Source organism: Theropithecus gelada, chromosome 20, assembly GCF_003255815.1.
Source record: "Theropithecus gelada isolate Dixy chromosome 20, Tgel_1.0, whole genome shotgun sequence".
Taxonomy (NCBI): domain Eukaryota; kingdom Metazoa; phylum Chordata; class Mammalia; order Primates; family Cercopithecidae; genus Theropithecus; species Theropithecus gelada.
The window spans coordinates 4,189,660-4,261,748 of record NC_037688.1 but is presented as its reverse complement, the minus strand read 5'-3'; the positions used below and the strand labels follow the sequence as shown (position 1 = coordinate 4,261,748).

The window sequence follows — 72,089 nt, the reverse complement described above, 5'->3', positions numbered from 1 at the left end:
TTATTCTTTTGATAGTTGTGTTATAGCCCATTGCCAGAATTCTTTCAGTTGTAAGTGATAGAAACTCAACTGAGAAAGGCTGTATGAGAGTTGGTTCCTGGAATTAAACATCTGAGGATGAGAGCTTGATGACATTTCTTACTTTTATAAGGTTTCTTTACAGTATGAGTTCTCTTCTCTTTCTTTTCTTTTCTTTTTCTCCCCTCCCCTCCCTTCCCCTCCCCTCTCCTCTGATGGAGTCTTGCTCTGTCACCTAGGCTGGAATGCAATGGCATGATCTTGGCTCACTCCCAGTTTCAAGCGATTCTCCTGCCTTAGCCTCCTGAGTAGCTGGGACTACAGGTGCACGTCACCATGCCTAGCTAATTTTTGTATTTTTTAGTAGAGACAGTCTTTTGCCATGTTGGCCAGGCTGGTCTCAAACTCCTAACCTCAGGTGATCCACCTACCTTGGCCTTCCAGAGTGCTGGGATTACAGATGTAAGTCACCACACCGGGCCAGTGTGAGTTCTTCCATGTAGTTAAAGGGAACAAATAAGAGTGAATACTTTACCACATTTCTTACACACATAGGGTTTTTCTCCAGTGTGAATATTTTAATGTCTTATAAGAGAACATGGAAAAACAAATGCTTTCCTATGTTCCCTACATTCATAGAGTTTCCCCCCAGTATGAGGAGTTGTTTCATGGTTATGCAGGTGACTGGAATGAGTGAAGCCTTTACCACATTGCTTTCTTTTTTTTTTTTTGAGACGGGGTCTCGCTCTGTCGCCCAGGCTGGAGTGCAGTGGTTGGATCTCAGCTCACTGCAAGCTCCGCCTCCCGAGTCTACACCATTCTCCTGCCTCAGCCTCCCGAGTAGCTGGGACTACAGGCGCCCGCCACCTCGCCCGGCTAGTTTTTTGTATTTTTAGTAGAGACGGGGTTTCACCATGTTAGCCAGGATGGTCTCGATCTCCTGACCTCATGATCCGCCCATCTCGGCCTCCCAAAGTGCTGGGTTTACAGGCTTGAGCCACCGCCCCCGGCCTCACATTTCTTGTATTTGTATGGCATCACACCAGTATGAGTTCTTTTATGGTTGTGGAGGGAACTGGAATATCTGAAGGTTTTACCTCATTAATTACATTCATAGAGTTTCTCCCTAGTATGAGTTTAATTATGATTATGAAGGGGGCTGGAATGAGCAAAGTCTTAACACATTCCTTATATTGATAGGGTTTTGCTGTAGTTCGTGGTTATCAAGGGAACTGAAATATCTGAAAGCTTTACCACATTTCTTACATATATAGAATTTTTATCCAGTGTGAATCCTTTCATGTATTTTAAGAGACAAAGGCAAAATGGGTCTTTTCCTACATTCCCTATATTCATAGTCTTTTGCTAGTGTGAATTCTTTCATGTATTTGATAGGACCTGGAAAAACTGAAGGATTCCCACATTGATTTCATTTGTAGGGTTTCTCTTCAGTGTGAGTTCTCTGATGGATTTGCAATGAATTGGGAAAATCAAAGGCTTTCCCACATACTGTACATTCATAATATCAACTTCCAGTGTGTATTACCATGTGTCCTTGGACACTGGTGAGAAATGAAGATTTTTCCACATTGTTTACATGTGTATGTCTTCTCTCTGCATTCCTCACACTCATGATTTGTGTCCAGAATTAGGTATGATATGCCTCCAAAGGGAGGCATGGCAGGTGAAGACGTTTCTACACATGCTGCTTTTACATGGATTTGGGGCAGGAAAGTAAAAGAAAGAAAAATAAAAAGAAAAAAAGGTTTTTTTTTTTTTTTTTTAGAAAAACAAGCTTTCTGTATTAGGTTGACTCATCCCAAAAGAAGTAACAGGCAAACTCCAGACCCAGGCAAAGTCTCGATAACATTATCTAAGAAGCCAGGGCTCGGATCACGAGGTCAGGAGATCGAGACCATCCTGGCTAACACGGTGAAACCCCATCTCTACTAAAAAAAATACAAAAAACTAGCCGGGCGAGGTGGCGGGCGCCTGTAGTCCCAGCTACTCGGGAGGCTGAGGCAGGAGAATGGTGTAAACCCAGGAGGCGGAGCTTGCAGTGAGCTGAGATCCGGCCACCGCACTCCAGCCTGGGTGACAGAGCGAGACTCCGTCTCAAAAAAAAAAAAAAAAAAAAAAAAGAAGCCAGGGCTCCAAGGAATGTGCTCTGGAGAGTCTCCCAGCACTCCCTCAACATGAGGAGAAGAAAAACAAATTGTTCTTATTTTCCTTTCCCCTATAGTGTGAGAAAACTTATGAGTTTATAGGTTCCTGTTTTCTGTAACTACTAACTCAAAGTATTCTGTTTTTCATCTAAGTAGCACAGTGAAGGTCATAAGATATGCCTGAGCAGGCCTGGATTGCAGCCATCTAGGCACCATAGCAAAGGTTATAAGCTCCTGCAAGGGACTTGAGCAAACCTACATAACAGCCATCTTGGCCGCATAGCAAGAGTCACATGTAAGTCTGAGTTATGAACCTGTCACAGTTTGATTTACTGCCTTTGTTCTGCTTCTGTACACTCACTTTTGCTCTACTACGCTTCACGCCACTGTAAGCTTGTTTCAAACTAGCCAACCCCCTTTTAGAAGTGTGTATAAAAGTCAAGTCCTGTGAACCTGGAAGGCGGAGCTTGCAGTGAGCCCAGATCGCACCACTGCACTCCAGCCTGGGCGACAGAGCGAGACTCCGTGTCAAAAAAAAAAAAAAAAAAAGTCAAGTCCTATCTTTGCTCTAGGCCCAGTCCCTTGATATTAATCCACTAGTGCACTCAATAAAATCCTCCTGATCCACCTATTGGTCTCTCCAGTCTCCTGATTCCCACAACAGCTTTACTCCAGTAGGAATTTTCTTGTTCAGATTAAGATTTGGAATCTGGCTGAACATTTCTCCATGCTGACTACCTTCTTTACTTTCACACAGTCTTACTACCATATGACATCTTTGATTTCTCCAAGAATTTTTATACTGATCCTTAGTGGTCTGGTTTTCTCATTTGTTTCCTATAGAAGCTATGTTTCTAAAAGTTTCCCACGTTGCATTCCCTATAGAGATCCTTTTGGGAAGGATCCTGCCAAGCCCACCCCTGCAGGGTGAAGTTACAGCCCACAACCTCAAAGGCCATTAGTCCATTTCCCAGCTTCTGTAGTATCTGAATGGTCTCCCAACAGATCTGCTAGTACCTGCAGGTCACAGGACGATGGAAGCCCCAGAGGAGCCTGTGGGGGTCTTTTGGAACAGAGGAGACCAAGAAGTGAATAGGGACCTAATCTGCTTTCTGTCTCTGGATTTGCCTATTCTTGATATAGCAAATTAATGGAATCATGTAATATGTACCCCTTTGTGTCTGGCTTCTTTCAGTTAGCATAATATATTTGAGGTTCTTCCAAGTTGTAGCAACCTATGTTGATTCTAGAGCTAGGCATGAGTACTTTCTTTTTATGGCCTACTACTATTCCACTTACGTACATACAACAATTTATTTATTCCTCTATTTATCTATTGATAGATATTTGGGTTGTTTCCATCTTTTGGCTGTTAAGAAAAACGCTGCTTTAGGGAGTATAATCTTAAAGTTTTCTGCCTTTCCAACTGACAAAGATTAAAAACATTTATATTTTAAATTACTTTGATTGCTATAAGATTGATTATTTGTACCAGTCACCAGTAAATCTGTTCATGGATACTCAGATTCCTTGATGTGGACAAGAGCAGCCATTCTGATGATGGCCATCAACCAGTGAATCTAAATATGTGCTGGGAACTTTTTGTCTGATCCTGTGTTAAGTGCTATAGATGGTGGGACTTCTAAAAGAAACATAAAGAAGAGTTGTTTATTACTTTACCTCACCCATTGCCCCTGCCCCAGAACCATTTATTCTGCAGAATTGCATGGGATACAAGAAATATGAGTTTGTTTTTAAGCTATTGATTATGAACCTCTTGATTTTTAAGCATCTCTTACGAGGCACATAATCCTCTTATGCATTATCACAGTAGTTGCAATCCCACAAAATTTCTTAGCCTAAAATTTGCTAGACAGAATAGCCTTTAGCCATTGTCAACATTTGCAGAATTTTGGGCAGTCATATTTCCAATGTTGACTTTCCATGCATTAATGGAAGTTGTCAGCTGCTTCTTAAAAATTTATTTTAGGCTGGATGCCTGTAATCCCAGCACTTTGGGAGGCTGAGGTGGGAAGATCGCTTGGGGCTAAAAGTTTGAGACCAGCCAGGGCAACACAGCAAGACCTCACCTCTAAAAAGTTTTAAAAATTTGGAAGGCATGGTAGCATGCATCTGTGGTTCTAGCTACTCTAGATTCTAACTACATCTGTGGTTCTAGGAGGTAGAAGTAGGAGGATTGCTTGAACCCAGGAGTTAGAGGCTACAGTGAGCTATGATTGCACCACTGCACTCCAGCCTGGGTGACAGAGTGAGGCCCTGTCTCTTAAAAAAAAATCACAGGCTGGGCACAGTGGCTCACGCCTGTAATCCCAGCACTTTGGGAGGCTGAGGTGGGTGGATCACCTAAGGTCAGCAGTTCGAGACCAGCCTGGCCAACATGGTGAAACCCTGTCTCTACTAAAAATACAAAAATAAGCCAGGTGTGGTGGCAGGCACCTATAATCCCAGCTACTAGGGAGACTGTGGCAGGAGAATCACTTGAACCCAGGAGGTAGAGGTTGCAGTGAGCCGAGATCATGCCATTGAACTCCAGCCTGGGTGACAAGAACAAATCTCCATCTCAAAAAAAAAAAAAAAAAAAAAAAAAAAAATCACAAATAACTATAATGTATTATGCTTCCCATGAGAACAATGCAAAGATTATTTCCACCCACCTTTGACATCATCCAAACAAATAGGCCTGACTGCAGAAAAGTCTTAATTTTGGTTGTAAGCAAATAGAACCAGGAATATCTGAGATTCTGGGATGTGAATGTGTTCATCTGAAAGGGTTAATGTCATGGATCCATTCCACCCAGACTCCCCTTTATCTAAGTTTTCTCAAATGTGTCCACAGTCAAACATCAACCATTTTAGTCAAATTTCAACAAAAATGAGCTAGAGAAATCTTAGAAATTTGACCTGCTTACCAATTGGCTACTAATATGAAGTCTTTGGAAATTGTTCCAATCTGGACGATTCAAGACCAGTTTTTAGCCAAGATCGAGTAATAGGTCTCAGGTTTCCCCCCATACCTTACCTAGAAGACTGGACAAGATACCTGAGACAATAGTTTTCCAGATGTTACATAACAGACAACACAGGGCGATAATACCTAAGAAGAAAACTGAAAAAGTAAGTTCTACAATTACACCAGCTTAGTGCCTAAAGGCAGATTCCAGGCCTCAGTACAGGGAGTGGAAATGAAGCCCGGTTAATTCACTAAGTCAGGGAGACAGACTCAGAGTTTAGAGGCCAAGGCAGCCAGAATTTGCAAGACAGAGCACTGGAAGGGAAGGAGATGCACAGACAGCACCAGAAACCTGCAGAGGGTCCCCTGTGGTATCACTGAGTATCAATCTGCAGGTGTCTAGCTTGTACATGGCTGACTTCTCCCTCTGCCTTCACATGGTCTCTACTCTGTGCCTGTTTGTATCCTAATCTCTTATAAGGATGCCAGTCACATTGGATTAGGGCCCACCCATAAGGACTCATTTTACTTTTAATATACAGGACCTGTCTCAAAATACAGTCAGATTTTAAGGCACATAGGTTAAGACTTCAACATAATTTCAATTTACGAATTTTGTGAGAGACAGTTAGCCCGTGACACCTTCCTAAGGTGGACAGTTATTGGAAGCCAGATGAAATTTATGAAAAATTGGTACTGAAAATATTTCAAAAGTAACATTTTAATACTTTTCAGGTCTATAGAGTTAACCTTGAGCTACCTACTTTAAGATGTTGCTAAATAGGGCATGCTTTATTAAATAGGTATTTTATTTGTGATTACTGCATTGTTTATTTTTTTACACACTTAACAGATTTTAAATCAATTAAATAAATATACTGCATCTCCTTTATGGATAAATCATGTGCCCCGGAGACCCCAAAATCTTGATGACATTCTGTGAAGTTACACAAATGTATCTAAAGAAACATATCTGTTCTTGTTCTGATTTCAATTCTAAATAAAAATCCAATTTCAAAATCAATTAAGAATTATTTTAATCTAGGAAACCTTGGAATTGTTACACATGTAAAGCCTTGTCTCTGAGAGCCTTTTCTCCTCACACTGCACCACTCCACAAATCTTAGCTGGTGTGGCATGGCATTGCCCCCAATCACAAGAACCTAAGAGCTCAGCCCCAAGATCACCACCGTCATGGGTTTGCTCAGCCTTCGGTCTGTGTGACTTCAGCTTCTGGGGTAGGTACAGGGCAATCAAAATGGATGAAGAAACACTTCAGCAAAGCAATCATGATTTGTCCACAAAACAGTGAAAAACTGTAATGTAAAATTAATCCAAACATAAATCTAACACCGTTCTGCATTTCTTGAACTTGGTTTTATATTTGCACATTGTTCTTGGTCACCCACCAATATTTTCTGCGTCTTTCTGAAGAACTTAATTATTAAGTTACTAAACCTGCTCTTTTGACCATAAGTCAACAGGATTGTGATTAGAAAATTCACTTAGTACTCTGTGCAGGGCACTTGACAGTGTGGCGAGTGTAGTGCAATTAAAGATGGAATAGAAGTCTCTGACTTCTGAACTGGACACAGGAGTTGTCAAAATCACCAGACAAGGCAGTGAAATGGTGTGGTCAGAACTGAGGAACGTCATTTCTTTGGAAAGTCTTACAAATATCTAAGCACTGCCTGAAGTCAACTGAGTTCATTGCTCCATACACTTCCACAGAAATGGGTAACTGGCCCTCATTCATTATGATCCATGTCATCTCTGTCTCTACTTCCCAGGCAGTGTCTCTGTCCCCTACCCCGAGCTCCAGGCTGTGTTTCCAGCTGCTGCTCTGCTTCTGCCATCGATGCTGCCTGCAGCAGCTGGGTCCCCTGTTGGATGGCACTGTGGGCAACCTGCATCCTTTCACAGGGCACATAGTTCTCATGCCTTTACAGAGCAGACATCTTGGCAAATAAATGCCTCAGTGCAGGAGCCACATGCAAGGCGTTTCCCTTCTGTGTCTTCTTTTGTGATCTTGAGGTGGGACTTGGGTTTGAAGGCTTTGTCACTCATGTGGCATGCAAACTCTTTTGTTACTGTGAACTCTCGGACAGTGCTTTAAGTAAATAATTTTCCACACAGCTCACAACTGTAGAGATTACATCCAGTGTGTGTGCATCGTATGTGTGTGTGTATCTTTTTTTGTTTTGAGATGGAGTCTCCCACTGTCACCCAGGCTGGAGTGCAATGGCGTGATCTTGGCTTAATGCAAACTCCGCCTCCTGGGTTCAAACGATTCTCCTGCCTCAGCCTCCCAAATAGCTGGGATTACAGACACCCACCGCCATGCCTGGCTAAGTTTTGTATTTTTAGTAGACATGGGGTTTCACCATGTTGGTCAGGCTGGTCTCAATTTCCTGATCTCGTGATCTGCCTGCCCTGGCCTCCCAAAGTGCTGTGATTATAGGTGTGACACACTGCACCCGGCCCTGTGTATGTTTTGAGACGGAGTCTGACTCTGTCACCCAGGCTGGAGTGCAGTGGCAGGATCTCTGCTCACTACAACCTCCACCTCCTGGGCTCAAGTGATTCTCCTGCCTCAGCCTCCCAAGTAGCTGGTATTTTAGACGTGTACCACTATGCCTGGCTAATTTTTATATTTTTGGTAGAGACGGGGTTTCATCATGTTGGCCAGGCTGGTCTCGAACTCCTGACCTCAAGTGATCCACCCACCTTGGCCTCCCAAAGTGCTGGTATTACAGACATAAGCCATCACGCCTGGCCCCTAAGTGGATTTTTAGGCGTTCTTTCAGGTGGGCCTCTGTGGTGAAACCTTTTGTGCGCATTTCACAAACGGCTTGTCCGCTGTGTGGCATTTCTCAGCTTTATCCACTGCCTTCACAGGAAACGTTTTCCCGCACTCCTGGCCGACGTCGCTCCCTAGGTGACCATGCAGCAAATGCTCAGACCTCAGGACACTGGCAGCTGTTATCCGGCCTGGTGTCAGCTCAGCCCGCACTCGTCGCGTAGTTACACGTGAAGGCTTGAGGGGACTGGAACCACTAATCTTTGAGCCTGGGGTCTCCATGGTTTCTACTTCCTGGCCCTAGCAATGGACTTTCTGAACTTTCTTGCCCTTTCAGAATTGCGTTTTGAACTTGAGTGTGGTAGTGGGTGACTCCCCGGCCTCCTGCCCTGGGGCGTGGTGCCTTTGTTCTGCGTCACCAAAAGTTTCGTCATCCTGATCCCAGCTTCTTCCAGATCATCCTCCCAAGGCTCAGCAGCGTCTCCGCCAGTGCATGTGGGGCTCTCGCCCTCATTTCCCTTGTCTCTGGAGGTAGGGGCGTGCCCGAGGCCGTTTGCCTCCCTCCCTAGACAGAAGCTCCCCGCCACAATACCGGCAGGAAAGGGCCAAGTTTCCTTCTGTAATCAGGCCTCGGGCACAGGCTGGGGCGGCTCTGAGCGCAGAGGGGACCCAGCCCTGCAGATTCCCCCCCTGGCCCGCTAGGGCTCGGCCCTCCCCACTGTTTATATTTAAGATGATGAGAAAATAAATCCGTCAAGTAGATTAACCACCTCCTACCACATGGATTCTGCCTTTATTTTCTTTGTATTGCAATATAATTTATACATCTTAAAATTCAATCTTTAAAGTGTACAGTTCAGTGGTTTTTAATTATTCTCAAAGTCGTACCACTATCAGCATGATCTAACCCGAGAACATGTCCCTCACTCCCAAAAGAAATCTGTATCCCTTGCAGTTACTCTCTCTCCATGCCTTCTTCTTCCAGCTCTGGCAATGACTAATCTACTTTCTGTGTCTATGGAGTTGCCTCTTCTGGACATGTCATAGAAATGGAATCATACAATACATGGTCTTTAACTTCTTGTTTGATCTCTTAGCATAATATTTTCAAGGCTCATTCATGTTGCAGCATGCAGCAGTGCTTCATAGCTTTTTATATTTGAATATTGCATTGTATGCACAGACCACTTTGTTTATCCGTTCATCTGTTGATGGACATTTGGATTATTTTCCCTTTTTGGCTATTGTGAATACAGCTGTTATGGTAATCATCATATGGTAATTCCATTTAGCTTTTTGAGGAACTAGGCCTCCCAATCCCAAAATACATGCAATGATTTAGTCTGATTTTGTTTTTTTGTTTATGTATGACCACAACTTAGAAAAATGTTCACCAATTAAAAGAGGTGTAGACAACAGTTTTCTAATACATATTTCCCAGGTTCTATAATAGCTCAAGTCTCAGTCTGAGTGAAGGTCCATTGACACTTCTCTGATTTCCTTCAGAAAAGCGATAAAGGCTTACTTCTAAAGCTAGCTAAAAACTAACCTCCCGAATTAAATCTGCCTTTCCGCGAAGGTTGGTTAGGTAACAAAGGCAACGGCACTGCAGAAGTTACTGAAGTTTGGATAGATAGCACAGGAAATCTGAGTGGAACACCACTGTAGAATCCCATACACATAATAAGTCAGTAGGCCTTTATAGAAATCCAAGAATTTTTAAAGGTTTTTAGCAAAAATGTAACTACACTTATTACCTATTAACTATCATCCCTCCCATGTGCATTTCACATACTGACTGCCATTTTGTGGTGGTGTGGTGGGTTTTTCCAGAGTTTTCTAAAATCTGTTTTAGGGACATTTCCTGCCCCACTCTGTAGGTCTTCCAGGATGTAAAGCCAGCTCACTTACTCTTCTGAAAGTGAGGTGCCAGGCCACCAAGCGTGGGGTCTTTCAGCAGCACTCAGGGCATGGGGTCTGGCTTCTTCAAGTGTCAGGGACAGCTGGCCTTGGGCCAACAGTATCTGTGGCTGGTTTGCATGATTTTCTTCCTGAGTTTGATCGCTTTATTGTTTCCATTTTCATCCTCTCCAAGGATGAGATCTGGTGGCTGATACCTTGATATTAATAGCATTTTTTGCCCTTGTCTCAACCATGATGGCACCCATGGATTCAGCATATTCCTCAGCATCCTTCAGGGGAAACTCCCTAATATCTGAGAGATGGCACTTGTTTCACTAATAGCCATTACAATTTTTTCCGGCCCATGTTCTTTCAGTTCTTTGTCCCACTTCTTCAAGATATGAAATGAATCCTGTTTGGGTAACATCATGCACTGTATCAGCTGCAGCCGATCCTCCATAGCATATGAGCCAACGAATGAAACCGTTCCTGGCCAGCAGTGTCCCAGAGGAGGAACTTGTGAAGGTCATTTCCACAAGGCGCAGTTTTGGTCACAAAAGATACCTCAAGGGTAGGGCTGATGTTGTGGTCAAAGTGATCCTGGGCAAATCAACACACAATGCTTGATTTCCCAACACCGGTGTCCCCGAGAAGGCACACTTTGAACTTCTCTATTGCCATCATGTGTTGGCTGTCAGGCCAGCAGGGGCTCAGTAGCGTCCTCCCGGCTCCATCAGCATCCCCAACCTGGGCACCTCGCTGGTGCCGCCCAACTTTTCATCTTCAAAGCCCTTTTTCTACTGCAGTTGCTTTTCCCAGAAGCCGCATATTTATCCCAGGGAAGGACGCTGATTGGTCATGGCTGAAGCATATGTCCACTCCTGGGCCAATCCCTCTGCCCCGGGTAATGAGATGCTATGATTGGTTATGTCTGCATCCGGTGCACCAAAAGGAGAGGTGCTGGGCAGTCCCAAACAACAGCTGTTATAATCCACTACAGCCCGGATTGCAAGATCACGGGAACTTTCCTCTTTCATAGTTCCATAGGGTTGGACTCAGGAGACTTGGTTGGTCTCAGGAGACTAAAAGGGGAGTAGGGTTTTCTGTGTTTCTTCTTGTTAACTTAGGACTAGGATTTCTTTAGGGATTGAGGGTCAGCTTCAGTTCTAGGTAGAGATGGCTCATTCAATGTATGCATCACCTGGCATGTTAGTGAAGCTTTGAGAGTAAACAAAAAGTAAGAAGATTAAAAGAATATGTAAACTCAAAACAAAAACAAAAAAAAAAAAAAAGAGAAAGGAAATAAAATATGTAAAACTTGGAAGTTGAAAAGCACATGGACAAGTGGAAACTGACTTGGTTCTCCCTACTGCTGGCTTAGGAGTCAGTTTTTTCTGTCTGTTGGGAAGGGCCAGGCGCAGGAATTGGCACTTTCAGTTACTTCTGGAAGTAGAGGTAAAGGTGAGATTTGAAAAAGCAGAAAATCGGATGGGCATGGTGGCTCAGGCCTGTAATCCCAACACTTTGGGAGGCCGAAGGGGGTGGATCACCTGAGGTCAGGAGTTTGAGACCAGCCTGGCCAACATGATGAAACCCTGTCTCTACTAAAAATACAAAATAATAGCCAGGCGTGGTGGCAGACGCCTGTGATCCCAGCTAATCAGGAGGCTGAGGCAGGAGAATCGCTTGAACCTGGGTGGCAGAGGTTGCAGTGAGCTGAGATCGAGCCACTGCACTCTAGCCTGGGCAACAAGAATGCAACTCCGTCTCAAAAAAAAAAAAAAAAAAGAAAAAAAAGAGAAAGTCTCTGGCCTGGTAAACACTAGGTATAGTAGGCCACAGGAGTGCTGTACTGAAAACAGGGGTTATGTGAATGGCTCCTAGTTTTCTTCTCTCATTTTTCTTTCTTTTTTTTTTTTTCTCTTTTTTGTTAGACAGGGTCTCATCCTGTCACCCAGGCTAGAGTGCAGTGGTGCCATCTTCGCTCATTGCAACCTCCGCCTCCCGGGTTCAAACGATTCTCCTGTCTCAGCCTCCTGAGAAGCTGGGACTACGGGTGCCTGCCACCACACCCGGCTAATTTTTGTAGAGACTGGGTTCCTCCATGTTGCCCAGTCTGGTCTCAAACTCCTGAGCTCAAGTGATCCGCCTGCCTTGGCCTCCCACAGTGCAGGGATTACAGGTGTGAGCCATGGCGCCTGATCCCTAGTTTTCTTCTCATGCTCAGCTTCCAGGATGCCAACCGCCAGGTCTGTATTCTATGGGCAGAGGTTTGTAGAAATGTGTTTTAGGTCTCCCTTCGTGGTCGTTTCCCCAGAGATACTGTACAAATACTGGATGTTTCTAAAGTGAATGCCCAATGATTGACCTCTGGTAAAGCTCACAGTTGCTAAGCATCAGGGGATTGAGCCTCCAATCAGTGTGTTAGTGTCCTGACCTTTTAAATAGAGCAGACCGCTCAGGATCCCCAGACAGCTGAGGAATGCCTCTAATATGACAGAGATGAGTGCAACCCAGCATCTCCTCTGTCTTTCCTTCAGCAGTGCGGACCCCGGGGTCAGTCTCAACCGAGGTGGCCAGGCCGGACTGCCACGACAGTGGCTGCCTAGGGGCGGAACCAGCCGCTGGGCCCCATCCTGGTGGCTCTGGGCACAAGCCAGGGGAGTGGGCACAGGCGAGCGCCAGAAGCTGCAGCGGGAGGGTCCGCTGGCTGGGCAGGGAGTGGTGCTCTGCCAACTCTGAGGTCCCCAGGTCTGAGCTCAGCAGCCTTCGCTGGCGCCCAAGCTGCAGCCGTGATTTGCATGGAGCTCTGCCCGCCAGAGAGTGTCCTCATGGGGGTTTCCCCAGGCGAGGCCTTCAGCATCTCAAGGTTCTCTAACTGCTGTAACCTCAGTCATGTGTTCCCACGTGGGAACGCTGTCTTCACACGTGACTAGGGCTAGAGTAGCTGGAACTTCAGGATGCCTTCCCCTCCCAGGGAATGTCCTGAAAACTCTGCCAACTCCCACTGACGTGGGGCGGGAACGCAGGGCTGGTAACAAGCTGTCATCAACACGTGAGCCATGCACATGCGCGCTGAGAACGGTTGGCCAGCCGTAGGTTGTGCGCACGCGCAGTGACGAGCTGTCAGAGGTGCGCATGCGCAGTCGGGCTTACGGGCTTACGCTTCGCGCGGCCTGGCTGCTTGGCTTCGCTTGTTACTGGCTCTGACTTTGGAAGCCGCGGAGTTTCCTGGTTGGAGGTGGTGGCTAACCAGAGTGGCTTGGTCTTATTGGGCCCCTGAGGCTGTGATAGGCGGACTGGTGCTGAGGTGTCTCTGATAGCCTCCGCCATGAAGGGGCCCTGCGGCTCCTTCACCTGCTGGCGGAGGTGCAGGGGGGACGATGTCGAGGACGATGACAGCCCCTTCACCCAGCGCGGGTACAACATCCGAGAGAAACACCTGGGTAAGCTCCACAGAGCTGCCAGCCGGGGTGAAGTCTCCAAGGTGGAGCGCATCCTTTCGCGCGGGAACGCTGACTTGGATGAGAGAGACAAGAAAAAGAGGTGACAGGAGCTGGGGCTGGGGGCGGGGGCTGGGAGGAGGCGGGGGTGCGGGAGAAGCGCCCCCTTTTTGACGGGGGGATGCGGGGTAGGGGGTGAGCCCTCCTGATCCCGGGGTCCTGGCTTTCCTGCCCCCGCAGGCTCCACAGCACCTGGCATGGGGAAACCTTGGAGGGATTAATTAAGTCTATACAACACTTTATCTTTAATGGACACATTTCAAAACATTTTTTTTTGTTTTTATGAGACGGAGTTTCGCTCTTTTTGCCCAGGCTGGAGTGCAGTGGCGCGATCTTGGCTCACTGCCACCTCTGCCTCCCGGGTTCAGGCAATTCTCCTGTCTGAACATCCTGAGCAGCTGGGATTGTAGGTGCACGCTACCACGACCGGCTAATTTTTGTATTTTTAGTAGAAACGGGGTTTCACCATGTTGGCCAGGCTGGTCTCCAACTCCTGACCTCAGATGATCCGCTCGCATCGGCCTCCCAGAGTGCTGGGATTACAGGCGTGAGCCACTGCTCCCGGCCAACATGATGTTATATACTCTATAGACAGGTGCATAAGGAGAGCAATAATTCCCATGACATTTCAATTTCTGGACTAAAAATTCTTCAGATTATATCTAATATTATATATATGTATATAAATTTATATATATATTTATATAAATGTACACCTATGTAAATACGTTCTTTACTGAAGAACCTTAGAAGGAAACTTTGAAGTGGGAAGTCGTTCCTGTTCTTCAGTAGGAAGATTCATTTTTCTCAAGATGTGAGCTCTTTGTGTATCAACTTCACATAAACCAAATAAAAATATCAAAGTTTTAATATTTTAAGGTTAAACTTGTCTGTGTTTTACTGTTGTGATGACATGAAAATGTTTTTTTGTAATGAGGTGAGAAAGACTGGCCTTTCTATATATCAAAATGTGCTATTAATTTCCACAAATTGTTTATTAACAGCTGAAAAGACAGGTAAATGAATGAAACAGAATAGAAGATCTAGAATTGCCCAAATATATGTAAGAATTTAGAGCTTGATAATGTTGACATTTTAGATTAGTAGGAAGGGTGAATTATTCATAAATGAAATGCCTGCTGTTTGGAGAAAACTAACTAGATTTTTATGTCGCAAAAATAAGTTCCCGATGAAATATAGATCAAACATTTTAAGTATACAAAATAAGGAAAGTACCAGAAGAAGACACACATGCCTATTTATACAGATACATTTTTATGTTGATAAAGACCTTCTTAAGAACTTCACAAGCAAGCATTCTGAAGGTTGATTTAGCAAAATAAAACTTAAAACACTTTGTAAATAAGAAAAAAAGACAACCCACTTGCAAAATATTTACAACACATACATATAATACACACACATGTAATACATACACATCAGGTGAACAATGTATCTTCATATCTTCAACAATAAAATAATTCTAAATTTGGGCAAAATACTTTTTTTGTACATCCATAAGTGACATAGGAAAAAACATTTAGTGTTCCTTGCAAGAGAAGTAATTCATGTTAAAAAAGAAATAAAATACTGTTTCCTATCCACAAAGTTTGTGAAGATGAAGACAGTGGTACTTACACGGCTGCTTAAAGTTTAAGTTGCTGATGACTTTTCAGATAGAGAATTTGGTGATAAGCACCACATTTAAAAAACATATATGCCCTTCACTCATCAATTCCATTATACTGAAATATTTGTAAAAAATAGAGATACATCCAATTTGTTTTTCTCAGTACTGCTTAAAACCTCAATGTATTAAGAAGAACCCATATGGTGGATTTTAGAACTAAATTTCAGTGCATCCATAGGATGGAATAGTAGCTGTTGAAGGTGTGACTAGATACAGACTTATTTTGACATGTGAAGATGTACTTTGCTATAGCAATTGAGAAAAAATTATTTTGAATGTACATACACATAGACTATGCTCTTGTTTTAGCTGAAAATGTGTACCAAATATGAATACATTTATTTCTGGGCATTTGTACTATAAGTAACTTTTTTTTCTTGTCTGTGATTTCTGCAATGAGCATGTATAAAAGTTACAGTAAAGGTTTATTATTAATGAAATAATCCTTGGGAAAAGAAGAATACACAAAACTTGCCTAGATAAAAATAATTTCTCACTTTCTGTTATTTTATTTTTGTGGTTTGGTCTCTTCCAACCACAAAAACCATTTTTGTGGTTTTAGCCTCTTAAAAGAGGCAACTTTTGGAGAAGGGGGAATCCTTTTATCTGTGCTTAAAGGTTTTATTATGAATACATTTTTATTACATACATATATTTTTATTATATATAGATTTACTACATATATGCAAAAAATAGATTAAAAATTTTAGTTTAGTTGTGTCCTTATGAAAATAAAAAATAGCAAACATAAGTGAGTATTACTATTACAAAAGTATTGCTTTATTTTATGGGAGTTTTCTGTAAACACGTTGAACTCCCCAACTGTAATTTTCCATTGCTTTTTTAAATAAAAATAATTTTTTTTGAGACAGGCTCTCACCCAGGCTGGAGTGCAGTGGCACGATTATGGTTCACTGCAGCCTTGACCTCCTGTGCTCAAGTGATCCTCTCCTCAGCCTCTGAGTAGCTGGGACTGCTGGTGTGTGCAACATGCCTGGCTAATTTTTGTACTTTTTGTAGAGACAGGGTGTCGCCATGTTGTCCATGCTGGTCGTAAACTCCTGGGCCCAAATAATCCTCCTACCTTGGCCTCCCAAAGAGCTGCAATTACAGACATGAGGCACCATGCACAGCCTTCATTCTTTCAATCAATTTATCCATCAAACAGAAGCTGGACACCTGTTATGTAGTATACATATTCTACTATCTTTCAGGACCCTTTCATCCTTAAAAACTTCATATTTACCTGCCTAGCTTGAACAAGCTGAGAGATTTAAAATTGGAGTATTAGAACTTAATCTCAATTGAAGTTTTTCCTTCTTCCTTTAAGCATTTCTGAAGGTGGAAAATAGCAAAATAGAATTTTGTTGTTGTTGTTGTTGTTTTTTTTTTTTTAGACCGAGTCTCCGTTGCCCAGGCTGGAGTGCAGTGGCACAATCTTGGCTGATCTTGGCTCACTGCAACCTCCGCCATCTGGGTTCAAGTGATTCTCTTGCCTCAGCCTCCTGAGTAGCTGGGATTACAGGCATACGCCACCATACCTGGCTAATTTTTGTATTTTTAGAAAAGACAGGACTTCACCATGTTGTCCAGGTTGGTTTTGAACTGCTGACCTCAGGTGATCTGCCTGCCTCGGCTTCCCAAAGTGCTGGGATTACAGGTGTGAGCCATTGTGTCTGGCCGCAAAATATAACTTTTAACTACTCTTTTGAAAGTTTATAACAGTCTTAAATGTGAATATTAATCATTGAAAGTGCCTGATTTACATCCATTCTATAAATCTAAATAGAAAATAAAATAAGTCATATGCTTTCATTTGAATTCTGAATTTCTTTTGGCTTAAAGTGTTTTTTTTTTTTGAAAATCAAAGTAAGAATGAGTTTGTTTTAAACATTTGTTGTCATCTTTATTTTCAGTCCTCTTGTTCCATGGTACTTTTAAGAACTAAAATTTATTTAAATGACATTTATATGACTAGAACGGCCCTACATGTGTTGTATATACCATTTCCACTTATTGCAAGGCACCATGGATTCTGTGATGCCCCATCATTTTATGTCTCAATAAGAGAATTATTTAAATGTTGCCAATTTTAGTTGTAATAAATCAAAAATTGTAAATGGGATTCCAAAGTCAGAGATGTTAAAATATGAGCAAGTGAGCAATTTAGAATGATCGAAATACAATGTTACCTCTAATCGTTAAACATACCTCAAAGAAGATATAATTGTATCATTTTACTTAACTAAAATCTTGTCTTTGTTAAGCAGTAGTATTAGTAATAATTGTAATATCTAACAAATACGGAACTGTTATTTGTGCTAAGAACTGTCTAAATACTTTGTACAGAGTCTCATGCAAGCATCACAATAGTGTCCTGTGAAACAGCCAGTATTTTTAACCCCATTTTATTAATGAGGAAATTGAGGCAAAAAAGGCTAAGCAGTAAGTGGGAAGTGACAGAGTTTGAAGTAGGATTCCAGTCCAAGTTGAACTGAATCCAAAGGCCAAGGTCTTTCTATTGAAATAGGCTGCTCTTTCATTAATGTAGTGAGTAATAAGAGAGAGTAAAAAGTGTGATTTCTTCACAAAATATTAAATGTTTGTTTGGAAGGCAGAGAAATCACATGCTGCTCAATGTTTATAATTACATAGATGATTTTATGTTTTCAGATGATTTTATGATTTTATGTTTTCTGATAGTTTCCTAAAAATGTCGTCTCCCTCTCATAGGACTGCTCTGCATTTGGCCTGTGCCAACGGCCATCCAGAAGTGGTAGCTCTTCTGGTGGACAGAGGATGTCAACTTAATGTCTTTGACAACAAAAACAGGACAGCTCTGCTAAAGGTACAGAGTAGTCAACGATTTCAGCATGAGATGGATTTGATACAAATACATAGAATAAAATAAAATAAAATTCATCTCGTTTAAACAGAACTCATTGGTGAAACTTGTGGAATGCTTATTTTGAACTCCTAGAATTTACAATCTATTGCTTGGTCTAATACTGACAGGCAGTACAATGCCAGGAAGAGGAATGTGCGACTATTTTGCTAGAAGTCGGTGCCGACCCAGACCTTCCAGATGTCTATGGCAATACTACCTTACACTATGCCGTCTACAATGAGGATATACCAATGACAAAAAAACTGCTTTTACACCATGCTGATATTGAATCAGCAAACAAGGTATAGATCAACCAACTTTGATTTCAAAATATTTGAAATGCATTTGTTTTAACATTGACTTACGTACAGGTCAGTTTTCCATATTTGGAAGCTCAAGCAAAACCTGCATAAAAATATTTGGAAATAACTTAATTATAAAATGTTACTTTAAATATTGATACTTTTAAAGAGGCATTAGAGGGTACATCTTTTTAAATGTATTTATGGTAAAATTTTTGAAAACACTGAATTTGTAAAAGGTAATACTTTTAAATTTTTTCTTTCAAGTTTTTTTTTTCTTTTTCTAATTACCCTGGAAAGTAAAATTTGCTCTTGAAATAGGCTTTATCTTAAAATGCCAAGAAAACTAACACATTTTAAATAAAAGAAATCTTGATGCTGTTGATAAATTCCTACATAGGGTAATATATATGAAAATGATTTAACTCTCAGTGGCAGGGCTTAAAAGGGAAAAATGGAAAGGAAAAGGAAAATGGAAAGGAGAGCAACCAGAAATATGCAGGCCAATTTGGAAATTAGGTACTTGAGGGAAAATACCAAGAAGAATTTTTTTGTTGTTGTTTGCTTTTTGTTTGTTTGTTTGTTTCCAGTTTATGTCTAGACAATATTCTTTTCAGTTTTGGGGATAATAGTTTTCAGTTTGGGAGAGAGTTAATGAGTTGCACACTCGTTTAGAGATCAATTTTAGGAGGACTGTGAGGAAACCGGATTGGCTCTGAATAGGTGGTGATGAAGTGGGAAACCCTCAAGTAATTAACTGACTTATCCTATGCTGGAAGAAACAGCCACTTAGATAAATGTCTAAACTCTGCTCTCAAATCTAGACTGTCTTGAGGGGAAGGTGGAAGATAAGGAGCTTATAAATAGCAAAGTCAAGTTGGATTTTGAGTTTACTAGTCCCTATTCTATTCCTACCCAAACAAATTATATGCAGTTTTTAGTAAATGTAAAAGAGAGAGTAAAAACTCTCAGTAAATGCAAAACAGAGAGTGAAACTTCTCTTTTACTCTTTCCTCTTTTTGGCCAAATCCTCAAAGATGAAGGTAATTGGTCATGTGGTGAGAAATGATGGAAGTAATTGTCAATTGCACTAGTTCTCAGCTAGAACTGTGCATCACCGTAACCTAGGGAAATATAAAAAATTCTACAAAGCTAACCTCTCCTCTGATGATTTTGATATAGTAAATCTAATAAAGCCTAGACATATATGTTTAAAAATATTTCCTTGGAGCCAGGCATGGTGAAACATGGCTACAGTCCCAGCTACTCAGGAGGCTGAGGTGGGGCTATTGCTTGAGCCCAGGAGTTTGAGTCTAGCCTGGGCAACACAGTAAGACCCCGTCTCTGACTAAATAACAGCAAATTCCTCAAAATTCTGATACATGCCTGGTTAAGAATCACTGAATAGATAAATATAATATGTAAATTACCATCTCCAAAAACTCTTCTAGAGTTAAGAAATCTCTAGAAGAGTTGGAGTTTGATAGGTACTACTTCCTTTAAATCTCTCCTTTTCAATAATATTAGCCCATTTTTCTTTACCTTTGTGGTTGGGAAGCTAAAAGAAATATTATTGGCAATATCTATCAGCTTACAAAATAACACCTTTTCCTTCCCACTATTAATTATTTACTGACATTCAGAGGGTCTTTATACATTTGCTATGGGTAGTCTTTCTTTTTTAAAATGGTTTTGAGACAGGATCTTGCTCTGTCACCTAGGCTGGAGTGCAGTGGCACAATCACAGCTCACTGCAGCCTCAACCTCCTGGAACTCAAGTGATCCTCCTACCTCAGCCTCCTGAGAAGCTGAGACTACAGACATGCACCATCATGCCCAGCCAATTTTTAAACTTTTTGTACATACAGCGTTTCACTATATTGCCCAGGCTGGTCTCAATCTCTGGGCTGCTTCAAGCAGTCCTTCTGCCTCAGCTTCCAAAAGTACTGGGATTACAGGCATGAGCTAGTGCACTCAGCCTGGGCAGTATTTCACTAAATGGAGGGTAACCCCTTCAGGACTTCACATCTCTTTGTTACCATTCAGGTGATTAGTCCAATAAATCTTTATTACAAGTGGAGTTTCCTCAATTAGAATTGTAGCAAATTCTAAACCTTTTGTTGTTGTTGAAGCTGCATTATGGGCTACATCAGTATGTCTGTTCATAGAATTTTGGCATAATCAGGATGACAGTTTTAAACTCTGAAAACCATGAAATTACTAAGAGTACAGATATAAATTCTTTTTTCTTTTTTGAGATGGAGTTTCGCTCTTGTCGCCCAGGCTGGAGTGCAGTGGCACGATCTTGGCTCACTGCAACCCCTGCCTCCCGGGTTCAAGAGATTCTCCTGCCTCAGCCTCCTGAATAGCTGGGATTGCAGGCGCCTGCCACCATGCCCGGCTAATTTTTTGTATTTTCAGTAGAAACAGGGTTTCACCATGTTGGACAGGCTGGTCTTGAATTCCTGCCCTCAGGTGATCTGCCCGCCTCGGCCTCCCAAAGTGGTGGGATTACAGGCGTCGGCCACGACGCTCGGCCGTAAATTCTTTTAATCATTTAGTTTCAACATTCCTATGAACTAAATATCTATTTGGCTAACAATCTCAGAAAACTACTTACTAATAGATTTTAAACAAATAAATGCTAGAAAAATTATTGAAGTGTGTGGTATGAGTCTTAGTAGCAAATTTTATTACATGTTGGGGACTGTTTTTTTGGTAAAACGTCCAAAACTAAAGAAAGAAAATATTTTACATGCAAACATTTGCTTTCTGCACAACCATTTGGCAACACATCCATGGCAAGTTTAAAAATGCAGGCGCTACAGTCTAATTGTGGTCCATAGGTATGTTTCACTTGTCTTCGTAAATTATGTCAACATGTAAAATTGCGGAGACTCATATACAAATCTGGATTTTAGGTTTCTCTTAAGAATCAAATCTGGTGTCCCTTCCTACATCACTGTTCGGTCTGATGTGCAGAGGTTACCCCTTTCTATGAGGCCTGTGTTCTCCAGTTTGCTGTGGTGTCCACCGAGGTACCTCACTTAGGTCACCCCCTTTGCCCTTGTAAGCATTTGACAACTCTCGTCTTACAGTATATTTTGATAAAGATGTCAAGGCTTTCAAGACAGTTTCTATTTGTTTATAATATATAACCTATATTTTATATGAATCCCTTAGCACCAGAGTTGAATTTTAAAATTTAGAAGTTTTAAAAAAACCTGCTAAATTCTATATTCTTTTTATTTATGGTAAATATTCTTTGTATTTAACTCTTATTTTTTATATTTGCCATCACCACCTTTGCATTAGCATGCCTTTAAGCATTTCTAGGTTATTCCTGGCTGTAACTGGATGTGTTACCCATATGGTAGAGTAAACATTCTTTGCAATGCAGCTTAAGAAACACTTGTCTAGACGCAATAATTTAGATCATTAATAAAAACCCTTGAAGCTTTTACTAATATGTCTTAAGATTTGGGAATACAGAGATAAAAGATAAAGCCACTGCCCTCAAGAAGCTCTTGGTTTACATGGAAAACAATAAAATCATTACAATATACTATGCTAAGTGCTGTGACAGAAGCAAAGACTATTGGAACTCATGTTGAAGTGAGTTTTGGAGATGACCAGAGTTCATGTGGTGAGGCGGAGGAGGAGGGGTTTTTCCAAGGGAAGGAACAGCACACAGGAAAGCAAAGAATAATAAAAAGGAAGGGACTTACTTACTTACATAAATATAAGGTTTCCAGTTCAGTTGAGAAATATGTAATGTTGTGAATTATCAGTTACTCTTGCTGTTTTACAGGATGAACTCACACCAGTTTTGCTAGCTGTGAATGAACAAAAACAGCAAATGGTAGATTTTTTAAGAAAGCAAAAAGAAAATTTAAGTGCAGCTAAGTTTGAAAGGTACAGTAATTAGTTCTTTTTTTAAAACATGACTGATATTCCACAATGATAACAGTCTCTATAGTTAGAAATATTAGATTAATAAGAAGATTAACTTGTAATTATTGTGATATAGTAAAAGATATCAACACAAATCATCTGTTAAATAGAAAAACAATTATTTGGGCTGGGCAACATAGAGAACAGTATGTAGTAGGATTCATCTTCTCTTATTATATTGACTGGGGTTTGTTATTTGTAATGTGATGTTTTTGGTCATGTGACCTGACCAAAGTGTTTTTATATTGGTTTTATTAGTTGTATGAAGTGTGGATTTTAACTTTAATATACTTTAAGATTTAATAAATATTGAACTTCTTAACCCTTTTAGAGTAGTTTTTAACCTCTGCTTCTTACAAGCTCTTCCTTTAAACATGCTGTGTTAGACATAAATAGGAGTTGAAAATCATTTGTTCTTCTAGATGACTCTTTAAGTTGCTTTCTTTGAAAAATAGTGGCCGGGCGCGGTGGCTCAAGCCTGTAATCCCAGCACTCTGGGAGGCCGAGGCGGGCGGATCACGAGGTCAGGAGATCGAGACCATCCTGGCTAACACGGTGAAACCTCGTCTCTACTAAAAAAAATACAAAAAACTAGCCGGGCGAGGTGGCGGGCGCCTGTAGTCCCAGCTATTTGGGAGGCTGAGGCAGGAGAATGGCGTAAACCCGGGAGGCCGAGCTCGCAGTGAGCTGAGATCCGGCCACTGCACTCCAGCCCGGGCGACAGAGCGAGACTCCGTCTCAAAAAAAAAAAAAAAAAAAAAAAAAGAAAAATAGTAATGTTAAGCTACCCCTACGTGGCTGTTAATTGCTATTACCAGATACTGTGGATTCATTAGCTTTTTTCTATTTTATTTCTAGTGTATTTTGATGTTTTAATTTAATTTTATTTATTTTTTTAGGCAGAGTCTCACTCTGTCGCCCAGGCTGGAGTGCAGTGGTGCGATCTCAGCTCACTGTAACCTCCACCTCCAGGGTTCAAGGGATTCTCCTGCTTTAGCCTCCTGAGTAGCTGGGACTACAGGTGTGTGCCACCATGCCCAGCTAATTTTTTGTATTTTTAATAGAGATGGGGTTTTACCATGTTAGCAAGGATGGTCTTGAACTCCTGACCTCAGGTGATCCACCCACCTCGGGCTCCCAAAGTGCTGGCATTACAGGCGTGAGCCACCGCACCTGACCCTGATGTTTTTATTTATAATTGCTATGGGCAGAGGAAGAAAATACAGCTTTAAATGAGTAGCTTTTTTTTTTCTAATGAAGACAAGCCATAGGTGGGTGAAAAAGAGAAAAGAGCTAGGCTTTAGATTCACACAAGACTGGGTTTAAGTCCTAGCTTTCTCACTTGCTAGGTGTGTGACCTGGGAACATTACTTATCACCAAATATGTTTTTCTATATGAAAAGGAGGATAACAATACATCCTTCAAGGGTGGTTGTGTGGAAGAAAGATTTTATATGTATATGTATATATAGCATTTAATTCAGTGCCTAGCACATGTATATGGGCATCATTAACTGACACTGCTATGATTATTATTATTACTACCATTAGTATTAGTATTGTTGTTTTCTGCCTGCAGACGGCTCTTACTTATCTGACCCCAGCTGATTTTGAATTACAATGTATCTGTCTTTAAATCTTTGCCTACATTAGATAAGTGATCTCAGCAAAGTTTCTTGCTCATCAAAGGACTTTAAGTTAGCAACTTCTATGATGTAATACCCTAATGGGACAAGAGGCTTTTTTTTTTTTTAAAGCATTGGTGGTAATTTATGAAGATGAACACTTGAGCACCCAAGATGCTTATGTTTGTTAGTACATGTAAATGTTTAATTCTACATGGACAGGCAAAATATTAAATTGGTAAAGGATACCAAATTAGCTTTTTAAATAACTTTCTTAAAGTTCCTAAGAAAGAATTTATCTCTCTGGTTTTAAAACAGCCCTCGTTCTTGTTGTACATTGTGAATCAGCAAGTATAGTCAGTATTCTTCAGCAAAATGCTGATGTGTTTTCCCAAGATATATCTAGATGGGCTGCAGAAAATTATGCCATTTTTAGTCCTTTTAGTAGGCAAGTTTTTACATTAGAAAGCTAGTTTACACTAAATTGAGGTTTAAAATAATTATGGTTCTTGTATCCTATACACCAGGTGAGATTTTATAGTTTAATTCAGGTTGTTTTGGAGTGACAGTGAGTTAGTCCACTTTATCAACCAGAAATCAGGCAAAAGGCTGGACTGGTTAGAAATATCAATGGGTGCAGAATTCTTTATCTGAGGACTTTTGAGATCTTAGAGATCCCAACATTGTCCCTTTTACTCCAAGTATAGCCACATGCACAGGATAAAAATAATGCCACATCTCTCATTTCTCTAATTAATTATTTGGGTGTTGAAATGTTCAGTTTAGCAGAAAATCTCGTACTATCTTTTGAGGGCTATCTCCTAGTCCCTCCTCCTTTAATTTTTCAAGAACCTAAGGGGTTTCTAAGTCCAAGAAGGATAAAATGACACTCTTTTACCAGTCAGAAGGAAGGGAAGAAAAGGACATTCTAATCATTCTGCTGTTTCCATTGATTCTTTTCCTGAATTATTGCCATTAAAAGGGGTTCTGCTGTCTGTTAATGCTTGACTTTTCCCACCAGGATTCGCTTACTAATTCAGAGCCCTCAGTTTTCATGGTGATTCATACATAGACTTCATAGCTATAACTTTTTTAGTCCACATACGTATATGCTCAGCCATTGTTCCCAAAGCACCAGCATCCTGCTCTGACAGCTGGGCATCCTAGCTTTAGCCACACACATAGTGAGAAAATTGACCAACCTTCCCCCACACTCAAAACCTTATGTGGAGCCCACATCTTAGCCTAGACTTAGCTGAGGCCTTCATGGTAAGTTATCCTTTGAGGCCCTTGTTTGTCTTTTCTCTATTAAATGTTAGTTGAGATTGTTCTAAACTGTCAAAGAGATTAAATAATGTTACAGAAAGAGAACAGTGTTTTTTTACTCCATTGTTACCAGATCTGTACTCTGAGGTTCCTTTATATGCTGGTTAGCGTATTTTCTTAGGGAGTGGAAGGTTCTATATTATCCTTCCTCAGAGCAGTGGCGCCAATTTTTCTGTTTTCTTTTTTGTTTTTTTTTTCAATTTGTGGTTTTATCTTCAAGTGATCTGATTTCCATAATAATGAAAATCTCCCAAGTTACTTGCATTTCTTTCTTTCTTTCTTTCTTTTTGTGAGATGGAGTCTTGCTCTGTTGCCCTGGCTGGAGTGCAATGGTGTGATCTTGGCTCACTGCAACCTCTGCCTCCCGGGTTCAAGCAATTCTCTCACCTCAGCTTCCCAAGTAGCTGGGATTACAGGCGTGTGCCACCACACCTGGATAATTTTTGTATTTTTAGTAGAGACGAGGTTTCACCACGTTTGCCAGGCTGGTCTCGAACTCCTGACCTCAGGTGATCCACCTGCCTCAGCCTTCCAAAGTGCTGGGATTACAGGCATGAGCCACCGTGCTGGGCCTAATTACTTGCAATTCTACCTCAAGTTTTAAAAATATTTTCATATTCTACCTCACAGGAAGCCATTCAATAGAATTATCTGAATCTCAAGTATGTTTATTGGGTTTATCAGAGCTAAGTCTCATCCATGACTCATGAGTATTCACGTGTAAAGCAGGGTTTTGTGCTTGCTTCAGCAGCACACATAGTAACACTGGAATAATGCAGAGAAAGAAGTTAGCATTGCTCCTGCATAAGGCTGACACACAAATTCATGAAGTGGTTCGTATTTTGTGCAGTCCCTGGAAGGTCATTTCACAATTTTCTGACTAGCTCCAAGGAAACAGCATGAGTCAAAGCAAAATGGTTGGCACTTAATATTGAAATTGTGATTTTCACTACAAAAATATTCACATACAGTGATCTATGGAATGAGAATGGAGCTGAGTAAAACACGGGATACTGTGTGCAAATATATTGTTAGTATGTATCTCAGAAATGAGAAAATGTCAACTTGCATCTACTTCATGGAACTTACAAAAAGAGTTTTATCTTTTATGTCAATTGGAGGTGAACATGGAGATTAAGCATCATTCTAACAAAGATCTACTGGTTCAGAGTTTGAGTCTGTGAAGAAGGGATAGTAGTCTAAGGCAGGTCTTGATATCTATTAGTTTTTTGCCTTTGGTATGACTGATGAGCTCAGTAACAGACAATTATGCTATCTAATTTAGTGAGATAATAGGTTTATAAATGTAGTTACAAACCATGAAATATACGAGATGCCCTAAATTATAAGCCACAAAGAGTAGAACACCTAATAAACAAAATTAGGACTCAATAACATTTCGCAAATACCACAACGTTTCAATATTAGAACCTACAAAAAATACACATTGGATTTTATTTGCAGTTCTAAGATAGTTTCACCAATAATAAAGTTCAAGAACAAATTATTTCATTGGTTCACTATTTTTCTGAGCATTCAAAATATGTTATCTCACTAAATTTTTATAACAACCTAGTAAAATAAGACAGCAAAATTCTCACTTTTTAGAAGAACACATTGAACCTAACAAAAGCAACTTATCCAAGAACTAGTAGCTTTTGGTTATGGAGCTAGGGCTTATTCTGAGTTAAGACACTTTCCATTATGTCAGGCTAATGCAAGTTAATTTACTGAACTATACTGCCTTCAGTTCATGAGTACTTCATGTTATTTTTTTTCTTCTTTAATTAGAAGCTTAAAGAGAAGTCTGTAGAGCTTACAAATTAGAAGTGTATGGGATAATTAAAATTCTAAAATTAACACTGATATCATTTGAAATACTCTAAGAATTTAATATTTTTGGTAATTATTTTTATATCAGTTTTTAAATAGTAATTTTACTTATTACGTTTTTAGATATAGCATTCACCAACTAATGTCTGAATACAAAGAAAACGAGACACCTAGAAATCCTCAAAATAGCAATCCAGGTAAGACTTCTGGTAGTAAATTACTCTTGGTGGTCTTACCATAGATTAACAAATAAGAGTTAGGAAGTTTTAATCACCAAAGAGTAGTTTAAAAGCTTACTATGTAAATTGCATATATACATATACCCACACACATATATATATATACACACACACACATATACACATATATGTGTGTGTTTTAAATTTCTTCTTAGTAGGTTAGATTTCAGAATTATTTAAAAAGTTATGTGTAGATAATTCATAATCTCAAACAGTATTATCTGAAAGGAATCGTTTCTTTAATCGTAGTCCCTAAAATCTTATATTTTTTGTATAAATAAGAAAAAGGATTTTTAAGTTAGTATGTGGTATGTTTTATTTATAGTCTCATTATAGCAAACTGGATGTGTTATGAAATTGGAGCTTCTATTTAATTTTTAAAATAAATGGTTTTCATTGCTGGGCATGGTGTGGCCCATGCCTGTAATCCTAGCACTTTGGGAGGCCGAGGCGGGCTGATCTCCTGAGGTCGAGAGTTCGAGACCAGCCTGACCAACATGGAGAAACCCTGTCTCTGCTAACAATACAAAGTTAGCCACGCATGGTGGCGCATGTCTGTAATCCCAGCTACGCGGGAGGCTAAGGCAGGAGAATCGCTTGAACCTGGGAGGTGGAGGTTACTGTGAGCCGAGATCATGCCATTGCACTCCAGCCTGGGCAGCAAGAGCAAAGCTCCATCTCAAAAAAAAAAAAAAAAAAAAAGGCTTTTATTTAGTAAATAAATGTCAATTACAGTTGACCTTTGAACAACATAGGATTTAGCAGTACTGACCCCGTGTGCAGCTGAAAACCTGTGTGTAACTTTTGATTCCCTCCAAAATTAGCTACTACTAATAGATGACTATTGACCAGGAGCCTTATTCATAACATAAACAGTCAGCGAAGACATTTGGTATGTTATGTGTGTTACTATACTCTATTCTTACAAGAAAGCAAGCTAGAGAAAAATGGTTATTAAGAAAATCATAAGGAATAAAAATATATGTACTATTTATTATGTGGAAGTGGAAGTGGGTCATCCTCATGGTCTCCAACTTGAGTAGGCTGAGGAGAAGAAGAAAGGAGATTGGTTTTGCTGTCTCAGGTGGCAGAGGTAGAAGAAAATCTGCATATAATTAGACTGCTGCAAGTTAAACTCCTGTTGTTCAAAGGTCAACTGTATTACATAGTGATTTATGTCACTAAAAAAAGTAACTTTTTAAAACTGGGACCTCAACAATACCTTTCTGGTACCATAAACAAATGTCAATAAGAACTATAAAACTTATCCAGTGTACACTAATACTAATAGAAAATTATTTTTTAAAGATACCAAGTGTAGAAGTCAGAAAAGCAATTTCTTGTTGAAAAGCACAGGTCATGTTTCATATTCTTATACCAACACGGTCTCACTTATTGACTTCATTCTTCCTAATTTGAAATTGAATGAGATACATTTACTTCCTTAGAACAAGATCAGTTCTTCTCTCCACTAGTTAATTGTCACGATAACAGTAATTTTGTTAGAACAAAATACTCTTTTACCAGTAGCCAAAAGGTTATTGTAATGAATACCCAAATAGTCCAACTCTAGGCTCAACAAATTATAATAAAAGTATAAAAGTGCTTCTCAATAACAAAAATGCTACTATGCTACCTAAATGTGACACCAAATACATTATACAGTCTGAACTGTGTGAGGACACTTTTAATTTAGTACATACCAATTGAAGAACTTTTACAAGTTAGATTTTGCAAGCTACAGGTGACAAACACGTAGTCTTGGTCTTTAAGGTGCTCATAATAGACTGCAGCTGTCCTTATTTCATATCAGTGTGTTTTTTCAATATTTTTTTTTTTTTTTTTTTTTTTTGGAGACAGAGTCTTGCACTGTCACCCAGGCTGGAGTACAGTGGCACCATCTTGGCTCACTGCAACCTCTGCCTTTTGGATTCAAGCAATTCTCCCTGCCTCAGCCTCCCGAGGAGCTGGGATTATAGGCGCCCACTGCCATGCCCAGCTAATTTTTTTTTGTATTTCTAGTAGAGATGGGGTTTTACCATGTTGACCAGATGTCTTGAACTCCTGACCTCAGGTGATTCACCTACCTCGGCCTACCAAAGTGTTGGGATTACAGGTGTGAGCCACTGCAGCTGGCCAATAATTTTCAAAAAAAATTTTTTTATTCATTTATACACTTGTCTATTTAATGAATAAACTATCAAGAGTGTTTTAGGGAGTAAGCTTCTTTTTTTTTCATGTTACAGAATACAAACATTTAAAAATACAGTCAGGGGCTGGGTGTGGTGGCTGAGGCCTGTAATCCCAGCACTTTGGGAGGCCGAGGTGGGCGGATCACCTGAGGTCAGGAGTTGGAGACCAGCCTGGTCAACATGGCGAAACCCTGTCTCTACTAAAAATACAAAAATTAGCCGGATGTGGTGGTACACGCCTGTAATCCCAGCTACTTGGGAGGCTGAGGCAGGAGAATTGCTTGAATCCAGGAGACGGAGGTTGCAGTGAGCCGAGATCACACCACTGTATTCCAGCCTGGGCAACAGAGAGAGACTCTGCCTCAAACAAAACAAAACAAAACAAAACAAAACAAAACAAAACAAAACAAAACAGTCAGGGCTGGGCATGGTCACACATACCTATAATCCCAACACTTTGGGAGGCTGAGGCAAAATGATTGCTTGAGCCTAGGAATTTGAGACCAGTTTGAGTAACACAGTGAGACCTCAACTCTACTAAAAATAAAAATCAAGAAATGAAAAAGTTAGTTGGGCATTGTGGCATGCATATGTAGTCCCAGCTAATTGGGAAGCTGCACTCCAGCCTGGGCAATGGAGCAAGACCATCTCAAAAAACAAAACAAAAACAAAACAGTCAGGAGCTTGTTATGATCATTTTCATTTATATTATTTGCTACTTCATTCAGTGCCTACTACTATGTGCTGGATGCTGTCTGGAAGTGTGTAATGATCATTTATCATGTTAAATATGTGCCAGACATTTGAAGTATGTGGTGAGGAATGAAAGCTGTCAAAAAGTGGGTAGGATTTTAGGTAAGCATGCAGAAGGGGTAGAACTTTTCTAGGTAAAGAGGCAGAAGAATGATGTGGGCAGAAGGAACATTTAACAAGTTTGTATGTTTGGCAGAAGGAACATCTAACAAGATGGCGTGCTTGGGAGAAGGAGCAGCAGGTGCAAAAGGTAAGACGCTTGAGTGAACTTTGCAGGGTTTATGAGCAGTTCTTTTTTGCTGTTGCAAAATCTGAGATGGGAGTGGTTGGGAATGAGGGAAAAACCTAGGTAAGGCAAGCTCATGGTGGACAAAATATTTTTAATACTTTATAGTGTTAAACTGAGTAGATCTTATCCTGCAGGCTATGGGAAATTTACCAGGTAGAGTGCTTTGGGCTGCAAATACTAAAGGACCTAACTAACATTGACTGAAACAACAGGAAGCAGAGTTGCTTTGGTGGGTGGTTCAGTGATAACACTGGGTCCCACTTGGTGTCCCTTTTTCAGCTGTGCTGTCAGTAGTGTTTTGTACATGTCTCCTTTCATGGCTGGCTAATTAGCAAGAGCTCCAAACATCATGTTCTCATAACACAATTTCTGAAGGCTGGAAGGGCTGCTTTTCTTCTCATGTTTCTTTGAAATAGGGAGAAAACTCAGAAGTGTGCAGTGGGCTTCCTTTCACATTTTATTGGCTTTGTTACACCACATGCTCATTCCTAAACCAGGCACTGGGAAAACAAATGTAATGACTATGATTAAATTAGAATAGTCATTTCTCTTGTTGGGGATGGGGAGGCGTATTAGGATGATAAATATTCAAACAGACTTGTAGTTCTCCAGCAAGAAAGAATAAGGAATGGTCATTGGGTAGGGAGGCAGCAATGTTTTCTGTAGGAATTCATTATGGAATTGTGAGCAGAAAAGTCACAAGATTAGATCTGAGTATTAGGACATTCTGATTATGGTATTCATAAGCTTTTAATGTAAAGAACCAGGTGGGAAATATTTCAGGCCATGTGGTCTCTGCCGTATCTACTCAACCCTGCCATGGTAGTGTGAAAGCAGTCATACATAATATGTAAGCGAAAGGCAGGACTGAGCTCCCATAAAACTTTATTTACAAAACTGGGTTTTGTAAATAAGGCTGGGTTGGGCCTGCGGCCTGCATTTGGATGACTCCTCATATGGAGGATAGATGGAAAATACCATATAAAGAGACTGGAAGACAAAGGAAGCTTTTACAGTAGCCAAAGCTATAGCTTCCTTGTCACCAATCCTTGGACTAGCATCAATCCATTATGTGGTTTTCACCCATCCATGGTGAAATAAATGATGTTAGAAAGCTACTTAGTAATTTTAAAATGTTGATCTTTCTCTTGGTTTTTGCCTTTTTAATTTGTTTTGCTTGTTTTTTTATTTAAGAAATAATATTACTAGTTGGTAGTCTGTAAAAGCCAGTAGTTAAGAACCAGTGGTAGTGGAAATACAAAGCAGAGGCAGAGAAGAGATAGAGACAATATGAGTTAGTGATTATTGGATGTACAAATTTAGGGCACAGAGAGAAATCTCAGATGATTTATAGGTTGTGAACTAGCTTTTAACCTGGACATGAGGAAGGAGTAGGAGATTTGCAGGTGAATGGAGAAGAGCAGCAGATCAGCAGGAATGACTAACCTCATTCTGTGCATGTGGAGTTAAATGGAATATTCATGTGGGGTATTTTCAGTAGGTAATTGGATTTTAGGCATTTCTAGCTGGAGGTAGAACTCAGGTTGGAGATGCAGACTTGGAATAATGTAGGCAAAGTCATAGATCTGAATGAGCTTGTCCATGATAGGAAAGACATGGAATAATCAGAAGGCCAGTGACAAGATCCTGGGAATATCAACATTTACCAGAGGAAAAGAAGTTAGTAAAGAAGCCTGAGCAGTGGCTAGAGAAAAATTGGAGAGGTTATCAGAGGATGGGGTGTTGCAAAAATTTTAAAATGTGAGAATTTCAAGGAGGGGGAATATAAATTCTAACAAGTAAGATTACTAAAAAGTAAGTTAAATTAATATTTTAAAAGCTCTTTGGTGGTACTCTCTTCAAAAGAACACTTTTAGAGTTGTAAGGTCTATTATTTAGGTACATGGTACTTCTGGTGTTCAAGTATGGAAGAATACACCTACCACCATCCTACCTAATGTTTTTGTAACTGCATCAGCTACCTACACAGAGTCAGGCCTAGATGGTGAGTTCCTGTGCCAACATTTTCCCAGAATTTTTAGAACCTAAGGATCCACATGAGGAAAAATGTAATCTTTCTTATCTGGTTTTTGGGGAAACGCTTGTTTTGTACTCAAACCCTTGATAAGCTCTTCTAGATGTGTTCCCAAACAAAAATCTGACAGCAACAACTGGAAGCCATTATCAGATACTCATATCCTTCCTCTAACATGGAATCAAAATACAGCCATGCTTTGACAAAATTTTAAGTTTTGATCAGAAATAGTTTACAGATCAGCAGTTTGAATTTCTTTTGATTTAAATATTTTATTGCAGAACACTAAAGTAATATCACAGAAACATATGAAGTGATATGCTATATAGAGTAGTTCTCAGTATTTTTGGAATTCTGGTGACATCAGTAGGGAAGTCAGTACCTGACTCTATTTATTAGTGCAGTCTCCTTTTCATCTGCCCTCTTGTGATATCTCTGCTTTCACTGCTTCCCTTTGAACTTCATCCCTAAAGAAAGTACTATTAGAACACATTTCTAACATATGTATGTTTGACAAATGTCTATTATTTGATTTTAAAAGAACTGGCTACCTATCCTAAAGTATATATGGTATTCTGTTACTTTCCAATGCTAAATAAACTTCTTTATATCTGTACCACAATGACAGGGTGACTGATGATGGTCTGCCAAGATTTTAAGTGTGTCCTGGATTGTCAAATACAAATTGTTTTATTTCACACTGTTTAAATGTAAAATGCCTTTCTGGAATTACATTTCTTCAGAAATTAGTAAATTGATTTAATTAGATTATGTGGACAATCAGACTCTCACCATTTTAGTCATTTATATACAAGATAACTTTCTTCCCCCTTCAATAAGTTAAAAGTCCTGTTGATCCTTAATAATCAAATTCACTGGTGGGAGCAATGAAAAACTCATACTGCACTTTGGATGCATTTTTTGGGCATTTTGACTTGTTCTATTAAGAACTGACTTTAATAGGTAAAATTTATTTTTGTTGTTTTATAAAAATTTAAGAAAAAGATTGAAAACAAAACATAACTCTATGATCAGTAGTACAGTATTATAGTATATCTGATGGTTATATGTTATTCTACAATCATCACAGTTACCTGAATGATACACAGTCTTTTATTTATTTATTTATTTATTTAGTTTTTTTAAGAGATGTGGTCTCACTATGTTGCCCAGGCTGGCATGTAGTAGCTATTGACTAGTGTGACTGTGGCCTTGAATTCCTGGCCTCAAGCAGTCCTCCTGCCTCAGCCAAAGGAGCAGCTAGGACTACAGGCATGTATCACTGCACCCAACCAGATGCATGATCATTATAAAAATGAATGAAGCATTACTGTATGCTGTTCTAACTACTACTAGTTCATTAGTCCAGAAAGCATGTTCTTGAAGTTTGACTCAGTTTGCTAGTGATGCTAGTCAGTCTGATAGGGTTTGGTTAGGATTATGATTATTGTACACAGAAATTCATTTGTAGGTATCACATTTTGGCAAATCCCATTCTCTTTTGCATTTGATTGATACAAAGGAGGAGAAGTAAGAATTCTTAATGTAGTAATTTCCTACCAGTAGTATAATCACTATTAGTTCTAGTGTAGTCTCAAGGTATGGTCCTAAAGGAATACTTTGTGGAAAAAAAAAAAGAAAGAAAGGTCTAAAGCATGCACAAAAGTATACATGATTTCTTTTAATGAAGGCAGAGTTTCAATGTGTTGCCCAGGCTGGTCTCAAACCCCTGGGCTTCTCAAGTGATCCCCTGGCCTCCAGCCTCCTGAGTAGTTGGGATTACATGTGTGTACCACTGGGCCCTCTTATACTTTCAATATTCTGTGTTTTTCTATTGTTGACTTAAAATGCATTTTTTTCTTTAATAGTGGATGAGATTCCTGGATATCCTGTAAAAAGGTAGGACTTACAGATTTTGAAAATATTATATGTTATCTGAGGAAATACAGAGAAAAGAAACTAACATCTGTTGAGTGTTGTACTCTGGGGTAGACACTATTTTATGTGCTTATCTCATCTCATATAGTTATCACAGCAGCTTTGAAAGGTTCTCTGTTATTATAACCTACTTTTTCCTAATTAGCTAACTGTGGTTCAGTTAGGTTGATTAACTGCCCCATGTCCCCATAGTTAACAAGTAGCTGGCCCATGATTTGACTGGCAGCCTGCCTGGCTCCCAAATCCCTTCTCTTGCCCCTCTGCATAGATTGGCAGAGACCTGTACAGCACTGGAATCAAGGTACAGGTCCAAACCAGATCGATTCAGAAAGTCAAATTTAGTTAACTCTCATTTATAGTTTTTCTCAGAAGCCTGGTTAGTCTAAGAGTTTGTTTTAATATATTTGGCAATTTCAGAGGTAATCAGTACCTTGCTTTTACTATCAAACATTTTAGGGCAGATCTCACTTAGCTATGGCCACAGGAGCATGGGTTTTACATAGACAAGACCAGTCATGTCCTAGAGAGGAATTATTTTATTGTAAGTGAAGGCTATTTATGTTACATTTACTTATTATGTTAGTTATATTTAGCATCTAAATAGAGCCTATTTCTAATTGATTTCTCTACTTATTGACTCCCTACTTTAGTTTTCCCTTTAGGCCACTACCCTGCTTAATTCCATGGGCTTTTTTAAAGAGTCTTTTTTCTTCTTCCATGACTTTTCTACAATCTTTTCTTTAGTTGTTAACTTTCTTCTCTGCTTTCTGTGGTGTTTCCTTTGTTCTATTATTTTTCCATTTCTGCCAGCTAAGTATTCTCCATTTTTATACAGACAGAATCAAAAGCATACACAATTTCAGGATTTTAAGGAATCTTAGTGACTAATCAAAATACCCTCCAGTACTTCAACCTGTGTTTAACATTCTGGTGAAGTGGTTGTTCGGATGGAGAATCTGAAACTCAAAGAGATTAAGATGACTTATTTGGATATAAGAAGTGGCAGAAATGAGATTTGAACCCATTTCAAAGCCCATTATTCTTCCTTCTTTATCATCCTTTTAATGAGTGTTTTAATAATAGAAAGGGAAAGTGGGTCTAGTGAACACAGTGGATGAGCCTAGGAAGGGAATTAACTGGGGAACCCAATGGAAGAGAAGACTTAAACTAGTAGGGGAAGCCCACGTTTGAAGAGAAATAACACTGGGTTGGATAGGAATAAGGTTTTTAGAAAAGAGAAGTGAATATTGGGGTTTATGACAAGTTTTATAAAGATAAATTATAGTAATGAAGAAGACAGGATATTGGGATTTATCTAGAAGGGCATGTTTAAGTAGGTGGTTCAAGGGAGTCCTGAACAGATTGCTGCTCTTGTTTGTTTAAGTAGAGTGACTGATCAACTTCAAAGTTTCTATTGAAAGATGTTAAAAGAATTTGAGCCATTGAGAAGAGTCTCTATAGCAGATTGAATTGTAGTATTATCTACTTCCACCCCAACTTATAGAGGGAGGGCTCAGAGTCCCTCCAGTACTAGAGGACTGAAGGTTCCTGAACTATGTAGATCTGTGCCCCAGAGCACATATCCTCTTACCTCTGCCTCTTTTCCCAATTCAAGTAGGGCTGGGGTCAGATTATCTGGCAAATCAGTCATGGACCTTCAGTTTGGTAGCTGATAACATGGCTATGCTGGGGGAAGACGACTGAAATTCCATTTAGCTTGTTTTCTAGCAGCAATAAAATTGAGAGCTCTGTCTCTTGGTCATTTGAGCCCACTCTTTTAGGAATTTGTGCTTTCATTGGCTAAAGATTTAAAGGTTGGAGACTGCCATAGAGCCCTGCAGAAGAGGGATCTGGAAGTGGGAGCCCATAGGAAGAAAGACATTTAGATAGTTCTTAGGGAAATAGAGATACAACTACAAGGATTCTGTTTTTCCAGAAGTCTCTCTCCTTTGGTATCTGAGTGCCTATGGAGGTTTTTAAGAGCTTCGTACTTTATGTGGCCCTGAATTTGGCAGAGTCTATGTAGGGAAAATAATTAGATTTTATAATTAAGTTTTAATATCTCCCAGAAGATAATTTTTAATAACAATATATACATTTGTCCTTTGACATTCATACATTTAGCTTTCAAGTATTTTAGATGTGTCAGGGAAGATTCTGTAATATTTTAAGGAAAAGGGAAGCAGTGGGGGCCTGCTTAAGTGGTTTCCAAGCAGAAGAACCAAGACTGCCATTTTCAAGTGGCACAGATTAGTCTTTGAACTAGAGATAGATCATGGAGAAGGGACAGTGGATCTTTTCACTTTATTTTAAGCTATCAGGTGTCTTCCAGTTCAAGTAACAAAAGTTATATCAGCCATTACTTGGATTTTAAGTTCTGCCTCCAGAACAAATAATTTGCGAAGCCCAATTATTCTCAGGCTCTACCAATATATTAGCTGTCATGATTTGTTATGGAATTAAGGGTGAGTCTTCATGGACTGTTCCATAGCTTTGGAGAGGAGGAAGTAGAAATAGGTAATTAAGATCTTTACCGCAACAGAGGCCAAATTTTAATTATATTAAGAGACATTATTTTAAATACAGATAGCTGAACTTCCACAAGATTTACTTTTGTTTTTTGTTTTGTTTTGTTTTGGGAGGGCACTCAGGTATGAACCTTCTAATTGCTTAAAGAAATTAACACACTCATTTTTGTTGTATATTTTTATTCTAAAGGCTTTTCAACAAACCATCTATTGACGACTCACGACCTATGTCAGCTAATGAAGACTTTGATTTTGATACTGAGGTAAAGAGGTCTCTTGCAAAATTAATTTTCTCATTCTGAATTTAATTTTCTATAACATTTACTCTTGAAATTTAGTAGTAATCTACTTATTATTGTATTATGTTGGTTATGGAAAGTTCATTAGAGAAAACCATAAAAGAAACATGACTAAACATTTTTGAACATTTCTTACTTTGATAAATAACAAAGACTTGGCAAATATGTAGAGGGAGTGGGGGTGAAAAAAGAATGGGCTGGAAAATATGTAGTGACAGGAAAATTATATTAGGCAAAGCTTTCTCATAATATAGCAAATTTGAAATTTGGTCAAGGTTGATTTGAATAAGTATTCTTACTGTGTGTGATGTTTAAATTATACTAAGATAGCTTTTATAATACTTATGCCTAAATAAATCTTTAATGGATCTAATTACTTATTATAGTAATCATGGAATCTCCTTGATGACTTTTGGTTCAAAAACTGTACAGCAGATAGCATGTACTTTTCTTTCTTAGACACATTATTTTAGTATTATATATACAGTTTTTAGGTGTGAGCTATTTTCCTATTTCTATCCTTGGTTATGTAACTAGACTAAAATAATATTAGAAATTGTGAAAATGTAGCTGGGTATGGTGGTGCATGCCTGTAGTCCAAGCTATTCAGGAGGCTGAGGTGGCAGAATTGCTTGAGCCCAGGAGTCTGAGACCAGCCTGGGCGACATAGCAAGAACCTGCCTCTGATTTTTAAAAAACTGTGGAAATTTAGAAATTTACATTTTCTTTCTCAAAATCTTTATTACAATGAGATTCCACTGTCATTTCATTAAGACTATATGTAATACTCTTGACCTAATTGAAGAATGGTTGCTTTGTCCAAAATAACAACCAGTTCTAGAAGCAGAGACTCTTAATAACCATATGGTGGGACTTAACTTCAGAATTATTTGTGTTGTAGTTCTTAAAAATATCCAAACTAAATCCTATATCACATGCTAAAATTTCAAATTTCAGAAGTTTTTGTATTTATTTAGTAACCATTTAAAAACTCTTTTATTACTATGAGCTACTGGAGGTTAGGGAACTTTTTTTTGTATCCTGGAGTACGACGAATGAACAGACAAATGCATTTCTATATAATGGAATGTTAGCAATAATATAATATGCCTAACATATCTAGTAAATAAATCCATTCATTTATAAGATATAGCCTAAATTTTTATTCACTTTTAATATTTAGGATGTATAAATTCAGATGAGTTATATTGAAAAAATGTGTCATAAATAAGAAAATTAGATCATCAATAGGAAAGAGGGTTAAAGTGTTAATATATTTTCTAGTCTTCCAACTGTAAGTGTAAATTAAAATTTTAGATTTAAAATGTTTAAACTTTTAAAAGCCCCAACCCATGTTCTACTAAATACATGTTTTCAGTCCATATATTACTGCTTAGAATTCTGATTAGTATTTTTCTTCCAAGTAGAAAGTTGATGGAATGTTTCCTTTTCCATTTTTCTCTCTCTGAGGTAGTAATGTTCCAGCTTTTAAGTTGTGGTAGATGACCATATTTAGCTAATTGAATGTCTCGTTTTACAGTACACAATTCAATTCTATATCACAGAAATCTTTACCAAAAGCTAATTATAAATACTACTCAGTAGTATTGGAAATATACTATGAACCAAAGTCTCTGTTATGCATCTGTATTTCTCCATGTACCTTACTGTATGTGATGTTTTTCTCCTTTTCCTTGGCTTTGGCTTTATTCCATGGCTTTCTTTCAAGCTCATACTTGATTGACTGGTAGGTTATGTCCTTTTGTTTGTTTCTTTCTTTCTCCCTCCTCCCCAATCTTTTAAAAATGATTTATCCCAACCTATGTTTTTCCTCCTAGAACACATTCTCTACAACGTCTCTTCTTTCAATCCATGTGTGTCTTCACTGCTAGCATACTTAGTGTAGCTTTCTACATAGTAGCTATGTGAGACTTTTATTCATCTATCATTGCCCTACAAGATTTATTCTTTTTTTTCTCTGTTTCTTGGAAGGAGCTAAATTTATACAATCATTTGTCCTTAGCTTTTTTTGAGAAACAGAATAGAAACGACTTATACTAAAGAACTAGAAAGCAACCCACAACAGCAGCTTAACAAATATGAAGCTGAAGAGGTGGATAAAGGGGAAGAATTTATTAAAGAGAGGCAAGATAAATGTAAAGATTGAGTAACAGTCAAGTTGAGTCAGATTATTGTAAAAACACATCAGAAACTGTGGGATTTAATGAGCGCAGGAACTCTTTACATTATAAAATATGATAGAAATTATTTTAAATGCAAATTAAGAAAAAAAAGACAGATAATGAAAAAAGTTGCTGAGATTCCTTTGAATGTTTTATAGCTGATTTTTATGAAGAACTGAAAGAAAATATAAGGGTGACTGTAGTTAACATTAATCTACTATACATTTGAAAGAAAAGATAACTAAGGTGATGGGTACCCCAATTACCCTAATTTGATTATATGAATGTATCAAATTATCACATTTACTTCAAAAATACGCACATCTATTATGTATCAATTTTTAAAAAGGAAATTTATATCCTCACATCTTTGAATTTAGCAGTTATGTCATATATTTGATCTAGTAAAACCTTGTTGATAAATAATGCACAGTGAAATCTGTTTTAGGCTTTATCAGATTTATTATGAATTCTTAATTTTTGACTCTTGCTTCTCATTTAAGTTTTCTAACTTAGTGTTTGGCATATCCATGACTTAACTAATTTATCTTACTCTTTCATATAATCTTGATAGCCATTTTAGAGGTTTCTGAGAATAAAGAAAGAACATAAATAATTATATTTAATCTTTAGTTAAAATTTCTGGTTATATGAAGGAGTTTCTTAATTTTATCCATTAAATGAGAAAACAAATTTCAAGGTAAAATCCTCTTAAATAAATTCAGGGAAGAAGATGAAGGAATAGAAATTCCACTGTTCCCCACGACCACAAGGACACCAAGTTAACAACTATCTACACAGGAGAAAACAACTTCATAAGAACCAAAAGTAAGGTGAACACTCACAGTACCTAGGTTTAACTTCATGTCACTGAAAGAGGCACTGAAGAGATTTTTTAAAGTCCTGAATGGCTGACATCCCCCCTCCCCCATCCCTAGCAGCCTGACATAGTGTGGAGAGTGTCTCTGAGTGCTGGGGGAGGGAGAACACAGCAAGTATGAGGCTGTGAACTCAGTGCTGTTCTGTTAGAGCAAAAAGGAAAATTAGACCAAACTCAGCTGATGTCCACCCATGGAGGGAGCATTTAAACCAGCCTTAGCCAGAGGAAAATCACCAGTCCCGATGGTCTGAACTTGAGTGTCTGTAAACCTTGCCACCGAGGGCTACAGCACTTTGTGTCTCCAAGTAACGTGAAAAGGCAGTCTAAGCCATAAGGACTGCAATTCACAGGTGAGTCCTAGTGCTGAACTAGGCCAAGAGACAACAAGCTGGGTGGGGAAGATATGCCATATTGAGATACAAGCTGGGGTAGCCAAGGGAGTGTTGGCATCAACCCTCCCCTAATCTCAGGCTGCACAGCTCACAGCTCTGATAAAGGCCCCTTCATTCTGCTTGAGGAGAGGAGAGGAAAGAGTGGGGAGCACTTTGTTTTACATCTAAGATACCAGCTGAGCCACAGCAGCAAGGTAGGGCACTGGTCAGAGTTGGGAGGCCCCATTCCAGGCCCTGGCTCTCTGACATTCTAGACACGCCCTGGGCCAGAAGGGAACCCGCTGCCTTGAAGGAAAGGACCCAGTCCTGGACTTGCAGCATTCCTCATCTGCTGACTGAAGGGCCCTTAGGCCCTTAATGAACAACAGTGACACCCAGGTACTACATCGAAGGGCTTGGGTGAGCCTCTGTGACTTGCTGGCCTGAGGTGAGACTCAGCATATAACCGGCTGTGGTGGCTATGGGGCAAAATCTTTTCTGCTTAAGAAAAGCAGAAGGAAAAATAAAGGGGACTTTGTCTTGCACCTTAGGCACCAGCACGGCCATGCGGGTGGCCGGGTAGAGCACCAAGTGGGCTCTTGAAAGTCCCTGATTCTAAGACTTGACTCTCGGATGGCATTTTTGGACATGCCATGGTCCAGAGGGGAGCCCATAGCCTTGAAGGGTGAGTCCCAGGCCAGGCAGGGTGACTTGAGAGACCTTGGGCCTTAAGAGAACATAGACAGTAATCTAGCAATAATTCTCATGGCCTGAGGTGATGGTGGCTATGGGGTGAGGCTCCCCCCAACTCTTTCCATGCCTTGGGACATGGGCCATGGGTTTTCAAGATAGAGCAACCAGTGAGGAAGCACCTGTTCCTGCAGCACCTGCTGCTGTCCTGGCCACTCAGTGGTCACTACTCATGAGCCTCACACAGCAGCTGGCAGAGATGTGGCAATTTGGCAGATCTGCCCATATCCCTAATAAACCACTAATGTTCATCTATATTAGAGCCAGTCTCATAAAAACTGAATTTCATCTTTTTTAAGAAATACAGGCTGGATATGGTGGCTTAAGCCTGTCATCCTGGCACTTTTGTAGGCCAAGGAAGGTGGATCACCTGAGGTCAAGAGTTTGAGACCAGTCTGGCCAACATGGTGAAACTCCATCTCTACTAAAAATAGAAAAATTAGCCAGGTGTGGTGACACATGCCTGTAGTCCCAGCTACTTGGGAGGCTGAGGTATAAGAATCACTTGAATCTAGGAGGTGGAGGTAGCAGTGAGCTGAGATCACACCACTGCAATCCAGTCTGGGCAACAGAGTGAGACTCCATCTAAAAAAAAAAAAAAAAAAAGAAAGAAAGAAAGAAAGAGAGTTTTTTTGAAGGGATAATAACAGAGAACATCTTAAACCTGGAGAAAGATATTAATATCCAAGTGCAAGAAGGTCATAGAACATCAAGCAGATTTAACCCAAAGAAGACTACCTCAGAGCATTTATTAATCAAACTGCCAAAGGTCAAGGATAAAGAAAGGATTCTAAAAGCAGGAAGAGAAAAGAAACAACAGACAATGGGGCTACAATGCATCTGGAATCTGATTTTTCAGTGGAAACCTCCTTACAGGCCATGAGAGAGTGGCATGACATATTTAAAGTGCAAAAATCCTCAATGGAATATTTGCAAACTGAATTCAACAATATATTAGAAAGATCATTTGTCATAACCAAGTGAGATTCATCCCTGAGATGCAAGGATAGTTCAACATGTGCAAATCAATCAACAAGATCATCATATCAACAGAATGAAGGATAAAAACCATATGATAATTTTAATTGATGCCAAAAAAGCATTTGATAAAATTCAACATCCCTTCATGATAAAAACCCTCAACTAGATGTGGAAGGAGCATACCTCAACAATAAAAGCCATGTATGACAGACCCACAGCTAGTATCATACTGAGTGGGGAACCCAAATTTGGGTTTCCTCTAAGATGTGGAACATGACAAGAATGCTCACTGTCATCACTGTTACTGAAAATAGTACTGGAAGTTCTAGCCAGCACAATCAGACAAGAGAAAGATATAAGGGACATTCAATTGGAAAGGAGAAAGTCAAATTATCCTTTTTTAATAGATGATATGATCTTATATGTGACAAAACCTGAAGACTCCACAAGTAAACTATTAGAACTGATAAATGAATTCAGTAAAGTTGCAGGATACAACATTAACATACAAAAATTGGTAGCATTTCCAGATGCCAACAGTGAACAATATGAAAAAGAAATAAGAAAGTAATCTTATTTACAACAGTTACATGTAAAATTAAATACCTAGGAACTAACTTAACCCAAGAAGTGAAATATCTCTACAATGAAAACCGTGAAACACTGGTGAAGAATAGAACACCAAAAAAATGGAAAATATTCTATGTTCATGAATTGGAAGAATCAATATTGTTAAAAGTTTCATACTACCCCAAAGAATCTACAGATTCGATGCAATTCTCATCAAAATATCAATTACATTCCTCATAGAAATAGAAAAAAGTATCCTAAAATTTATATGGTACCATAAAAAACCCAGAGTAGCCAAAGCTATCCTATGCAAAAATAAGAAATCTGGAGGGGGGTGGTTCCAAGATGGCCAAATAGGAACAGGTCCAGGCTACAGCTCCCAGCGTGAGCGACACAGAAGACGGGTGATTTCTGCATTTCCAACTGAGGTACCGGGTTCATCTCACTGGGACATGTGGGACAGTGGGTGCAGGACAGTGGGTGCAGCCCACCGAGCGAGAGCCGAAGCAGGGCGAGACATCGCCTCACCCTGGAAGTTCAAGGGGTAAGGGAATTCCCTTTCCTAGCCAAGGGAAACTGTGACACACAGCACCTGGAAAATCGGGTCACTGCCACCCTAATACTGCACTTTTCCAAGGGTCTTAGCAAATGGCACACCAGGAGAGTATATCCCACGCCTGATTTGGAGGGTCCCACACCCATGGGGCTTCCCTCATTGCTAGCACAGTATTCTGAGATCTAACTGCAAGGCAGCAATGAGGCTTGCGGAGGGGTGCTTACCATTGCTGAGGCTTTAGTAGGTAAACAAAGCTGCTGGAAAGCTTGAACTGGGTGGAGCCCACCACAGCTCAAGGAGGCCTGCCTGCCTCTGTGGACTCCACCTCTGGGGACAGGGCATAGCCAAACAAAAGACAGCATAAACCTCTGCAGATTTAAATGTCCCTGTCTGACAGCTTTGAAGAGAGTAGTGGTTCTCCCAGCACAGAGTTTGAGATCTGAGAACGGACAGACTGCTTCCTCAAGTGGGTCCCTGACCCCAAGTAGCCTAACTGGGAGGCCTGCCCCCAGTAGGGGCAGACTGACATCTCACACGGCCGGGTACCCCTCTGAGACGAAGCTTCCAGAGGAACGATCAGGCAGCAACATTTGCTGTTCAGCAATATTCTCTTTTCTGCAGCCTCTGCTGCTGATACCCAGGCAAACAGGGTCTGGAGTGAACCTCCAGCAAACTCCAACAGATCTGCAGCTGAGGGTCCTGACTGTTAGAAGGAAAACTAACAAACAGAAAGGACATCCATACCAAAACCCCATCTGTACGTCACCATCATCAAAGACCAAAAGTAGATAAAACCACAAATGTGGGGAGAAAACAGAACAGAAAAGCTGAAAATTCTGAAAATCAGAGCACCTCTTCTCCTCCAAAGGAATGCAGCTCCTTGCCAGCAACAGAACAAAGCGGACAGAGAATGACTTTGACGAGTTGAGAGAAGAAGGCTTCAGACAATCAAACTTCTCCGAGCTAAAGGAGGAAGTTCGGACCCATCGCAAAGAAGCTAAAAACCTTGAAAAAATATTAGAAGATCGGCTAACTAGAATAACCAATGTAGAGAAGTCCTTAAATGACCTGACAGAGCCAAAAACCATGGCACAAGAACTATGTGACAAATGCACAAGCTTCAGTAACCGATTTGATCAACTGTAAGAAAGGGTATCAGTGATTGAAGATCAAATGAATGAAATGAAGTGAGAAGAGAAGTTCAGAGAAAAAGAGAGTAAAAAGAAATGAACAAAGCCTCCAAGAAATATGGGACTATGTGAAAAGACCAAATCTACGTCTGATTGGTGTACCTGAAAGTGACGGGGAGAATGGAACCAAGTTGGAAAACACTCTGCAGGATATTATCCAGGAGAACTTCCCCAACCTAGCAAGGCAGGCCAACATTCAAATTCAGAAAATACAGAGAACGCCACAAAGATACTCCTCGAGAAGAACAACTCCAAGACACATAATTGTCAGATTCACCAAAGTTGAAATGAAGGGAAAAATGTTAAGGGCAGCCAGAGAGAAAAGTTGGGTTACCCACAAAGGGAAGCCCATCAGACTAACAGAAGATCTCTCAGCAGAAACTCTATAAGCCAGAAGAGAGTGAGGGCCAATATTCAACATTCTTAAAGAAAAGAATTTTCAGCCTAGAATTTCATATCCAGCCAAACTAAGTTTCATAAATGAAGGAGAAATAAAATCCTTTACAGACAAGCAAATGCTGAGAGATTTTGTCACCACCAGGCCTACCCTACAAGAGCTCCTGAAGGAAGCACTAAACATGGAAAGGAACAACCGGTATCAGCCACCACAAAAACATGCCAAAATGTAAAGACCATCGATGCTAGGAAGAAACCGCATCAACTAATGAGCAAAATAACCAGCTAACATCATAATGACAGGATCAAATTCACACATAACAATATTAACCTTAAATGTAAATGGGCTAAATGCTCCAATTAAAAGACACAGACTGGCAAATTGGATAAAGAGTCATGACCCATCAGTGTGCTGTATTCAGGAGGCCCATCTCATGTGCAGAGATATACATAGGCTCAGAATAAAGGGATGGGGGAAGATCTACCAAGCAAATGGAGAACAAAAAAAAGCAGGGGTTGCAATCCTAGTCTCTGATAAAACAGACTTTAAACCAACAAAGATTAAAAGAGACAAAGAAGGCCATTACATAATGGTAAAGGGATCAATTCACCAAGAAGAGCTAACTATCCTAAATATATATGCACCCAATACAGGAGCACCCAGATTCATAAAGCAAGTCCTTAGAGACTTGCAAAGAGACTTAGACTCCCACACAATAATAATGGGAAACTTTAACACCTCACTGTCAACATTAGACAGATCGATGAGACAAAAATTTAACAAGGATATCCAGGAATTGAACTCAGCTCTGCACTGAGCAGACCTAATAGACATCTACAGAACTCTGCACTCCAAATCAACAGAATATACATTCTTCTCAGCACCACGTCACACTTATTCCAAAATTGACCACATAGTTGGAAGTAAAGCACTCCTCGCCAAATGTAAAAGAACAGAAATTATAGCAAACTGTCTCTCAGACCACAGTGCAATCAAACTAGAACTCAGGATTAAGAAACTCACTCAAAACTGCTCAACTACATGGAAACTGAACAACCTGCTCCTGAATGACTACTGGATACATAACAAAAAGAAGGCAGAAATAAAGATGTTCTTTGAAACCAATGAGAACAAAGACACAACATACCAGAATCTCTGGGACTCATTTAAAGCCGTGTGTGGAGGGAAATTTTAGCATGCCCACAAGAGAAAGCAGGAAAGATCTAAAATTGACACCCTAACGTCACAATTAAAAGAACTAGAGAAGCAAGAGCAAACACATTCAAAAGCTAGCAGAAGGCAAGAAATCACTAAGATCAGAGCAGAGCTGAAGGAGATAGACACAAAAAAACCCTTCAAAAAATCAGTGAATCCAGGAGCTGGTTTTTTGAAAAGATCAACAAAATTGATAGACTACTAGCAAGATTAATAAAGAAGAAAAGAGAGAAGAATCAAATAGATGTAATAAAAAATGATAAAGGGGATATCACCATGGACCCCACAGAAATACAAACTACTATCAGAGAGTACTATAAACACCTCTATGCAAATAAACTAGAAAACCTAGAAGAAATGGATAAATTCCTGGACACATACACTCTCCCAAGACTAAACCAGGAAGAAGTTGAATCCCTGAATAGACCAATAACAGGCTCTGAAATTGAGGCAATAACTGATAGCCTACCAACCAAAAAAAGTCCAGGACCAGATGGATTCACAGCCAAATTCTACCAGAGGTACAAGGAGGAGTGAGTACCATTCCTTCTGAATCTATTCCAATCAATAGAAAAGAGGGAATCCTCCCTAACTCATTTTATGAGGCCAGCTTCATCCTGATACCAAAGCCTGGCAGGGACACAACAAAAAAAGAGAATTTTAGACCAATATCCCTGATGAACATCGATGCAAAAATCCCCAATAAAATACTGGCAAACTGAATCCAGCAGCACATCAAAAAGCTTATCCACTGTGATCAAGTTGGCTTCATCCTTGGGATGCAAGGCTGGTTCAACATATGCAAATCAATAAATGTAATCCACCATATAAAAAGAACCAAAGACAAAAACCACATGATTATCTCAATAGATGCAGAAAAGGCCTTTAAGAAAATTCAACAGCCCTTCATGCTAAAAACTCTCAATAAATTTGGTATTGATGGAACGTATCCCAAAATCATAAGAGCTATTTATGACAAACCCACAGCCAATATCATACTGAATGGGCAAAACCAGGAAGCATTCCCTTTGAAAACTGGCACAAGACAGGGATACCCTCTCTCACCACTCCTATTCAACATAGTGTTGGAAATTCTGGCCAGGGCAGTCAGGCAAGAGAAAGAAATAAAGGGTATTCAAGTAAGAAAAGAGGAAATCAAATTGTCCCTGTTTGCAGATGACATGATTGTATATTTAGAAAACCCCATCATCTCAGCCCCAAATCTCCTTAAGCTGATAAGTAACTTCAGCAAAGTCTCAGGATACAAAATCAATGTACAAAAATCGCAAGCATTCTTATACACCAATAACAGACAAACAGAGCCAAACCATGAATGAACTCCCATTCACAATTGCTTCAAAGAGAATAAAATACCTAGGAATCCAACTTACAAGGGATGTGAAGGACCTCCTCAAGGAGAACAACAAACCACTGCTCAATGAAATAAAAGAGAACACAAACAAATGGAAGAACATTCCATGCTCATGGATAGGAAGAATCAATGTCATGAAAATGGCCATACTGCCCAAGGTAATCTATAGATTCAATGCCATCCCCATTAAGCTACCAATGACTTTCTTCACAGAATTGGAAAAAACTTCTTTAAAGTTCATATGGAACCAAAAAAGAGCCCGCATTGCCAAGACAATCCTAAGCCGAAAGAACAAAGCTGGAGGCATCATGCTACCTGACTTCAAACTATGCTACAAGCCTACAGTAACCAAAACAGCATGGTACTGGTACCAAAACAGAGATATAGACCAATGGACATAACAGAGTCCTCAGAAATAATACCACACATCTACAATCATCTGATCTTTGACAAACCTGACAAAAACAAGAAATGGGGAAAGGATTCCCTATTTAATAAATGGTGCTGGGAAAACTGGCTAGGCATATGTAGAAAGCTGAAACTGGATCCCTTCCTTATACCTCATTCAAAAATTAATTCAAGATGGATTAGAGACTTAAATGTTAGACCTAAAACCATAAAAACCCTAGAAGAAAACCTAGGCAATACCATTCAGGACATAGGCATGGGCAAGGACTTCATGTCTAAAACACCAAAAGCAATGGCAACAAAAGCCACAATTGACTAATGGGATCTAATTAAACTAAAGAGCTTCTGCACAGCAAAAGAAACTACCATCAGAGTGAACAGGCAACCTACAGAATGGGAGAAAATTTTTGCAATCTACTCATCTGACAAAGGGCTAATGTCCAGAACCTACAAAGAACTTAAATTTACAAGAAAAAAACAAACAACCCCATCAAAAAGTGGGTGAAGGATATGAACAGATAGTTCTCAAAAGAAGACATTGATGCAGCCAACAGACACGTGAAAAAATGCTCATCATCACTGGCCATCAGAGAAATGCAAATCAAAACCACAATGAAATACCATCTCACACCAGTTAGAATGGTGATCATTAAAAAGTCAGGAAACAACGGGTGCTGGAGAGGATGTGGAGAAATAGGAACACTTTTACCCTGTTGGTGGGACTGTAAACTAGTTCAACCATTGTGGAAGACAGTGTGGGGATTCCTCAAGGATCTAGAACTAGAAATACCATTTGACCCAGCCATCCCATTTATAGCTATATACCTAAAGGATTATAAATCATGCTGCTATAAAAACACATGCACACTTATGTTTATTGTGGCACTATTCACAATAGCAAAGACCTGGAACCAACCCAAATGTCCATCAATCATAGACTGGACTAAGAAAATGTGGCACATATATACCATGGAATACTATGCAGTCATAAAAAAGGATGAGTTCATGTCCTTTGTAGGGACATGGATGCAGCTGGAAACCATCATTCTCAGCAAACTATCACAAGAACAGAAAACCAAACACCGCATGTTCTCACTCATAGGTGGGAACTGAACAATGAGAACACTTGGACACAGGAAGGGGAACATCACACTCTGTGGCCTGTCATGGGGTGGGGGGAGGGGGGAGTGATAGCATTAAGAGATATACTTAATGTAAATGATGAGTTAATGGGTGCAGCACACCAACACAGCACATGTATACATATGTAATAAACCTGCACATTGTGCACATGTACCCTAGAAATTGAAGTATAATAAAAAAAGAATATGCAGATGAGAACAAAGAAAACAAAAATAAAAACAAAACAACAAATAAAAGAAATGTGGAGAAATCACATTACCTGACTTTAAATTATACTACTGAGCTATAGTAATCAAAACATCATGGTACTATCATAAAAGCAGACACATGGTATTGTCATAAAAGCAGACGAATGCAACAGAATAGAGAAACCAGAAACAAAGCCACATACCTACAGTGAACATACATTTGCAAAAGGCACCAGGAACATACACTGGGGGAAAAGACAGTTTCTTCAATATATGGTGCTGGGAAAACTGGGTATCTATATGCAGAAGAATGAAACTAGACCACTATGCTTTTTTTGTTTGTTTGTTTGTTTTGTTTTGTTTGTTTTTGAGATGGAGTCTGGATCTGTCACCCAGGCTGCAGTGCAGTGGCACAATCTTGGCTCACTGCAACCTCTGCCTCCTGGGTTCAAGTGATTCTCTTGCCTCAGCCTCCCAAGTAGCTGGGATTACAGGCACCCACCACTATGCCTGACTAATTTTTCTATTTTTAGTAGAGAAGGGGTTTCACCATGTTGGCTAGGCTGGTCTCAAACTCCTGACCTCAGGTAATCCGCCTGCTTCAGCCTCCCAAAATGCTGTGATTACAGGCGTGAGCCACCACACCTTGCCTAGACCCCTATCTCTCACCATATACAAAAGCCAAATAAAAATGGATTAAAGACTTAAATCTAAGACCTCAAACGATGAAACTGGTACAAGAAAACATTGGGGGAAATCTCTAGGACAATAGTCTAAGTAAAAATTTCTTGAGTAATACTGCACAAGCACAGGCAACAAAAGCAAAAATTGACAAATGTGACCGCATCAAGTTAAACAACTTCTGCACAGCAAAGGATACAGTCAACAAAATGAAAAGACAATCCACAGAATGGGAGAAAATGTTTGCAAGCTACCCATCTGACAAGGGATTAATAAGCAGAATATGTAAGAAGCTCAAACAACTCTATAGAAAAAAAAAATCCAATAATCCAATCAAAAAATGGGGAAAAGATTTGAACAGACATTTCTCAAAAGAAGACATACAAATGGAAAACAGGCATATTAAAAGGTACTCAACTTCGCTGATCATCAGAGAAATGCAGATCAAAACTACAATGAGATATTATCTCGCCTCAGCTTAAATGGCTTATATCCTAAAGATAGGCAACGACAATTGCTGGTGAGGACGTGAAGAGAAGGGAACCCTTGTACACTATAGATGGGAATGTAAATGAGTACAACCACTATGGAGAAGAGTTCAGATATGTCTCAAAAAACTAAAAATTGAGCTACAATATGATCCAGCAATCCCACTGCTGTGTATATATCCAAAAGAAAGGGAATCAGTATATCAAAGAAATAACTGCACTCCTATGTTTGTTGCAGCACTATTTACAACAGCTAAGATTTGGAAGCAACCTAAGATTCCATCAACAGATGAATGGATAAAGAAAATATGGTACAGATATACAATGGAGTACTATTTAGCCATAAAAAGAATGAGATCCAATCATTTGCAACATCGTGGATGGAAGTGGAAATTGTTAAGTGAAATAAGCCTGACACAGAAAGACAAACATTGCATGTTTTTGCCTGTTTCTGGGTTCTAAAAAAGCAATTCAACTTGTGGGCGTAGAGTAGAAGGATGGTTACCAGAGGCTGGGAAGGGTAATAAGAGTTTGGCAGGAGTTGGGGATGGTTAATGGGTACAAAAAATAGAAAGGATGAATATGAGTTACTATTGTTAGCACAATAAGGTGAGCATAGTCAATAATAATTGCATATTTTTAAATAAAGAATGTAATTGGATTGCCTATAACTCACAAGATAAATGCTTGAGAGGACGGTTACTCCATTTTCCATGCTGTGTTTATTTCACATTGCCTGCCTGTGTCAAAATGCCTCATGTACCTTATAAATGTGTATTAATACGTGCATAATGTACCCACAAAAATAAATAAAATATTAAAGTAAATAAATTCAGAAATTATTTCTGGAGATATTCTGATTTCTAATAATATTGGTATAAAATAGACAGGCACACATCAAAATGTAATGAAAATTTATGATTTTTAAAAATAAACTACCTGTTATCATAAGATTATAAGAAAGTTAAGATTTCTAAGAAAGTATGAACAATTATCTCCAGAAGATAATTTTCTAATTTTAAAAATATCTCTGGCAATAAAGACATTTTATGTTATTGTCAGGAAGCTTTATTAACTTCAGTATTCATAGTTGTTAAACCTTATACATAAAGTTTTGCATCTCTAAAACTCAGGAATTCTGCTGACTTGATTTGTGTGTGTGGAGAATGGGGTCTTTCTATATTGCCCAGGGAGGTCTCAAACACCTGGACTCAAGCTATCCTTTCGCCTCTGCCTCCATAAGTGTTGGGATTACAGGTGTGAGCCACTATGCCTGGCCTGATGTGATTTTTCAGTCCCCGTTTTCTCTCCTCATGTGAATACGGGGTCCTGCTTGAGCAGCATCTTGAGTTGATGTTTTAGAATTACATTTTTCATTCAATTAAAAATGCATATTACCATAATATTTCAGAAATAAATGTTTGTTTACATTAGTAAAAGTATATTTTATATCCTTGAAACAAATGTTGAAATAAATAATCGAAATTTTGAATCTCAAGATTTTTTTCTCCTCTTGTTTTCATTTTCAAAACTTCAGAGAAGGGTATAGTGTTGCATGATTTAATTCTGTGAGTTTAGTATAATTTAAAAATATTACTCCTATTCACATTATATGCTTTTCCTGAGTAAGGTCATCCACTCTTGCTTTCTGGGTGCCTCAAATTTGTTATGTCACACACTGAAGACATTGTCCTTGACCCTTTCCTGATGTTTTGTAATCTACTCTGTCATCTGGTTTCATCATCCTAGGAAATAACACCTAGTTAGTAGCACTGAAACATTGAAGCAGGACAATTCCTACATTTCAGCACTTTCTCAAATCATCAGTTCAGTCACTTGCAAATTCTATATTTTCTACTGCTTAGCATTTTTTAGATCTCATTATCATAATTCACTCTCTGACTCATAATTTTGAAATACTCTTGTTTAATTTCCCCCATGCCATGTTCATATCTATCTTTTTGTTGCTGCCAAGGTGACTTTTATAAAATATATTTATAATGATATATAACTCATCTGCTTTTGAATGGTTCCCCATTACATGATGGGGAGAGTTCACGCTCTAGTGTGGCCCATATCTTTTGTGGTTTGGCCTGATTCTCCCATTTTCTCTCTCCATTCCATTCCCTCTTACTATGTTCCACTCTTACAGCATTATTTTGGTACCCTTCATTTGCCCTATCATTTCATGCCTCATCCTTTTGAGCATGCTTCTCTGTCTAGAAACCCTTCCTGCCCTCACTGTTCTTTTCTTGGTCTATGTTTCAAAATATGGCTCTATCTTTGTAGCATTTCCTGAGCTCCCCAAGTAGAACTGATTGTTCTTTTCCTTGTGCCTGTACTTACTTTTTTCACTTTAGTTGTAGAACTCATGGACTATACTTTTCTGTTTTTATTACCTTTTATATATCTCTAACTTTGCTGAAATATAAGGCAGGACCTGACTTTTACTTATATTTTTAGCTTCTCCCCAAATATTGCTTATGATTTGATAAACACAGTACATTTTTGTTGTCTTACTGACAGAATGGTGAGTAAATACAATGTTTTCTGAAGTTGCTGTTCTTTTCTTTTTAATAGGAGAAAGCAACAGAGCCAGCAAATGGAAAAAGACAAAATGGTATGGGTATTATTGAGAGTGCTCCACAAGAGCACACAAATAATGAAAATTTAATTTTGATTCAAAAATGTTCGAGGTGGTAAGTTAGTGAATATATCTGAAAAACAGCATATACTAAGTATTTTCAATAGAAAAACCACCAACCTATGTAGATCCAAACATAATATTCATTTCTTTCCCACAGTATTTTTCTGTCTTTCTTTATACTACCAACTTTTTCCTGAAACTACTTCAATTCCTCAATTCCCTGAAACTTTTTTCTTTTTCTTTTTGCTATTACTTTTGTTTCACTGAAATATTTATGGGTGAAGACAAACTTGTATAGGTATATAAAATTCATAGTGATAAATTTTCTCATGAGTGTATCTGTGTATAACATTTTATAGATGTGCCATTCGCAGTAAAATCAGGACAAAAGGAAGATATCCAATCACATTTGGACAGCAAGGTATTATCTATTGTTATTGCTGCAGTTATTATTTTAGAAAATAAGCATTCAGTGATGTTACAACATAAAAGAGAATGCTTTCACTTCACTTTTGTGCCTCTGCATATGCCCATAAATAATTATTTTCTGGCCAGGCACAGTGGTTCACGCCTGTAATCCCAGCACTTTGGGAGGCCAAGGCAGGTGGATCACCAGAGGTCAGGAGTTTGAGACCAGCCTGGTCAACATGGCAAAATCCAGTCTCTACTAAAAAAACCCAAAAATTAGCCAGATGTGGTGGTGCACACCTGTAATCCCAGCTACTCGGGAGGCTGAGGCAGAAGGATCACTTGAACCCAGGAGATGGAGGTTGCAGTGAGTTGAGATTGCACCATTGCACTCCAGCCTGGTCAACAAAGCAAGACTCCATCTCAAAAAATTTATTTGCTTACATTATCAGCCCATAATTAGTACAGTAATTATGTACAAAGTATATCACTGCTGCATAGTACAATTCTGTTAATTTGGAGGATTCGTGTAAAAAGCCGGTGTCACATAGTACAAAATTTATAAGGGTTAGAAGTCACAAGGAATCAAACTTAATCTAAAGTTAAGTTTATCTAGAAACTAAAAAAATTGTTCCATGTCAATATATAGCCAAATATATGATTCTGTGTTCTACCTGGATGTGTAAAAGTGCTAATGAGATTCAGAGAGAAAGAGTTTGGACTGGAGTTTTGTACAACTTGAAACCTGAAAAGACAATGCCTGGGATTTAAAATACTACTGTATTTGGATTGACTAGTATAGATGTGCAAAAAAATTTCAGAAGAAGCAAAAGCATGGGGAGTTGTAAATAAGTGAAGCTATAAACACAGTAGCTTGGTTTAGTGGTGTTTTATTAAGTAGAAATCATATTCAAAAAAAGAAAACATTAGTACCTTTATGGTAAATGATGACTATTCTAAGGTGACAACAGTAGAAAGAGATGAAGGGGCCTGGCTTCTTAGAAGCAGTTGCTGTATTGTGATACCAGCACCAAGTTGTTATCCTGGTGCTTTTACTTACTAGCTATGAATTTCTGGTAAAAATTATTTAACCTATTTGAATGTCGAGTCATGCCCCCTCATAAAAAGGTTACTAGTATGTACTCCTAGGCGTGTGTAATGAACAAATGCGCTGAAAAATTGGAAAGCATTTTGTAAACCTGAGAGTGTGACCACTAATGTATAATAAAGTGATCCACAGGGGTATTCGGTGGCTCAATAAGTATTGAGGATGTTTCACGTAAACCCTGAGGACAATACAATGACAATAGCATCAAGAAAAGTTTGGGAAAGTCAGAGTGGGCATGTGGATTTCTAGTTTGGGGAACATGAGTTTCAGCAGACTATTACTAGAGAACTCTTCTAGGAATCTAGTGGTTTGGTGCTTAAGACATTCCCATGGAAATTTAAGTGTTTTGACCTTGAGTGAATTTCTACTGTTGAGCACCAACTCTGCTAGGCAACTAGAGACTGAATATAGATGATGGGGGCTTAGGTTACAGCAGCAAGAAGAGAAAAACAAGTAAATAACCCAGTATTGTAAGTTGAATGTGCTTCCTATAAAGAAAACAGAGAAGACAGAGATTATTGGAGAAATTTGTAGTTAGCATGGGGATGGGAGTGGCAGTAAAGTTCTGTAGTCAGAGGAGATGTTTCTGCATGTGACATTGAAACTGTCAACTAAAGGATGAAAGGAGCCAGCCATGGGAAAGTCTAGGAGGAGGACATTCTGGACAGAGAGGAAACAATGGATCTCATCTGTTCATCATTTTCTTGTTAACATCCTGGAATCACCAGAAAGTGGGGTTACCATCATCAACTTCATCATCATCATTATTTTTATTACTATAAGGTGTAGAAAAGAAAATGTGAAATTACCTTGCCTGGCACATTTTAAATGCTTCACAAATGAATGTTCTGAATGTTCTTGTTCTGCTTTTTTTTTTTTTTTTTTTTTTTTGAGATGGAGTTTCACTCTTATCGCCCAGGCTGGTGTACAATGGCGTGATCTTGGTTTACTACAACCTCCACCTCCCGGGTTCAGGGGATTCTCCTACCTCAGCCTCCACAGTAGCTGGGATTACAGGAGCATGCCACCACATCCAGCTAATTTTTATATTTTTAGTAGAGGTGGGGTTTTGCCATGTTGGCCTGGCAGGTCTCGAACTCCTGACCGCAGGTGATCCACCTGCCTCAGCCTCCCAAAGTGCTGAGATTACAGGCGTGAACCACTGCCTGCACCCAGCCTTGTTCTGCTTTTTATACTAAGACTCAATATACTTTGTTGAAGTTACTTTTTTATTGGGAGAGCATTGCTTACTATATCTAATATTTGCTTACTTATATATAAGTATATATAGACATATATATATGTTTATATATAGACATAAACTAAAGGTTTTCTCATTGGTTTGTAGTTGTATTCAACCATTTTTTCTATCAGTAAAAATGATATGAAAGACTGTGTAGATTTCTCCAAGCCCTTGTTTACCTAAATGAAGCAGCTTCTACCATGTTCTGTTTAAACGCAACATGACACACACCACAGTTTCTTATTGTGCTGTCTTAACATTTACATTTTCTGTAACTAGAAATCTTTTAAATATTTAATGCTTTAAGTGTATTACCAAGTATATTGTGTAGTATTTTAAATGGTCTCTTACATTTGGTTGGGAATGTAGGGTAGAGTTAGGTATTTTGAAGTTAGTCTCTTGCTGCAATATGCACATAAGTTATTATTTGGTCTGTGAATATATTTCTTGTAGCCTTTTAGTCTGGGTGTGCAAAGTCAGTAGCCCTGTGAAGATAAAAGATAAGTTTGATTTAGAGAGCCTATCTATGTAAGCTTCTCTATTGAATAATTTAGGTTCCCAACACATGTTCTTATTTTGAAGTTATCTGAATGAAAAACACCCTCTTTAAAAGAAAGTGTTTGGGAAATCTTCATGTAACTACTACTTCTTTTTCATCTTCTTGAAACTCATTGTTGTTATTAATTTTTACAGAAGATCTCCAAGAATCACACAGAGAATGGTGGCACTCATGTATCTGGGGCTACAGACTGTAAGACAAAATATGTAATAAATGGGCAAGAAGAAGGTAAAAACTGTATATCATATCATACTAAGGCTCAATATACTTTGTTGAAGTTACTTTTTTATTGGGAGAGTGCTGCTTACTATATTTAATATTTGCTTACTTATATGTAGACATAAACTAAAGTTGAATGACAGTATGTCTCTTTTGCTTACTTATATTTAGACATAAACTAAGTTGAATGACAGTATGTCTCTTTAAAAACACGAGCACTAGTATATTCTAATAGCCAGATAAAACTTCTTAAAATGACTTCTTTTTTTAAAAAATTTTTTTGAGATGGAATTTCACTCTTGTTGCCCAGGCTGGAGTGCAATGTTGCGATCTCGGCTCACCACCACCTCCACCTCCCAGGTTCAAGCGATTATCCTGCCTCAGCCTCCTGAGTAGTCGGAATTATAGGCATACACCACCATGCCTGGCTAAGTTTTTGTATTTTTTCTATATGCTTCATTTTCATTCTTTAAGCTCTGGTGCCTGACACATAGCAGGACTCCATAAATAATAGCTGAGTAAAATACATAAAGGCTGTTTATAGAAAGATGATTTACAAGTTGTCCCCTATTGTGTAGAAGCAAAGGAGACAGTCATGTGAAGCAATAATATACAGGTAAGGTGGTAAAGATGCAGTAGAAAAATCAATAAAATACTAAGGCAGCCCCAAGAAAGGAGACACCTGTTTATCTGGGGAATAAAGATACTAGTTAAAAAAAATCACCAGAATCAACGAAGACTTCACATAGCCACCTATTTTAAAAGAAGAAAATAAATTTGTCAGAATAGTAGAGGAAAGCATTTCAGGTATTAGGAACAGGGTGCACATCGATAAAAGTGTAAACAGTTGTTTTGGAAATCATCAATCAGGTACTACCATGAAATAGAGAATGGTATACCTCATTACTATGTAGGGATGTTTCTACTAAATTTTAAAGTATATTTCTAATTTTTAATTTTTTGGGTACAAGGTAGGTGGATATATGGACTACGTGAGATATTTGGATACAGGCATACAATATATCATAATCACATCATGGTAAATAAGATATCTATCACTTCACGGATTTATCCTTTGTGTTAAAAACAATCCAATTATACTGTTTTAGTTATTTTTAAATGTACAATTAAGTTATTATTGACTTTAGCCACACTGTTGAGCTGTCAAATACTAGATCTTATTCATTCTATTTTTTGGCACCCATTAACCATCCTCTCATCCTCCCTCAATACTGCCCCACCACTCTTCCCAGCCTGTGGTAATAATTATTATACTTTATCTCCATTAGTTCAATTGTTCTAATTTTTAGTTTTAAAAAATAAATGAGAATATGCAAAGTTGGTTCTTCTGTGCCTTGCTTATTTCAGTCAGCATAATGACCACCAGTTCCATCCATGCTGTTGCAAATGACAGGATGTAATTGTTTTTCATGGCTGATTAGTACTCTATTGTGTATATGTACCACAATTTCTTTATCCATTTGTCTGTTGTGAAAGGTGTAGGTTGCTTCCAAATCTTGGCTAGTGTGAATGATGCTGCAATAAACATGGGAGTGCAGACATCTCCTTGATGTACTAATTTCCTTTCTTTTGGGTATATATCCAGCAGTGAGATGGCTGGATCATATGGTAGCTCTATTTTTAGTATTCTGAGGAACCTCCAAACTATTGCTCATAGTCATTGTACTAATTTACATTCCCACCAACAGCATACAAGGTTTCCCTTTTCTTCACATCCTCATCAGCATTTGTTATTGCCTTTTGTCTATAAGCCATATTAACTGGGGCAAGGTGACATCTCATTATAGTTTTGATTTGCATCTCTCTGATGATCATTGATGTTGAGAACCTTTTCATATGCATGTTTGCCATTTGTATGTCTTCTTTTGAGAAATGTCTATTCAGATCTTTTGCCCATTTTTAAATTGAATTATTAGTTTTTTTCCCCATACAGTTATTTGAGCTCTTTGTGTATTCTGGTTATTAATCCCTTGTCAGATGGGTAGTTTGCAAATATTTTCTCCCATTCTGTGGGTTGTCTGTTCCCTTTGTTGATTGTATCTTTTGCTGTACAGAAGCATTTTAACTTGATGTGACCCCATTTGTCTATTTTTGCTTTTGTTGCCTGTGCTTGTAGGATATTACTCAAAAAATGATTGCCCACAGTGATGTCCTGGAGAGTTTCCCCAGTGTTTTCTTCTAGCAGTTTTATAGCTTGAGGTCTTAGTTTTAAGTCTTTAATCCATTTTGATTTGCTTTTTGTATGTGGTGAGGGATAGGAGTCTAGTTTCATTCTTCTGCATATAGATATCCAGTTTTCCCAGCACCATTTATTGAAGAGACTGTCTTTTTCTCTAGTGTATATGTTCTTCTTCCCCAGTGTGTGAAGTCAAACATGATTTCACTGTAGGTATGTGGATTTGTTTCTGGCTTCTCTATTCTGTTGTGTTGGTCTGTATGTCTGTTTTTATGCCAGTCCATACTGTTTTAGTTACTATAGCTCTGCAGTATAATTTGGAGTCAGGTAATGTGATTCCTCCAGTTTCTTTCTTTTTGCTTTAGATAGCTTTGGCAATCCTGGGTCTTTTGTGGTTCCATATACATTTTAGGACAGTTTTTTTCTATTGCTATGAGGAATGTCATTGGTATTTTGATAGGGATTGCATTGAATCTGTAGATTACTTTGGATAGTATGAACGTTTAAAAAATACTGGTTCTGGCCGGGTGCGGTGGCTCAAGCCTGTAATCCCAGCACTGGTTCTAGCCGGGTGTGGTGGCTCAAGCCTGTAATCTCAAGCCTGTAATCGGGAGGCTGAGATGGGCAGATCACGAGGTCAGGAGATCGAGACCATCCTGGCGAACATGGTGAAACCCCGTCTCTACTAAAAAATACAAAAAACTAGCCAGGCGAGGTGGCGGGCGCCTGTAGTCCCAGCTACTTGGGAGGCTGAGGCAGGAGAATGGCCTAAACTCGGGAGGCGGAGCTTGCAGTGAGCTGAGATCCGGCCACTGCACTCCAGCCTGGGTGACAGAGCGAGACTCCTTCTCCAAAAAAAAAAAAAAAAAAAGGCCGGGCGCGGTGGCTCAAGCCTGTAATCCCAGCACTTTGGGAGGCCGAGATGGGCGGATCACGAGGTCAGGAGATCGAGACCATCCTGGCTAACACAGTGAAACCCCGTCTCTACTAAAAATACAAAAAATTAGCCGGGCGTAGTGGCGGCGCCTGTAGTCCCAGCTACTCGGGAGGCTGAGGCAGGAGAATGGCATAAACCCGGGAGGCGGAGCTTGCAGTGAGCCGAGATCACGCCACTGCACTCCAGCCTGGGGGCAACAGAGCGAGACTCCGCCTCAAAAAAAAAAAAAAAAAAAAAAATTACTGGTTCTTCCAGTTTATGAAAATGAAATATCTTTTCATTATTTGGTGTCCCGTTCAATTTCTTTCACTGAAGACTTACAGTTTTCATTGTAGAGATCTTGTACTTCTTTGATTATGTTAATTTTTAGGTATTTCATTTTATTTGTAGCTCTTATAAATGAGATAGATGACTTCCTTGATTTTGATTTCAGATTGTTCACTTTTGGCATCTAAAATGCTACTGATTTTTGTATGTTGACTTTGCATCCTACAACTTTATTGAATTTATCAGTTCTAATAGTTTTTTAATGAGGTGTTTAGGTTTTCCAAATATAAGATTATATCATTATATCATTTTACTTCTTCCTTTCCTATTTAGATGTTCTTCATTTCTATCTCTTATCTAGTTGCTATAGCTAGAACTTTCAGTACTATGTTGAATAACATTGGTGACAGTGGACATTCTTGTCATGTTCCAGATCTTAGAGGAAAGACCTTCAGGATTTCCCCATTATGATACTAGCTATGGGTCTGTTGTGTATGACTTTTGCTGTGTTGAGGTATGTTCTTTCTATACCCAGTTTTTTGAGGGTTTTTATTATAAGGGGACATTGAATTTTTACCAGATGCTTTTTTTTTGTATCAGTTGAAATGATCATATGATTGTTATTCTTCATTCTATTGATATGCTATATCACATTGATTTGCATGTATATATTCAATTATATATATATATATTCAATTCTTTTTTGATTGATTTGCATATATTGAATCATCTTTTCATTCCTGAGATACACTTTACATGGTTATGAAGTGTAATTTTTGAAATGTGTTGTTGAATTTGTTTTGCTAGTATTGGTTGAAGATTTTTTGCATCAATGTTTATCAGAGAGATAAACAGTGTAGTTTTCTTTTTTTGATGTGTCTTTGTCTCATTTTGGTATCAGGGTAATACTGGCATTGTATAATGAGTTTGGAATTATTCCATTCTCTTCTGTCTTTCAGAATAGTTTGAGTAGCATTAGTAGTACTTATTCTTTAAATGTTTAGTAAAATTAAGCAGTGAAGCCATCAGGTCCTAGGCTTTGCTGGGAGACTTCGCTAGGTCCCCTAAACTTTGCTGGCTTCAATCTCATTACTTGTTCTTAGTCTGTTCAGGTTTTGGATTTCTTCGTGGTTCAATCTCGGTGGGTCATGTGTGTCTAGGGATTTATTCATTTATTATAGGTTTTCCAATTTTTTGGCATATAGTTTTTCACAGTAGCCTCTAACGATCTTTGAATTTCTGCAGAATCAATTGTAATGACTGCTTTTCCTTTTTTTTTAAAATTATACTGAAGTTCTGGGATACATGTGGAGAATGTGCAGGTTTGTTACATAGGTAAATGTGTGTCACGGTGGTTTGCTGCACCTATCAAGCTGTCACCTAGGTATTAAGCCCTGCATGTATTAGCCATTTGTCCTGATGCGTTCCCTCCCATCCTGCCACCGAGTTGCCCTGGTGTGTGTTATTCTACTCCCTGTGTCCATGTGTTCTCATTGTTTAACTCCCACTTATGAGTGAGAACATGTGATATTTGGTTTTCTGTGTCTATGTTAGTTTGCTGAGGATAATGGCTTCCAGCTTCATCCATGTCCCTGCAAAGGACAGAATCTCATTCCTTTTTCTAGCTGCATGATATTTCATGGCATATATATACCACATTTTCTTTATCCAATCTATCATTGACAGGCATTTGGGTAGGTTTCATGTCTTTGCTATTGTGAGTAATGCTGCAGTGAATATACATGTGCATGTATCTTTATAAAAGAATGATTTATATTCCTTTGAGTATATACCCAGTAATGGAATTGCTCGGTCAAGTGATATTTCTGGTTCTAGATCCTTGAGGAATTGCCACACTGTCTTCCATAAGGGCTGAACTAATTTACATTCCCACCAACAGTGTAAAAGTGTTCCTATTTCTGCACAGCCTTGCCAGCATCTGTTGTTTCTTGACTTTTTAATAATCGCCATTCTGACTGGCATGAGATGGAATCTCATTGTGGTTTTGATTTGCATTTCTCTAATGATCAGTGATATTGAGCTTTTGTTCATACGTTTGTTGGCTGCATAAATGTCTTCTTTTGAGAAGTGTGTGTTCATATTCTTTGCCCACGTTTTGATGGGGTTGTTTCTTTTTCTTAAAAGTTTAAGTTCCTTGTGAATTCTGGATATTAGACCTTTGTCAGATGGGTAGATTGCAAAAATTTTCTTCCATTCTGTAGGTTGCCTGTTCACTCTGATGATAGTTTCTTTTGCTGTGCAGAAGCTCTTTAGTTTAGTTAGATCCCATTTGTCAATTTTAGCTTTTGTTGCAATTGCTTTTGGTGATTTCATCATAATATTCTTGCCCATACCTATTTTCTGAATGGTATTGCCTAGATTTTCTTCTAGGGTTTTTACAGTTTTGGGTTTTACATTTAAGTGTTTAATCCATCTTGAGTTGATTTTTGTATAAGGTAAGGAAAGGGGTCCAGTTTCAGTTTTCTGAATATGGTTAGCCAGTTTTCCTAGCACCTTTTTTTATAGGAAATCCTTTCCCCATTGCTTGTTTTTGAATGACTGCTTTTTCATCTCTGATTATATTTGAGTCTCCTCTCTTTTTTCTTAGTCTGACTAAAGATTTGTCAATTTTATGTCACTTTTCAAAAAAATCAAGTTTTTGTTATCTTCATTTTTTTGTATTGTTTTGTTTGTTTCAATTTCATTTATTTCTGTTCTGATCTTTGTTATTTCTTTTCTTCTGCTACCTTTGGGTTTGGTTTGATCTTGCTTTGCTAATTCTTTGAGATGCAATGTTAGGTTGTTTACTTAAAGTTTTGTCTCCTTTTTGATGCTGGCACTCAGCTATAATCATCTCTGTTAGCACTGCTTTCATGGTATCATATAGGTTTTGGTTCTTGTTCCATTATTGAGAAAAATTTTCAGTTTATTTTCTTAATCTCTTCATTGACTCACAGGTTATTCAGCAGCATGTTATTTGATTTCCTTGTGCTTGTGTAGTTTCCAAAATTCCTCTTGTTATGGATTTCTAGTTTGAGTCCATTGTGGTCAGAGAAGATACTTGATAGTTTCCATTTTTTGAGGGTTTTAAGACTTGTTTTATGGCCTAACATATGGCCTGTTCTTGAGAATGATCCATGTACTAAGAAGAAAAATGAGTATTTTGCAGCTTTTGGATGAAATGTTCTGTAAACATTTATTTGGTCCATTTGACCTATAGGTCAGATTAAGTCTGATGTTTCTTTGTTGATTTTCTATCTGGATGATCTGTGAAATTCTGAAAGTGGGGTATTGAAGCCTTCAGCTAGTATTGTATTGAGGGTGTGCTCTCTCTCTCTTTAGCTCTAGTAACATTTGCTTTATTTATCTAGGTTCTCCAGTATGGGTGCATATATATTTAAAATTGTTATATCCTTTTGCTAAAATGACCCCTTTATCAAGATACAGTTCCCTTTTTTGTCTCTTACAGTTTTTGTCTTGAAGTCTATTTTGTCCAATATAAGTATATAGCTACTGATTCTCTTTTTTGGTTTTCATTGGTGGGGAATATCATATGTCATGTTTTTATTTTCAGTCTATGTGTAAGGCAAAAGATCATTGGGTCTGTTTTTTTTAATGAATTCATTCAATTTATATATTTTGATTGGAGAGTTTAGTTATTTATATTCAATGTTGTTATTGATAAGTGAGGACTTACACCTGTTAGTTTGTAACTTATTTTCTAATCATTCTGTAGTCTTCTCTTCCTTCTTGTCTTCCTTTTAGTAAAGGTTTTCTCTGTTGGAATGTTTTAATTTCCTGCTATTGTGTGTGTGTATCCATTGTATGTTTTTAGATTTAAGGTTACTATGAGGATTTGAAATCTACTTAAGATATGAGAAGTTTACACACCATAATTACAGTGTTACAATATTCTATGTTTGTCTGTGTACTTACTATTATCAGTGAGTTGTGGAAGATTCATTGATTTCAGGTTGTTTCTTATTGCTCATTAACATTCTTTTGTTTCAGATTGAAGAACTCTCTTTAGCATTCCTTGTGGGACAGGTCTGGTATTGATTAAATTTGTCAGCCTTTGTTTGTCTGGGAAAATCTTTATTTCTCCTTCTATTTAAAAGACATTTGCACTGGATATACTATTCTAAGATAAAAGTGTTTTTCCTTCAGCACTTTAAATATGTCATGCCACTCTCTCCTGGCCTGTAAGTTTTCCACCCAAAAGTCTATTTCCAGTTGTATTGCAGCTTCGTCGTATGTTATTTGTTTCTCTTTGCTTGCTGCAGGGATAAATGAGCCTTTCTTTATTTTCGATCATTGTAAGTTTGATTATTAAGGTCCTTGAGGTAGCCTTCTTTGGGTTAAATCTGCTTGGTTTTCTATAACCTTCTTGCACTTGAATATTGATATATATCTTGAGGTTTAGGAAGAACTTTGTTATTTCTTTGAATAAACTTTCTTCTCCCATCTATCTCACTTCCTCCTCTCTAAGGCTATTAACTCTTGGAATTGCTTTATTTGGCTATTTTCTAGATCTTGTAGGCATGCTTCATTCTTTCCTATACCTTTTTCTTTTATATCTTCTGACTGTGTTTTCTTGAGTAGCCTATCTTCAAGCTCACTGATTCTGTCTTCTTCTTGATCAGTTCTGCTATTAAGGGACTCATGCATCCTTCAGTACATCAATTGCATTTTTCAACTTCAGAATTTCTTCTTGATTCTTTTTAATTATTTCAATCTCTTTGTTAAATTTATCTGATAGAGTTCTGGAATTATTTTCTTTGTGTTATCTTGAATGTTTTTTGAGTTTCCTCAACAAAGCTGTTTTGAATTATCTGTCTGAAAGGTAATATATCTCTGTCTCTCTGGAATTGGTCCCTGGTGCCTTATTTATTTCGCTTGGTGAAGTCATGTTTTCCTGGATGGTCTTCATGTTTGTGGATGATTGTCTGTGTCTGGGCATTGAAGAGCTTTGTATTTATTGTAATCTTCAGTCTGGACTTGTTTGTACTCATCCTTCTTGATAAGGCTTTCCAGGTACTCAAAGGGACTTGGGTATAGTGTCTATGCTTTTGGTTACTGCACCCATATCTGCATTAGGGGGCAGGGACCCTAAGCCCAGTAATTCTGTCATGTTTGCAGCCTCATAGAGACATGCTTTTGGTGGTTGTTCAATAAGAGCTGGAAGAAGTCTCTGAATTACCAGATATAAACCATTGTTCTCTTCCCTTACTATCTCCCAAACAAATGGAGTCTGTCTCTGTGCTACCTGGGGCTGGGGGAGGATTTAAATAAGCACCTCTGTGTCCACCCGCACTGGGATTTCACTGCATCAGACTGCTCAAGCCTGTAGGGCTCTGCAATCAACTGGTGGTGAAGTCAACCAGTCTTATGTCCTTCCATTCAGGGCAGTGAGAGTCCCTTCAGGCCCCAGGAGGGGCCACATATACTGTCTGCGAGCCAGGGCCTACAGTTGGAAACCTTAGAAATCTACCTGGTGCTGTATTCTACTGCAGTTAAGCTGGCACTGAAACCACAAGACAAAGTCCTTTCCACTCTTCCCTCCCATCTCCTCAGGCAGAGGAATCTCTTACCATGTCCACCACCACCACCACAGACCTAGGAGGAATCCTGCCAGGGTACCACCAATGTTCACTTAAGGCCCAAGGGCTCACATTTAAAAATTTTTATTTTGTTTGTGATGGTTTTCTTTATTTATGTTTGGTAGATACATTTGCAAGTGAATGTTTGACATGTGTGTTTATCTTCAACCGGTGACATCTAGTGTCTCCCCAGGTGGTTTCTTGAAGTTTTAAGAATTAGGAGCATTTATTAAAGAAGTAAATATCCTGCTAAAGATTAAGCTTCCTTTAAATTCACAACTTATAAAATAAAATGAAATATTAGTTTTAATCTATTTTCATAAAGACTATAGTTTAACTGTTCAAGTAGTTCATTTTAACTAAATGTGTGATTTTTTCAGCAGAACAAGTCTTAGCAGTGATATCAGAGGAAGAGCAAGAAAGACTTGAAGAAAGTGAAAACAATGAGCTCCAAGTATACAACAATTTCATTTAAATTTCTGGTTGATTATGTTCTTTGCTTTAATAATATAGGGTAGTCCAAATGAAATTACCTTTCAGATTAGCCTTTGTTAATCAATAGATTTTAATTTACTATTTAATATTGAATTTTAAATACATTTTAACTAGTTATAAAACTTAAAAGATTTTTAAAATCTATAGTAACTTATAAATCATCTTTACCCTTGGAATAGAGAGAAAACATTTTCAAAATTTTCTTTCCTTTTTTATCTTTATGACATGTTTACATGATGAAGAAAGTAAAATGAATTATTGAATCATATTATTGAGCAAAAGGAGCAGTTTAAGAGTGATGGCCATTGTATTCATGTTAAAGGAGTCATGATGGCCAGTGGTTCAAAATGTGCAGTTTTATATTGCCAGTCACTAATGAATGCCAAGGCTAAACATGTATTCTGCCTCACGCTCTCTCATTGACTTCAGGTCATGTTTAGGAAGAGAGCTGGGTCATAAAATCAACCTAAGTGTTTATTAAGAGAACCATACTCTGCAGAATGGGACCTTTGGTATTAGGATATGAACAATAACTTTCTAACTTATTTCAATGCAAGAAGTCAGTAAATAGTATAAAATTTGTAATCCATCATCATCGGTGGATATTAGAATATATTAGAACTGGACTTAAGCAGATAAACTGGATACATCAGAGTGTCATATTACAGAATCTAATTTGAATTAAAATTTGAGAATTTGCTTTTCTTCCTGATTGGTATTGATTTTTTCTTCTAACAAAGTTTGCCTACAGTCCAGATAGTAATCTTCAGAAAAAGTACTTAAATGCACCACACGTGCTCACTAGTTAGGGTATGCTGAGGTAAAATCTTTTCAGGTGAGGACACTTTTGTAACACTACTAATCATCTGCTCATTCATGTTTTGGTAGATATAACAAAAAATGAATTTATTCCAAACAACAGTGCCAAAGTTAAGTTTGCTGGTTTATTTTTTTCTTGCAGTTTTAGCTAAGGCAAATTATTTTTTACTTCTCCCTGTGATTTGGGAATAGTTAAACATACAAAGAAATTTAACAATTAAATTTTAATTTTAATTACTTTAATTTTTTTTCTTTACACTTTACTGAAAATAAAGTTATTTTAAAAACATGCTCCTGGCTGGGCACAGTGGCTAATGCCTGTAATCTTAGTAGTTTGGGAGGCCGAGGTGGGAGGACTGCTTCAGTCCAGGAGTTCAAGACTAGCCTGGGCAACATGATGATGCCCCATCTCTACAAAATTGTTTTTGAAAATTAGCCAAGCATGGTAGCATGTGCCTGTGTTTCCAGCTACATGGGAGGCTGAGATGAGAGGATCACTTGAGCCCAGGAAGTTGAGGCTGCAATGAGCCATGTTTGTACCACGGCACTCTAACCTGTGCAACAGAGTGAGACCTTGTCTCAAAAAATAAAAACAAAAACATGCACTCTGACAAAGACAACTTCTGAGAAATAAAACGAGCAAATTAATCTTTCCCTTTTGCATCTGCCAAAAATATCTCAAGACCAAGAAAAAAATAAAGATTGGATAGAGAGGATACGTCTGTATATTCAGGACTTTTTTGTGTAAAAGTCTGAGGAAATGTGTATTAAATGAGGCAAATTAGAGTGCGAAAATGAAAATGAATTCACTTCTTACAAGTGAGTTAAATCAGAGGTTTGGTGAAATCTGTGAAAAATACAAATTACTGTTTTTCCTGAAGCCACTCCATGATAGCTCAAAAGGAGAAACAAACATAAAGGAAATTCCTTCTAATTTGACAAATAATATACTTGTGAGGGAAAAAGATGCATCTGGAGTGCCTGTCTTTGTGGCATTGCAGGCATTTTGTTGAACACATGGAACTCAGTCTCAAAAATGTGTGTATATCTCATTCATATTCTGGGTTTTTGGTACATGTTTGCCAGACATCTTCTAAGCTTTATTTAAATGAAAATAAATTAGACTGTGAAAATAACAAACCAGATAATGAATATGTTTTTAACATAGATGAGGAGAATTTTTATAATGATAGAGACTCTAAGAAAGCATGGAGCTGTGAGCCGAGATCGCGCCACTGCACTCCAGCCTGGGCAACAGAGTGAGACTCCGTCAAAAAAAAAAAAAAAAAAAAGCAAGGGACCCAGAAGTTGTTACAATGGAAATGAAAGAAGGTCAAGAGTTTGATATGCAAATGACAAAAAAATATGACCAAGATACCATGAGGCATCAAATTAGACATCAGGCATATGCCTCTATCTAGTGATCCAAAAGGTCTTTCAGATTCATTGGGTACCCCCTCCAGAGAGATAAAACATGATTCAAATAAAAAGCCACAGTATTTCTGCAGATATAGGCACTTAGAAGAAAACAAAAGCAATACAAGACTTGTTCCAGAAGCCATTCTATGACAGTCTCAGTGCTAGTAACTACAAAATCAGGGTGCCTGAATTAGAAAATTTGAGTTCTTTATCACTACATCATGACAGAACATCAAAAGTAGATCTACAAAGAAAATGACAGCAAGATACACAAAGGTTTAAGAATGAAGTAGACATATTACAAGTAGAGTTCCTGGTTTTGAAGAAAGTTCAACTTCAAAAAGTGGTAGAGGTTTACTTGTTGTTACTCTTTGTTTTCTCTCTTTATCAATCATCGGATCCATTCTGAATTTCTACTGATGATAAACTTACGTGTAAAATTGGGTTATCTAAATCTGTACATAGAAATAGATTATTTCTGCTATCTAAATGATAGAAGTTCAGAAAAACTTTCTCTAATCTTTGTTCCTTGATCAAGCAAAGTCTATCAAGTTTTCCAAGTGGTATAAGAAATCATACACTAATTTATCTATATGCCTATGACCTTCAGAACCAGGATAAGCATAAAGAAAATTGCTTAAAATTATAGCCCTAGGGTTTTCCCTTCCGTTTATGTAAAGATGAGATGTGTTTAGCAATAAAATGGAAATACAATGGGAAGGAAGCAATGACTGAGAAGGGAGATAAAAATGTACTAGTCTTGAGAGTTGTAAGAAATATTCCTGGCCAATGAATCTGTTTCTTGTGCTTTCATGTTTTGTAGTGTATCTGTTTAACTGCAACTCTTGCAACATATAATTATATTATAACCACTTTCAATATTTTTGAGAAGTATATATACTTTCACATAATTTAAATAACTCTCAAATGTTTCTGTTGAGTCAGACTTCTATATTCTATTGTTTGATAGAGTATGGTAAGTTAATGGCGTATATGATATTTTTATATAAGTATCATAAATTCTCAGCCAAAAATTTAGTGTATGACTTTAAAGTAGAAAACTGAGTTCTAGACAGATAAAAAAGAAAGATAAAAGGCAGTGGGGAAAAGAATAGCTTAGTGCACAAAGGGTGAAGCTTCCTTTCTGTTCCTGAAGCCCCACAATATCACATCTTCAAAAGCTAGCTGTTTAAAATCCAAGTTGTAAAGAAGGAAGAAGACAATTTTTGTCTTTGTCTTTTATGAGGTGGTGGTGGGGGTTCTGGCCTTTGGTCCACTGAATAAAATGATGTTCTTAATTTAATGCCATTTGTCTGCAATAGTCAAGTAGTGATATTCATACTGGCCTCATGAAAAGCAGAAGCATTTGATACTTTCCATAGGAATTAATGATCTTTCTATAATGTCAAAACCCCTGCTACTAACAAAACATGTTCTAGTTGTTGAAAGTGATTTAATCTTAGTTTTATATTAATGAAGGGGTTAGTTTATTATTTCCACTGATAGGTAAGAAGAAAATGTATAGGCAGTTCAGAGACCATATTTTGGATGTTCTTCTTTTTACTTTTGAGAAGAGTAACAGTCTGCTCCAATAGTGTCTAATTTGAGTACAAAGAGTTTGAACACAATGGTATGCCACAATATATACTAGTGATAATTTACTAATATGTATTTTGTTCCTAGTAAAATAGTTCAGTATATTTCCCCCATTTCATATTTATGACTCTTTCAAACATTATAAAGAGGAAATAGAAGTTATTGCAATGACAAATGATTTTATGACTCTCTAAGCAAAGCTCTATAATTTTATCTTATTTACTATTGGTGTTTTGAAATAAAAAAGTTTCTTTTTGTATTTAGTTACACTACAGAAATAAATGTGATTTGGTGGAGGTGCACTAGAAGTGGTTAGAAAACCTGGGGAAAATTTTGCAGCTTGCTTATTTTTTGACCACTCCTTTGCAGAATTGTGATAATTGAGTTTGGTGATGTATCTAAATACATCACCAAGTGCTTAGTGAGATGCTTATATTTAGCATTTATGCATGCATGTCATTCTTAGGACTGCCTATAAAAAATACTACCAAAAGAGAATATCTGTAGAATAGTCTCAGGAAAAAGGAACTTAAAGGACATTGGGAATTTCATCTGTCCAAATATATGCAGAACTAAGGCTCTTATTATATGGTAGTATATAGGTTAGATATCAGAGTGTAAACCCAATATTTAATGTAGTAAATTTTTAAAATCTTTTATTTTACACCTTTGGGTTTGTTATTGTTCTGAGAAAGGTTTCTCCAATTCTGGGAACCTTACACATCCTCTAGTGGTTTCTCTTTTCCTTTTATGGATTCATTGTCTTTAAATAAATCATTGACCTTTGGAGAATTTATGCTCTACGAGGTTTGAAGTTTTAATTCAACTTTTTTCCCAGTTAGATATTCATTCATGGCAATGCTTTCATTGTATAAATGTGCAGGATATTCTTTAATTTCAGAGAAAGTAATGAGATGTCATTGTATTGAATGCTAGCTAAAAGTTTCCTTTGTTTATTTAGATTTCTCATGGGCATAAGAAAGAAAAAGATCTGTTGTACGAAAATTGCATGTTGCAGGAAGAAATTGCCAGGTTAAGACTGGAAATAGACAGAGTGAAAAATTTGGACCAGCAAAAGGAAAATAATTATCTTGAGGACATTAAAATTGTGAAAGAAAAGAATGATTTCCTTCAAAATACTTTGAAGCTGAACGAGGAAACATTTACAACAACGATATTCCAGTACAGTGTACAGTCTGAAGTTTTGAAAGCTGAGAATGAAATGCTCAGTTTTAAATTGAAGGATGAAAACGAAAACCAGGAGAGACTGGAAACAGAAATTGAATCATATCGTTGTAGACTGGCCGCTGCTATACAAGACTGTGATCAAAGTCAGGCATCAAAAAGAGATGTAGAACTCGATTTCCAGAGAGCAAGACAAGAGTGGTTTCATTTAAAGGAAAAAATGAATTTTGATATGAGCAACCTAAAAGATAAGAATGAGATGCTTTCTGAAAAACTTTCTAATGCTGAAAATAAAATCAGAAGCCTCACAATGACGTGGCACCACACAAAAGATGCTCTAAGAGAAAAGACATTGGTTTTAGAAGATGTCCAAAGAGACCTAACCCAATCACAATGTCAAAGGAAAGAAATTGAACAAATGTTTCAGAATGAAGAAGACAAAGTGAGTAAATACATTCAAAAGCAAGAATCTCTAGAGGAGAGGTTATCTCAAATACAAAACGAAAATCTGTTACTTCGACAGCAACTGAATGAGGCTCACAAGAAAGCTGATAATCAAGAAGAGACAATAATTAATATCCAAGAGCATTTTAATGCTATTGTCAAAAATCAAGCTCAGAGTGAAGAGCAAAGTCTTCTACTGGAGCAGGAAAACAACAAGTTAATTAATAAATGCAATTACCTAAATAAAAGATTGTACAAATATGAAAAAGAGAAAGCAGAAAGAAATGTAAGTATTGAGAAAGAAAATATTTTAAAACTTCTTGA

The 72,089-nt window shown here is 38.3% G+C and overlaps 1 protein-coding gene, 1 non-coding gene and 1 pseudogene across 2 annotated transcripts; 2 read left to right on the top strand and 1 right to left on the bottom strand.

The window, feature by feature from the left end:
• Nucleotides 1-10,035: 10,035 nt before the first annotated feature.
• Nucleotides 10,036-10,540, bottom strand: LOC112614689 (annotated as a pseudogene).
• A 2,647-nt stretch (nt 10,541-13,187) lies between these two features.
• LOC112614688 (putative ankyrin repeat domain-containing protein 26-like protein) lies at nt 13,188-53,325 on the top strand. The gene is made up of 9 exons (XM_025371390.1): nt 13,188-13,402; nt 17,783-17,897; nt 18,065-18,238; nt 22,050-22,153; nt 27,106-27,173; nt 30,357-30,410; nt 34,353-34,383; nt 37,141-37,213; nt 53,203-53,325. Exons 1-9 carry the CDS (start codon nt 13,188-13,190, stop codon nt 53,323-53,325), a joined length of 957 nt encoding a protein of 318 aa, XP_025227175.1.
• Nucleotides 25,879-25,988, top strand: LOC112614942. The gene has a single exon (XR_003117235.1). It is a non-coding gene; the product is annotated as a U6 spliceosomal RNA (small nuclear RNA).
• Nucleotides 53,326-72,089: the final 18,764 nt, after the last annotated feature.

Coding starts and splice junctions, on each gene's coding strand:
- LOC112614688 (XM_025371390.1), top strand. CDS start 13,188: ATGAAGGGGCCCTGCGGCTCCTTCACCTGCTGGCGGAGGTGCAGGGGG. Junction 17,898..18,064: donor ACAGGACAGCTCTGCTAAAG/GTACAGAGTAGT, acceptor TAATACTGACAG/GCAGTACAATGCCAGGAAGA. Junction 34,384..37,140: donor CCTGGATATCCTGTAAAAAG/GTAGGACTTACA, acceptor TTTATTCTAAAG/GCTTTTCAACAAACCATCTA.